Source organism: Sturnira hondurensis, unplaced genomic scaffold (genome assembly GCF_014824575.4).
Source record: "Sturnira hondurensis isolate 20B ecotype Veracruz unplaced genomic scaffold, ASM1482457v3 Scaffold0019006, whole genome shotgun sequence".
NCBI classification, from domain to species: domain Eukaryota; kingdom Metazoa; phylum Chordata; class Mammalia; order Chiroptera; family Phyllostomidae; genus Sturnira; species Sturnira hondurensis.
In genome coordinates this window covers 9605457-9676792 of record NW_028091637.1, presented here as the reverse complement: position 1 = coordinate 9676792, position 71336 = coordinate 9605457, and the positions used below count along the sequence as shown (strand labels likewise).

The 71336-nt window shown below is 45.4% G+C and overlaps 1 protein-coding gene, 2 long non-coding RNA genes and 2 pseudogenes across 4 annotated transcripts in view; 1 reads left to right on the top strand and 4 right to left on the bottom strand.

Moving 5' to 3' along the window:
- Positions 1–8121, bottom strand: part of LOC119004036 (uncharacterized) — a 16336-nt gene extending 8215 nt beyond the window's left edge. Inside the window, exon 1 of the long non-coding RNA XR_005070099.1 lies at positions 8111–8121. This is a non-coding gene — a long non-coding RNA (uncharacterized LOC119004036). The remainder of the gene's footprint in view (positions 1–8110) is intronic.
- A 10363-nt stretch (positions 8122–18484) lies between these two features.
- Positions 18485–28598, bottom strand: LOC119004055 (E3 ubiquitin-protein ligase RNF168-like; annotated as a pseudogene).
- Positions 28599–34807: 6209 nt separating this feature from the next.
- Positions 34808–36074, bottom strand: LOC119004054 (mitochondrial fission regulator 2-like; annotated as a pseudogene).
- Positions 36075–38944: 2870 nt separating this feature from the next.
- LOC119004079 (uncharacterized) lies at positions 38945–56387 on the bottom strand. Its single transcript, XR_005070108.1, has 4 exons — positions 56132–56387; positions 45306–45449; positions 42063–42197; positions 38945–39549 (listed from the first exon to the last, which is right to left on the bottom strand). It is a non-coding gene; the product is annotated as an uncharacterized LOC119004079 (long non-coding RNA).
- A 7018-nt stretch (positions 56388–63405) lies between these two features.
- Positions 63406–71336, top strand: part of OSBPL10 (oxysterol binding protein like 10) — a 242023-nt gene continuing 234092 nt past the window's right edge. For both annotated transcript variants that reach the window (XM_037070682.1, XM_037070681.1), the window contains exon 1: positions 63406–63891. In XM_037070682.1, the coding sequence (XP_036926577.1) occupies positions 63611–63891 (281 nt within the window). In that variant the 5' untranslated portion in view covers positions 63406–63610. The remainder of the gene's footprint in view (positions 63892–71336) is intronic.

Below are 71336 nucleotides of genomic sequence, written 5' to 3'. Positions count from 1 at the left end.
AAGTTTTAGAGGCAGGGCCATGATTTGTGGGAAGTCACAAGGAGATTGCTGGGCAGAGACAGAACTGCCTCACAGGAAGTGGGTGGTGGTGGTTGGGGCTGAGGTCTTAGCGCGGGGGTGGGGGGAGGGTGGGGGGAGGGTGGGGAGGTGGTCAGAGCTCAGCCTGGATGACAGTCAGGAGCCCAGCTAGCAGATTCTGGCCCTTGACGGACCAGATGCCTTAAGGTTCTTTCATAAACCTCAGGTTCCATGATTCTGTTTGTTCACGCACCCTCCCCAGGGAGCAGCAGCAGGACCTACTGAGACAGCAAAGCTGAGTTTATCACTCACCACACCGTACCTGCCCAGAGCTTTGGCAGTGGCTGCAAGGGGAAGTCAAGGTCAAAATGGGTTTGGAATCGGGAGTTTGGTTTACAGTGGATCTTTCAGTGCAGGGGGGTGAGGAGCGTGATTCAGATCGGATAAGAATGGGGGTGCAGCTATCGAGAACTGGGCAGGATTTTGAGGTGAAGGATTCAAGGAATCTTACCATGTGGGTGCAGAGTGTCTGTTGGTAGTTGCCATTGAAGAGCTGGTGGGTTTTTCAGGAAGTTCCTGTTAGGAGCAATCTCACTGTTTGTCTGGGCAGAGCCTTCTGGAATAGTGCCGGAGTGGTCATGAGCGTAGTGGGGCACTCGCTCGAACCTCACAGGAGTGGTGCAGTGTGGGGGGGCCTATGTATGGTTTCGGTGCTCAGGGCCCCAGCTGTGCGTGGAGAGGTGGTTTCCTGTGCAGTGTAAGGAGGAGTGTTTGTTGTGTGTTCACTCAACACACAACACCCTTTACCGAGAAGGGACTACACAGAACGCTGATCCGTTTACCTGCCATTTAGGTTTCTTGTCTCAGGTGAGTGTTTCTTATACAAATCAGCCCTGTGTGGTTATTCATATTTATTATGTATTAAGTGCTATATGTCCAGCCAACAAATTTTTATTAAATATCTACCATGAGTAGGGCCTGTGCTACACATTTTAAATTCACCACTCATTCATTCATCCATGTATTCAACAGATTTTCAGTGAACACCTATTTGGTGTTGAGCAGAGTGCTAGGTGCCGGATACACAATTGTGAATGGGACACAGGTCCTGTTTGTAGGTGGTTTTTACATTAGAATCTAATCTTCAAAGCAATTCCAAGGGACACGTTGGGTTAATGTTCTTTACGGAGAAGGACACAGGGGTGCAGAGGGCTGTGGGGGTCTGAAGGAGTCACCCCAAGATCTGCCCCTGTGGTTCACAGATTGTTTTGAGCTAAAGGCAACTTTAACAGCACTCCCAAGAGAAACGTCTTCCCCTCCCTTAACTGCCTAGAACTTTACTTACAGGCCTTGCCCATAATAAGTGATTATCAGAGATGACCTCTTTTGACCTGTGTATAGGGTGGGACAAACTTCTATTTATTGCGCATCTGTTCTTCTTATCATCCTGCAATCAGTGGTCCCCAACCTTTTTGGTACCGGGAACTGGTTTTGTGGAAGATTAGTTTTCCACGGACTGGGGCGGGGGTGGGGGAGTGGGGAATGGTTTGGGGATGATTCAGAGGCGTTGCACGCAAGGTCACTTTCTGCAGTGCATTCTGGTGTGGGCGTAACAAGCCAAGGACTGATACGGGTTGGAGGCCCCGGGGTTGGTGACTCAAGACACCTTATCTTATCCCTAGCTAAGGATTTCTTATTTAACCATGTTCCCTTTCTAACTTTGAACTTCTCCTGCCAGTGAGGTCTCTGACCCTCCTATGTCTGTGGAATTCCTATACACAAGGAGGTATTAAATTTGGTTATTTTCTTTTGCTAATCTGCCTTATGTCTAATGGATTGTTAGACCAGCCAAAAGAACCTGAGGGTAGAGGAAAGTTTGTTCATCCCCAGACTGCGTTGCCAGTTGCCAGAACCTTCCTTAATCAGACTGAAGACCCCGCCCTTAACCTCTTTTCCTGGTCTGTTTGCCCTGGGCGTGGTTACTCTTCCTTCTGTAAACAGTTCCAGAATAGTCTGGTGAGGAGAGCCTGGCCTCCTCCCTCCTGGCCTTAGGTCTTCAACCCGGGCTTTAAACCCCTTACCTCCTCATCTGCCTCCCAACTCACTGCAGGGTTGAATTGGGAATCGGTCACTCTCCCGGAGCTAGAAATAGTCTGCAATCACTTCTTCCCTTGAGAAGTATATTAGTAACACTTCTAACTTCCTCCAGAAGGAATGCAAGGGTCTGTTCTAGTCTTGAAACATGCCCAAGCTGATTCAGTATCTGAGAGGCAGAGTGGAAACTAGGAATGATTCAGGGCTATAAGTCAACTTTTATTACCTCCCACCGCAGGGATCTTTTTCTAAGATCTCGATTGAGTTCATCAAGACCAAGCAACACCTAAATATTTTTAGCACATAAACTGCTGTGAATTGTGGTTATCTGAGATATATGACTAATATCAGGATTTGTGCTCTGACAGTACATTCACGTACATCCAGTAAAAAATACTGCAAATAGGAAGCCTTTTATTAGAAAGGATTGATTTTCTTGCATGCTTCTGAATCAGCTTGTCCAAATAGAATGGATGACCTTTATTTTTAAATTTCAAATATTTGCAAAACATTTGGGGGAGTAAAAATAGGAAATGAAGGATTTGAGAATTGACCAATGCAACTGTCCCGGCCATCTGGGAGTCCATAATACATCCACAAGTCTTCCGTTGGACGTAAAGTGCGTAAGCGGTAACGTCAGGCTGTTGGCCATGCCGGCACCGAGTCCAGGTCTGCACAAGAAGCTCACACCCCAGCCTTCGGTTTTTCCCTTTGGGGCTCTGTGTCCTTGGGCAGGTTTCCATATGTGCACTCAGAGATTCTGTCTGGGCCAGTGTGAAGGAACTTTCTAAATCCTGAAGACAATTTACATTATACAAACATTAGCTATTGTGAATGAAACACAACGAACACTCGTAAGGAAATTAGTAGCCGACTTAAAAATACCGAAGATGAGAGAGCCTTATGAGGAAGAAACGACTCACCCAAAGGAGGATTGTTAAACGCTTGGCACAGACCATTAACATTAAAGGGTTGAATTCTTCCAAGTGTCCTTTCATTTTGTCCTTGAGAAGGGTGTTGTCATTGAACAAGAGCATCACTGACGAGAGTTCTGAACCTAGTCTGTATTAAACTCTTCGTTGCGGAGGGTGGGGTGGGGGGGGGAACAGACTCGGTGAGACTCAGGCCACACAGCGAGTTAGCGACGGGCTGGGCCGAGAGCCCCGACCGGCGTTCCTTGTGCCGAGCTCACGTGGTCTGTGTTTGCGTGGCCTTTCTCCATGTTTCCAGTGGGGAGCACCCTGCGTTTCTGCCCTGGTTTCCCTTAGTTTGTAAATCCAGCTCCTTCCACCCTTCTGCTCCCGGTTCTATTCCCGCTCCTCCCTTTGCCGTCCCTGTCCAGCCAGGCATGTATGGGGCACACACTATTGATTCTCATTCCTCCTTTTCCTCCACATCTTCTAGTTTCTCCTGACCAGAAATGGTTCCTCGTTCGAAAGTAAAACCATAATACTAACCGCCTACCCTCTCTCTAAGCAGGCTAAGTAGTTTGGTAGGCGGCTACATCCAGCCACGAACGTGTGTAAGACCCGCGCCCTCCTTTGGCGTGGAGGGGCAGCATTTGACCAGCGAAGGGAAAATGCATTCATTAAAAGGGTGTTAGGCTGTGTCCGCCGTCAAGGTTTTCCTGTAAGAACTTCACCTTGGATGGTGTCCACTAAGCGCCTGATTATGATAGATAAATAACTTTAATTGTACTATGGATAATTTAAAAAGCATATGTTTATATACCATCACTCATTTATGATTTCACTTACATGATAAATATTTACTGAACTCCTACTATGTGCCAGGCCTGCAGCTGGACAAGGGAAATATAGCGGTTTAAGGGCAGATACTATTTGCGTAGTACTTACAGTTTATCTGGAAATCAGATATTAAATGACTATAATAGGTGTGGTGACTGTCTTGAGAGGGGGCAGACGGGATGCTCAGGGGACAGGGCAGGAGGACCTAAGTCAACCTAGGCCTCGTGAAAGGCCTTTGTGAGGCAGTGCCTGAGGGAGGCACAGGAGAGGCTGAGGTGGGGGGTCAGCGTGGGAGAGATGCAGTGAGGCTGATGTGAGGCCCTGCAGAAGGGCCTGCGTGTCTGAAGGACAGAGTGGGAGCAGGAGAATGCTCCCCCCGGGGGAGGGGAAGAGGTGAGCAGGATCAGAGGAAGCAGGGCCTTGGGGTCCACACCCAAAAGTTTGGGCCTGTCTTGGGCCTGTCGTAAGGATAGCGGGGAGCCGCTCAAGGGGTTTGTCAGCTGCGGGGAGACACGGTCAAATTTGCCTTTTTGAACACTGATTCTGGCTACAGTTGAAGGGAATGTTTGGAAGCAGTTGGAGACAGGAAGCAGGGCTGGCATTCCTCCAGAATAATGATGCCCTCGGCTAGGGGGGAAGTGGGAAGCGCTGGGTAGAGTTAGGCATGTAAAAATGGTAAACCAACATGGGGGGGTGTCTGTGAGTAAGGAAGTGGGAGGCACTGAGAATGATGGTGTCTGGCATGGTTGTCTGATGGATTGTGGGACGCACAAAGGCTATGAGCTTGTGGAAAGCACATTGAACTCACCTGCACGTGTGTGGGAGGTGGGAGCAGGAAGGTGCAAAATTCATCTGCATCTTGTAGGCCACGTGTTGCCTGCAGCTGAATTTGGCCAGCATTTATTTATGTAGTGTTTTAGATGTAATCATTTTAATTAACCTATCAATGTCACATTATATACCTGTATACAGTATCTAGTTGTCTTCTTAGCTTTAACATTATTTCAGGACACACATATTTGGCTATCTCTCTCAAGATGTATGAAGTTCTGTCATTCTTTTTTGTTTTGTTTTGTTTTGTTTTATTGGCATAGCAGGCACACACAGATAAGTGTGTGTGATGTAAGTATCTATAGAGCATATTGAATTTTCACAAAGATAGGTTCACATCTGTCTAACCATTGCCCAGATTACAGAACACTCCCGGAAACCCCCAAATCTCCTATATGTATCTTGTAGTCACTGCCTCCACTACCCTGATTTATAGAACCTTAGATTAATTTTTGCCCATTTTAAAAATTTATGTAAATGGAATCATACAGTATGTAATCTTTTGGGTTGTCTCATCCTTTTAAATGATTGCATGTTATTTCATTGTATGGACATATAACTTATTTTTTTATGTTTAAAAATATTTTATTTATTTATTTTTAGAGAGGAGAAGAAAGGGAGAAAAAGAAGTGGAGAAACATTGGTCAGTTGCCTCTTACATGTCCCCAACTAGGGACCTGGCCCGAAACCCAGGCATGTGTCCTGACCAGGAATCGAACCAGTGACCTTTTGGTTTGCAGGCTGGTGCTCAATCTGCTGAACCATACCAGCCAGGGCTGGACATCTAATTTATTTAACCAATCTCCTGCAGGTGGTATTTAGGTTGTAGTCCATCATTTGCTGTCATAAACAATGCTACAGTCAATTCTTCATAAATAACCTCAAAATAGTACCAGTATTTCAAAGATTTTTTAAAAATTTTTTTATTTTTTTTTTTAGCTACAAGTAACCTAAACAATAGAGACATTTGTTATCTTACCTAGAAGTCTGGAAGTAAGCAGCTCAGTGCTGGTTCAGGTGATGGCCCAGTGCCTTTGCTGTGTCCTGGCTCCTCCCCTCCTTTTTCCTCTGGCTTTATCCTCAAGGCTGCCCCCGACCCCACTGCCCACCCCACTGCCATGGTCCAATGATAGTTGTTGTTTGTGGTCCTTGTCCTGTGGGACTTCTGTTCAGGTATATTTTGCCCATTTTTCTATTGGAGCATTTTCATAAAACTTAATTCTTTCAGCTGTTTTATTTCTGACTCTAACTTTCCAGCCTGCATGGGCTCTCTAGTCCTTTTCTTGTCAACTGGTCACATCTGTTCCACCTTAAACTCAGTGGCTATTTTAATCAGACCAGTGTCCCTTTTTCTGTTTCACCTACATTTTAATGTCCTTAATTTACTCTTAGTCTTGGTTTCACCTTCCTTTCCTGTCTTCTTTTCCTGTCTCTGAGCTATGTACTTGTACATTTTTTAAAAATGCCAAGCAAAATCTTTCTCTCTGAGCAGACATAATACTATAGCCCAATAAATCCATTTGAGGTTTGCTTACTGATTCAGAATCAGTTAGAGCATATAAAAGTAGTTAGAACACCAAAAAAAATGCCATACCTTTCTATAGTCAAAATATATTTTTGTGGTTTCCTTCTCAATGTGTTAGTTATCAATAATTGTATTTATGTCAATGTTTTTCTCTTAACATTTTGATGTGGAAAATTTCAAACACGACAGAAAAGCTGCAGGAATTATACTTAGAACACACGAAGAGCCACAGACTAGGTTCTGTGTTTGACATTTTGCTAAGGTTGCTTTATCACGTGTCTACCCATTTAACCATCATCGATTTATCTCACTTTTTAATGCACTTCAAAGTTGCAGACATGGGCCGTTTCATTCCTAAATGCATCCACATGCATCATTAACTAGAATTCGAGGCTTGTTTCAATTTTTTTTTGAACTAACATTTACATGCAGTGAAATATACAGACCTTCAGAGTAGTATTAGATGAGTGTTGAATGTTAGTAGCTTTCAGTGCCTGGGAACATCATGAATTACCAGTTCTTTGATTCATTCTCATTGGCATATTCATGCAAGTCCAGGCAGTAAAAGGTCTGTGTCATTGCAGCCACAGACTGCTTCCTTTGCGTAGGTTGTTCTCCCTCAGGCTCCAGAGCTGAGTCCTTGTGCCTCGGCTGACCCTCTCCTGGGTGAGACTCCGTGTCGCCCTTCACCCCCACGTGGGTCTAGGGGATCGGAGCGGGTCGGCACTGTGGAGCAGATATTACAAGCCCCGGGGTCAATGGCACGATCTGTTGATAGTGGGGTGGAGGTTCAGGGGTGTGGGGAGAAGAGCCAGGCCACTGGAATGGTGTCCAGGAGAGAAGACAGTGTGTGGGAATGGGTTCCAGACCTTCGAAGTTTTGGATATCTGGAGCAGGGAGATGGGAGGGGAGTCGTCAGGATGAAGGAAAAGGGAAAGGAAAGGAAGGAAAATTGGTGAGAGCTGCTCAGCACAGTGACTAGAGGAACACATGTAGGGTCAGACTGCCTGCGTTCACCTCCCTGTTCCTCCATTCATTAGCTGTCCATTTGTTGTTTTGTTGTTGCTGTTACTTTTCTTTGTTTTTCAGCTGTCCATTTGTTTTACCTGAACTCTCTGTCTCAATTCCCTCATCTACAAAATGGGGATAATAATAGTACCTACCCCATGCAAGGAGCATGTGAAATCGTGTAAACGAGAATACTCTGTTTCCTGTCCGGTGGGTGGTGAATGTCTGCTGACTGCGTGTATGGGTGGCCGGTCGGTTTAGCCTGGGGGCCCGTCCTAGACCTTTACAATTTAGAAGCGGGACGGCCTCTTCTCTCCCTGTGCCCCCCGCATCCTCACCACTCTCCCATCTTGCTGCTGAGGCAGATACTTTGTTGTAACAGGGCACAGAATCTCTCATTTTGCAAAAGAGCCTTCAAGTTTTAGTGGCAGAATTACTAGTGTAAGTGGGTTTCACTGAATGTGCAGATGCCCATCTCCGATCTTTTTTTGTTTTGGTAACGGAAGGTAGGGAGAAGGTAGCTGCGGCTAAAGGTGAGAAAACTGAGGCCACCGGGGTTGTGGGATGAGCAAAAGGACTAGACCGGCACAACCAAAACAGTTTGCTGAATGTCTATTTTTTTTTTTTTAAAGCAAGCAGAGTTTTTATACATAGAGGACTTCATTTTGGGAAGTGGGGGTTCAGGACAAACAATAGAGCTGAGATTCTGGTTTTATTTTATTTTTACCATTGACTGATCACATACTTCTATTCCTATACTTCATCCGCTCACACCTGGTACACACCCATACAAAGTCCTTCCTGCATTTTTGTGTAATGCTGCTGTCAGCCCTAAGGGGTGGGAGGGAATGAGAGAATGCTTGGCTTCACTGTTAGGCCATACCACAAGTCTCAATTCCAGGAAGATTTTTGTGTGAAATTTGAGAGGCTGGCATAGTTTTCAAATCAGAGAGGTGTGCACCACTTTTAAGAATGCTTGTGAATCCTGCCTACAGGCCAAAGGCTCTTGGTTTAGAACTCCCTCTGGTGGAAAGCCAAGCTCACGGTCATTCCATTATTGATCTAGTCTTTACTTCCAGGTGGCTATTGCTGTGTACTCAAAGGTTTACCTTTTACGCTCTCTCTCAGGCTCTTTCTCAACAGTCTGTGCAATCTTTTCTGCAGATCGATCTGTTAGCTTATGCTCGATTAGATTATCAGTTAGCTCTTATCATAATCACCCCAACAGCTGCTATTAAAATATACTTTTACAATAGGCATTGGTATAACCAGGCTCCTAGGGTCTCACCCATGTTTTCTGGTATCCGTGAGAAGCCCTGGGAGGCTGCATGGAAGGGGAGTTAGACCATTCCCTGCAGAACGCCCACAGCCCGTGGGAACTGTAGCCGGAAGTGCTGCTGGAAAACCACTCTGGGCCCCGTGCAGACCGTTCTCATTTGCACCAGCTTGTGGCTCTGCCCACTGTGTCGTCCTACAGGCAGGGCCTCTTTTATTTGGAACAGACAGAATGTGGGCGTAGCAAAATTAAACACTGAAGTTCATCTCACATTGCAAATCCACTTTAAAAAGAAGACACAGTTGAGTTGCTCTGGAGTTTTTCAAAGCAGGGCATTCATTCCCTTTTGAGGTAGGCCTAGTTTGCCCTCTAAAACCAGGTTTCCATCCCTGCAAATTTCAAACGGAGGCTGCCTCAAATTACTATTTCCAATAATGTTCAGGATGAAGATTCTCCCAGTGAGTGATTTTTGAGTTCCTGCCGTGTGCAGGGCTCCCGCTCACTTGGCGCCCACAGGGTGCTGGCCTTGGAGAAGGGGCAGGCAGAGCAGCCTGGAACTAAACACACCGCAGTCTGGCCGGGGCATCCATTCTGACCTGGAGATGGGGGCAGCAGGGGATGCAGAGAAGGGCCGATGGTCGTGCTGGGCTTTCGAGGATGAGCGGGACTTTCAGGAATTCAACACCAGGACAGCTGATCTCTGCTTCTCAGTATCTGGGGCCCTCAACTAGGAGGAAAGCAAGGATGGGGGTGGCCCCACAGCTGGGAGCTGAGATTAACTGGGGGCATCTTCACCCACAGGTCTGGCCGTTGACCCTGGCTATTGGATGTTACCTCAGCTGGGGCTGTCAGCAGAAATACCTAACCAAGGCCTCTGAGTGTGGCCTGGTCTTTTTGTTTTTTACAAAGTGGAGACCTCAGAATGGTCAGGTTTAAAAAAATATATATATATATTTTATTTATTGATCTGAGAAGGAGAGAAGAAAGGAGAGAGAGAGAATGCATTGCTTTGTTTTGGGTGCATTCATTGGTTGATTCTTGTATGTGCCCTGACCAGGGATCAGACCTGCAACCTTGGCGTACCAGGAAGACGCTCTCACCAACTGAGCTCCCCAGCCAGGGCAGAATGGTCAGATTTCTAACTGGGCAGCTCAGGGCTCCAAAAGTGAGAGTTCACAGAGAACCAGGCAGAGGCCCCATAGCATCTTCTGAGCTGGCTTCGGAAGTTACGGGGAATCACTCCCACCACGTGCTATCGGTTACAAAAGAGGCCCTAAGGGTAACTAGCCTGCTCCTTAGGAAGGGGCACAGACCCCCCCCTCTGTATGGGAGGCTGTGGCCGTTTAGAAAATCGCCACAGGTGTGCTGACAGGCGGGAGAGCACGTGGGTGTTTCCAGCCGTTGGAACTTCAGGGTGTGGGGTGGAAGGACTGGGCCACAGTGTGGAAAACGTGGGCTGCCTTTTGTCAGTCACCGTATCTTCAAGCCACACGCACACATCACAGAAAAAACAAGACTTTGTTTTCATGTAAGTCCATCTACTTTTCCTTTTGGGGAACTTCCTTCTGGGTGTGAGCACTTAATCTCTGTTCAGTAATCACTGCCAGTCTGGGCTGCAGGGCTCAGCCCTCCCTCCTCCTTTCTCTGGGTACTCGCAGTGGGGAGGGAGCTGGTTCGGGGCGAACTTCTGTCCAAGCTGACATCTGCCAAGGGGCCTCCCCCTTTTGTCCTGGGACGGAGGTTGAGCAGGGTGCCCGCTGGGCGGTTCCTGGCTGCAGGGCTTCTTGGCTCTGGCTCTGTTTCAGTTAAAGCTGCTGCCTTTACAGGGACAGCTGGCTGCTCTCCTGCACCTCTGTGGGGCTCCAGGGAGCGCTGCGAGCCTGCTGGCATCCTTCTCCTTCCACCTACTATGGTTCGCTCTGTGCCAGGCCAGCTACAGAGTCATTTATAAAGCCTGGGACCTTGGAGGGGGTGAGAGCCAGGCTCCTTCTGCTCAGGAACCTCCAAATCTGACCTCTCTCTCTCACTCCTTCTTGCCCTTGAAAATCAGCTTCCCTCCCCTGAAAATGACAAGGCTGCCTTGAATTGCTATTTCAAGCAAAGTGGAGAAATAAAGTTCTTTCAACAAACAATCTTATCACTGTCTCTCACCCCTTTTCCACACCCGACACAGGATTCCTTAAGGTCTAACCCAACATTGAACCCCAGAGGCTGGGGGTGTGGATCTGACCACGCCCTTCTAAATCCTTTGGCGCGTATGCCAGAGGGGACTCCCCTTTGGAAACTCAAAGATAGGATTGGACTCTCTTGAACCACCTCCCTCGGAAGGGCAGGTAGCTCCTTGGTCTGGAGAAAGTCTGTGCAGCTAGAGTGGATAGGGACAGGGACAGTCACCTCATATATCAAAACAATTATCATTACAAACCTGTGAGACCCGCAGAGGTGCACCTGGCACCTTCCTCCAGGGCGGCGCTGGCTGCCTGGCTCTGAGAAGTACGCTCCTCTGGTATGTTCTGGCCTCCAGCTTCTTCAGAATCTGCCTTGACTTTCTTTTTATTTGGTTGGTAAAATAAGCATAACATAAAATTTGTCATCAGTGATATTTGGTACATTCACAATTTTCGGCAACCATTACCCCTGTTTGGTTCCAGAACATAGTCATCACCACAAAAGAAAATCCGTATCCATTATCAGTCAGTCCCCTTTGTCCCCTTCCCCCACACCCCTAGCTGCCTCAAATCAACTTTCTCTGTGGACTCACCTGCTCTGGATGTTTCACGGACATCGAATAGATGGCCTTTTCTGCCTGGCTTCCTTCACTGAGCATAAGGCTATTTGAAGCCCACCCACGTGTCAGTACTTGTGCTGGTTTGGGTCTGGTCACCCTGCTCCTTGCGGCGGTTTCCTCCCAGATGCAGGCGGCTCCCTCCTGTGCATGGGGAATGAGCACTTTGCCAAAGGCCCAGCAGCCCCTTTTACAGGTCTCGGGAACTCCCTAAGTGCAGCTCCCTGACCCCCCCGCCCCCTGTATGTCCCTCCATATGTTTTAGAGACTTCATAAAAATTTTTTTGCTCTTATGTAAAAAATTTTCCCAGCAGTGTTTTTTCTCTGAGTCCTTAGGACAGTGTCTGTCTCCTGCTTGCTCAGCCCAGCTCTCCTATGGAGCAGGAAGTTTCCATTCTCTCTGTCAAGTGGGGTACATGGGTGACCCTTTCTTCCAGCATTTACCGGTCTGTGGGGACTGCCTGGGAGGACAGTCACCTCCCAAGATGCAGTGGCTGTAACAAGTGATGGCAGTTTTGACATGAACAGTGCAGGCAGGCGGGCTGCTGGGAAATGAGGCACGACTTTGGTTTCCATCATTAGGTCAAGCTGGCTTCCCTCTGTACCAGTAGGACTTCTGCTCAGCTGTTTGGTTACGCTTAGTTATCCCCTTAACAAGAGGATAAGTAACCTTCTTCGTGGCTGGCCATGGTTCTGAGAGCCCAGTGGGTATCATTAGAAATGTGTTTTACAGTTTGTGTCCAAACACATTGCCTTTGGTGGGATGCCTTTTAGACTTTGGTGTGTGGTCCTTATATCTCCCACTGCCTGTGTCTGTCAGTCTCTGGAGCAGCATCTTACGAAGTTGGGAGGGTGCTGGCAGTTTACCCCGTGTTAGCCTTGGGGCAATCTGGGGATCTGGCATTTGGTGCTGCAGGAATCGGAGTGGATGTGGAAGGCTGCATTGGTCACAGGTGTGTTACGACATAGGGAGGGGGACCAGTCATGTGACTCCTGCCACCATCTGTGTGAGATACAGTGGTGGCCTGTCCAGGGAAGTGCAGCTGGCATGGAAAGGAGTAACTAGTTTCTTTTTTTTTTTTTCTTATACATTTTTCACTGTTGTAAGATAAATTCTCTATATATGTGACATAATGAGGTACCTGGAATGATCAAATTCACAGAGACGAGGTTGAGTGGCAGGTACCAGAGGCTGGGGTGGGGGCAAGAAAATGCTCAGTATTATTTCTCGGGCACAGAGTTTTCGTTTTGAAGGGTGAAAAGGGTTCTGCAGGTGGATGGTGTTAGTACAGACAGCCCCAGGGAACAGCCCTCAGTCTGCAAGCCTACCTCCGTAGGCAGAGGGCAGGGAAACACCAAAGAAAAAGGCTGGCCATGCCAGTCTGGCAATTACTATAGAATTTATCAAAGGAAACTTACATATGAGGCATGACTTGGGTGTCTGCAAGATGAAATGGGTCCCTGCCACTTAGGGGACCCATTCTATAGGGGAAAGGGTGGGGTGGTTGGGGGTGCTATTGCGTGACTGCTACCAGTTACGGGAAGTTATTTTGTGCTCTTGACCAGGTCGGGACAACAGCCTGTCTCAGGGACCAGCACACAGCAGGAGGCAGGGAGGGGTGCTGACTATTGTCAGACTGATTATCAGTTATGACCAGACAGCCTCTCAGGGGGGACTGGCCGAAGCAACCTCCATTCTGGCTCAGGTCCAGCTTTGGGGACAGGTGGTTGCTGCATCCTGGAGTGGTCCCTCCCCCACAGACAGTGTGATGGTTGCACAAAAGTGCGAACGTGCTTAATGCCACAGGACCGTGCACTGAAAAATGGTCACAGTGCTACATTTTACACCATAAAATTTTAACCATTATTCTCTTTTCTGTCTCATGAATTTACCTCTAATTTTTTGCTCTTGAAATCTGTGAAGATAGTTTGAGTTCTTTTTTTTGCCAGAAGACTGGGGAGAGAATGAATGAATGAATATTCTCTCTCTTTTTTTTCTTTTGAGAGAGAGAGAAGGAGGGAGGGAGAAAGAGAGGGAGAGAAACTTCGATGTGAGAGAGAAATACCCATTGGTTGCCTTTCTTATGCACCCCAGCCAGAGACTGAACCCACAACCTATGCAAGTACCCTGACCAGGAATTAAATCCTTGGCTTTTCAGTTTGCAGGACAACACTCCAACCAACTGAGCCACACCGGTCAGGGATGAGTGGACATTCTCTTAAAGTCTCTTCCAAGCATTATTTTTCTCAATATTTATATTGAAAAAGAACATCAGTGTCTGATCCTATTTTATCAATGACTTGTAGGATTCCTTTAAAGTTGTGCGTTTTTTGTTTTAATGCAAGGTATTTTTTTTCTATAAAATACCTTTATGGTATGCCCTGCCCCCTTACTTTCCTGTCTGCAAAATCCTCTCTGCTCCGGCTGGCTGAGTATCCGGTGGGACACCTGAGTCGGCACTGCTGCTGCCATAAAGGAACTGTAGTCACAGGCACGAGCAAGCCCCGTGATCACGTATTTCAAGTCTTCACGACGACCAACAAACAGGATCACACCATGAATTTATGTATGCACTGACTTTGTTTGGTAGACTCTGGAGTAGCGATATACCCTGTATTTATTTTTATTTGTTTGTATTTTGTAGATTTTTGTAGTTTTAAATGGACTTAGCATACACTGACGAAACCTCATTCTCGTAACCACTCTCTGACATAATGTGGCTATGAATGTAAGTTTAACAAAACTGAATTTGCAGACTGACCCTGTGTGGGGGCGACTTTTCCCGCAAGTCCCCCCCCCCCCCGCCATCCGCCATGGATGAAAGTAACACTACCAAGACATGATCTGCTTTGGGAGGAAAGGTGGTCGATCCCTCAAAAGGGAAGGGCCAGGAGCCCCTTCTTCCAGGGGCTTTTATTGGGTTGTAATACACAGGAATGCAGGGTGGCAAGGATCAAACAATATATAATATTTCAAAGAAATCTGAGGGCTTAGTCTGAGTCAGTGTCTGTCAGGAGGGGGGGTTGCAGAACTTTGGGAGACATACTCATTTCCTGCTCAGACCCTTATCATATGAATGAAAGCACTTGGCAAAGCAAAGCAGGTTTCACAGGACTTTTAGGAATTCTTTCTTATGCCTGATTACCCTGGGGAACCCACCATTCCTATTACAAGGCTGCACCATCCTTTGTCACTGTTTTCAGGCTTAAGTCAGGCAGAGGAGGCAGATAGCCAAAGAATTCTTGGAAACTTCTTGCAGACAGACTGAGGACTCAGGCTTTGTCAAAGCCTGGGGGCAAGGGTCCATCTCCCCCTTTCTCCATGGCCCCCCAAATCCTTCCCTGGGGCCTCCACAAGATCATGCCTGTCTTAGGTCATTCCCCCCTTGGGGAATCTTACCTGTCATTGGCTAACTGATCAAGCACTGGGGGCCAGTTACGAAAAAAGGAGCAGAAGCAGCACTCCTGCCAGGGAGATAAGCTTTGTCTCCTTAGTGGCTTGTGGTCTGAAGGTCGCTCACTCAGCCTTAGCTCCTGAAACCAGGCAGGGCGGTCCCCGACAACCCTGGAATTTCTATCTATTGGCATGTACAGTCTCTTGACCAAGGTTAATTGACTGATTGCAGTGTATCAGGTAATGTGTTGGAGGCAAGTTCAAGTCCTTCCTTGTGTGGATCCAGAGCTGTCAAGTTACTCATTTTCTCAGAAAGCACTGTAATGAGCATCATTTTCCTCTATTTGGGAAATCTTGGTGTTCGGTCTTCTTCGGTTCCAGGGCTTGTGATTGATTGGACTCTAATTGTTGATTACTTTTCCTTTAGGAAGACTCAGAACATTTGGAGAGACGGGCATTTGTGTTTGCAGCAAGTTTTAATTTCTCACCTATCCTCTCTTCTTCTTTCTTTGCACTAAAGACAGTAAAACAATCCAATAATAACTTTCAATGACTTACTGTCCTGAGGGTAACTAATCTCACTTGGGGGCTAACTGTCCCCCAAAACCTGTCATGAATGGTATGAATGAATAGCTGTGATGGGATTTTGCCTCTTATCACACTCTCTGTGGAAGTCATTGTCATTTGTAACGCAGTGAAATGTGAATCTGAATATCCTTAGGCATTTTCCAATACAGCATTCGTTGGCCTCCATTCAGAATTGTATCACCTTTTTATTAGCAAGGAGTCACCTCTCCACTCATTCCCTCCTTCAAGCACTGAGTACTTGAAGTACTGCCTTTTAGGTGTCCGATACTGCACAGCTGGATTCCTAACTCTAGGGCTGGGTCTGTGATTTGCCAGGTGTGAAATCCTGTTGGATCACGGAAGTTCAAGTTAATTCCTTCTAGGTTCTAAGAAAATAAGACTTCCTCTTAAGATGAAAATTAACCTTATAAGATGCATACACATATTTGAGAGCCTTCTTGTGATTGAGACAGCTCTTAAGAACTTCAAATTTTGACAAGCTGGACCAAGATGGTTCTACCCAAAACACCCTGCTGAGCATTGTACATTTCAAATTGTCTTATGGTATTGGAAATAGGAGGGGAATGTTGAGTAACACAGAGGTTATATAAGCTGAGGACGTTTTTTAGAATATTTATCAGATTGTGGCTTGACAAGCCGCTAAATACGGCTATGGATCACAGGCTTGATAAAATTAAGATGACTTTTTTTTGTTATTACTAATAGTTACATGACATATTCTTGAGCAAAGACACGGATTTTCTTCCTGTGAAACTGCAATAAGAACAAATTCTATTTCGCAAAATTCTGTGATTCATTTGGGAGTGTGCCAGGATAATTTTTTTAAATGACTTACACAAAATATATATTATTTTCTAACAAAAAGGCATACATAGCAGGACTATCAGAAAAATTAATAGAGAAATTAAAATTTATCTTAAAACCAACGTTAGTCAGGAAGACGTGTTCACAGACCAATAAGTGACTAAATATATAAATCTTAAGTACATCACACTATTCTCTCCCCCATTTTGGTCATGGGCTACTCCAGGAAGATTTAGTTGCATAACTTTTAATTTGAGGAGTTCCAACAATGTCGTCCCTAAAATGTAAAGTGAAATTGCTCTTAGAAACATGGCAGTTGGATGAGAAATATATTTTAGTCTATTTTAGACAGTTTTGTTAGTTTCTGATTACATTTCAGCACAATCATTACTCAGAAGGCAATCACTTTTTTTTTTCTTGAGAAAGGGCAAAGTAAACTTTAAATTAGCATCAGAATTCTACCCATAATTGCTTACCCAATCAGTATTGGAATAGATGCCATTAAATATGCAAAGATGAACAGAATTTCAGTTATAAAATCTGGAGAAAAAATTATCTCAAAAGTGTATAAAACTATTGACAAATGTAAGCTAGACTTAGCCCCAGGACATGAAATGGTATTTTTACCTGAAAAGGATGAATAACTAGACAGCAGAAAAGGTGTTAAAACTATTTTTGTTTCCTCAGAGTTGTTCATATTAATGAAACAAAGATTAATAATCTCTTAAGTTAAATTTGAAAAAAATGGAATCATTGCCTGTGATTTAACTTTGATGGGTAATACAGGGCAAAACCCAGGTATATAATATTTCCGTCCATAAACACCAGTAAAAGTCACAACCAATACAACTGTTAATATAAGGAAATAAATGCATGGTTATTCACATCTCAGTTGCCACAACATAGTAAATTGTGATTTATCTTTGCTATAGTAAATTTCCCTTTTTTCCCCCCTGGAACGGCAGATTAATAGAAATGTGAATTTCCCAAATTTCTGGTGATTTAGAAACTAATTTTGATTTTTGACACTGGATACCGTGGTGTGATGAGCTATGAAACATGAACGCCTTCTGCATCACTCAGCGACCAAAGGGTGAGGGAGAGTGCCCCGCCTACCTGTACCTGCTACTCCATCCTGGACCCAGTTTCTTTAAAAAAAATTTGTGATTTTACATTTTATTTTATTTTTGATTTTAAGAGAGGGGAAAGGAGGGAGAGAGGGTGAGAAACATAGATGCAAGAGAGAAACATCTGTTGGTATTGGTTGCCTCCAGTACATGCCCCACGAGGTGGCCTTTTCTTAGAGAAAGGAAGGGAGGAAGAAAGAGAGTGAGAGAAACACAGATGTATGAGAGATGCTCCTGCCTGTTGAATGCCCCCAAACAGGGACCTGACGGCATGTGCCCTGACCAGGAATCAAACCAGTGACCCTTTGGTTCTGAGGCCAGCACTCAATCCACTGAACCACACCAGCTAGGGCGGTGGACCCAGTTTCCCATCACCCACTCAGTTCCGGGGCTTCCAAATCATCAGTTCGCTGTCTTCAACCTCACCCAACTCTTAACTCCTTTTGCACCACGACTCTTGTTTTCTGTCTGTCAGTTAATCCTCCTTTCCCAAAAAACCCTGATTTTTCTGGTTTCCTGTTAATCCTAATCAGTTTTAAATGAAAGGAAGTGATATAATGCTTCAAATGATTAAAAAGATAAAAACTAGATTACGTGAGTTTTATGGAAGATACATTTCACGTGATCTACAAATACATGAAAAGGAGCAAAAACAAAAACACACTTACATTTTAAACAGGATTCCTTCACTGCATGGTATAATATAATCTCGATTTTGATTATTAGTCAGGACAAGAAGGTAAGCAAAGGCCATAAAACATGCATTTTGCGGGGGGGGCGGGAAGAGAAACGCATTTGAAGATTTCTTGGGAGTTGGCCCTGGCATTTTTATATCTGTTATCTATGAGGATTGTCACACTGAGCACGTCACAGTTATTAGTAAAGGATCAGGCTTCTTGCTTGTGACTGACATTGACAGATGTGCATTGAAATATTTCTCCCTTGGAATTGCACAGTCCTTCAATTAGAGACCCTGAATGTGCCCACAGATCAAAAGAAAAAAATTATAAAGAAAGAGCCCTGGCTGGTGTGGCTCAGCGGATTGAGTACCAGCCTGTGAACCAAAAGGTCGCTGGTTCGATTCCCAGTCGGGACACATGACAAGGTGCTGGGCCAGGTCCCTTGTTGGGGGCGTGAGAGAGGCCACCACATATTGATGTTTGTCTCCCTTTCTTCCTCCCTTCCTCTCTCTCTAAAAATAAATAAATAACATCTTAAAAAAAAAGAAAAAGAGAGTGTCACAATCCAGTCTGGCTAGATTCTAAAACATTCCCCTTACCAATGCGTTACTCTGTACATCTCTGAAACATCTGAAAAAAAACTTTTCTGTGACCGACTAGGCTGTAGGGAACGAGCACTTTTAGATACATTGATCTCTAGCAGAGTTTGTCATCTTTCTTCCGTCAATGTTAACTGAGTGTTTCAACTGGATCTTAACAGAAGGTTGCCAATGTTCATTTTGGGGGCCCTCTCTGAGTCTTTTGCAGGCTGTATATCAGTTTATCTTTTTAAGTTCCTGTCTTTGGAACTCTTCCTCTGTCCAGTTTGTGTGAAGGTAAGGGCAGGTGAGACATTCATCTGAGGATCCTTTTTGACTGTGTGGCTTCACTTGTTCTTTATCCACCTCGTTTTGAATCTGTAATGCTAATAACCCTTTCTCTTTTCTTGTCAATGTCTCTCAAAACGTCGAAGTTCCAATGCTAATTGTTTTGGGCTAAAGTTGGTTTCTGTTTGCCCCCGGTTTGAGGAAGATTTGGGGAACACTTTTTTCCTTTTTACCAAAAAGTGTGGATGTCCCACTGCTTCAAACGAAGACTCCTGATTTTTCCTTTTGGCAATATCTCCTTTACTGAAAGGGAGGCAAGGCGTCCCTTTCTGTCCCAAGCGGGTTATTTCCAATTACGTCTGAGAGAGTGCACCTGCTCTCTGTTTCGCCACAGGCTTAACCGCGGCTTCTCTAGAGAGGAAACCCCGGCTTCAGGTTGCTCATGACTTATGATACATAATTCTTCATCGGGATTGCTCGGTCTGGATTCTGACTTCTCCTTCAAGGCACCATTCTGTACCATCGGCCCGTAACCGAGGCATAGGCTGTTGAAGACTCCACACCTTGTTTTCGAATGTCAAGGCACATCTGCAGAGAAAGTATAGGCAATCTTTCTCAGTTTCTGTCTTGCCAGGTAGGGCTCTTTGCACCATCAGCTTCCTTAGACAAGGAGTTTTTCCTGCCCTCTTGTGCAGCTTCGCACTGTGATGCATGCCCAAACTGAAATTTCAGTGACAGCTACTTCTGAATATTTCCAGTATTTGTTTATCTGTTTTTACTTTTCTTTCGCAACTTGGTTGTGACGGGATCAGATTTGTTTGGAATTCAACCAGAGAAGCTGACACTTTTCTCTCAAAGAAATTGTTCATAAAATGCTTAGCTTTCTTGTCAGTTCTTCCTCACTTTTTAGTTGTTCTTCTATCTCTCTTCTCCTTTTTTTTCCTGCCTGTCTTGCTTCTTCTTTTTCCTCCTCTGCAAATAATTTTTTTCTGTCAATAATTTCTGTGTGTATTTGCCACCTTTGTGAATATAAATATAGATATTATCTATAGTTTCTATATATTTACATATAGATATCTATATATCTATAGTTTCAGCTTCAGGTCCAGAAAAGTAGCAAAAACAAAGTGATGTCATGGCTGACATCAGGACCAGAGGCAATGACTACAGACCTCCTACCCCAATGCCAACCAATCAGTAGAGACCACAACCCTTTAAAGGACACACCTGGACAGCTGATGAATATTCTATTGAGATAGTCCTGAGACTTACCCTAAAATTCCTGCCTTTAGAAAACAGATGGAACCTTTAAGACAAAAGACCCAATGTGTGTGTGCACTGTCTCTCTCTAGAGCATACCTATGCCTTTCCACCTTTCTTTGTTTAAAAAATCTGTATTTATTGATTGGAGAGAGAAGAGAAGGGAGAGAGAAAGGAGGGGGGGAGGAGGGAGAGAAACGTCAGTCTGCCATTCCACCTATTTCTGTCATCAGTGACTGTTTCTCATATGAGCCCTGATCAGAGATTAAACCTCTGACCTTGGCATACAGGGACAATGTTCTAACCAACTGAGCTAACCAGCTGGGGTCGCCTTTCTTTCCTAAAGTGCATATCATGCTTTTTTTTTCCAAGGCCCTTCTTTTGCCTTGGTAACCTGTTCCCTGAGTCCATGCAGCCCAGCGGGCTCACTTCTTCTGGTTCTGTGACTTTCTTTTGAAAGGGCCAAGGCATTTCCACCTAGGCTCACTCCTCTCGCTATGATCTGGCCCCAGACACCTAAAGTAACCACATAGGAAGGTCTGTGACTTAAGCTCTTCCTTTGTCTCACTGTCCCCTGCTTTAGTAAGTGTACCCTGGACTGGTGTCGTGAAACCTTTCCTGCATGAAGTCAAGCACCGAGAGCCCGCATCGCCGCTCACATCAACATTAGAATTTTGTGGATTATTTCAGTACATCTAAAACCTTTTGTAAATAATTGAAGATTAAATAATTGAAGACGATCTAAAATTTTATTTGCAAGACATAGGCTTCTGGCCCAAATCACATCTTTAAAAAACGTTATGTCCAAAATATGACAAATAGTCCTAAATATCAGCGGTCGACATAAGAAATGTCTAAACCTGCAGAGAATTTTTATGACTTTATTTGAGCCAAACTGTTGACAGCTCCCAGGAAGCAAAATCTCAATGGAAAAGAAAATGCTCCAGAAAATGGCAGGTTTGCACCTTATTGTATATATTAGAATCCAAGGAGAAGACGCACGGTGATTACGTGACATCCACTGGTGATAGATTGGGGAGGTGGGAGAAAGCAAAGCAGGGAAATCTCGGGCTGGATAGAAAGGAAAACAACAGACACGCGTTTCTTTCACACTGGTGGGCGCAGGAGAGTGAACGACATTTACAGGAGATGGAGATGCAGGCAGGTAACCCAAGGACACTGAGGGGTCTTGGTAGGAGGTAGTGCCCCGAGGGCTCTGAAAAACACGGGGATTACTGTGACATTCCAAAGGTATGTTATCATAGGTGCAAAAAGACAGTAGACAGACAGGCTCAGTTGAGGTCAAGATTAACCTTCCTCAAGGAAGATGCTGGCCTAGGATGTGACTACCGGCCATGACTCACTTTTAGTTAGGGAGTTTAAGTCACAGCCCTTCTTATGTGGTTACTTTAGGTGTCTCAGTTTGTAAGCATCTGTGAGCTTAAGATATATTCAGATAGGGCAAACCCAGTTGCTCTTCGTGAAATTATAAAACTGTGAAATATTTTGCCCTGGCTGGCGTGGCTCAGTGGATTGAGTGCTGGTCTGTGAACCAAAGGGTCATTGGTTTGATTCCCAGTCAGGACAAATGTCTGGGTTTCTGACCAGGTCCCCAGTTGGCGGGGGCATGTGAGAGGCAACCACACATTGATGTTTCTTTTCCTCTCTTTCTCCCTCCCTTTCCCTCTCTCTAAAAATAAATAAATGAAATTAAAAAAAATTATGAGATATTTCACTTTTTTGTAGGTGTAGTTCCCTTAAATTCTCTTTGATTGTTTTTACTATTTCTGTCTCCCTTCTTAAAATATTTCATGTCCTCACTCCCTTGACATAAAGAATTGCTGTTGGATAAAATGTGATTCCATTCAGAGAATATTTTATATAACTTAAGCGTGGTGCTCAGTAAAATTTTGTCTCTTGCTTCTTTAAGAAAACTTAGATGCTATAAATTTAGCCTCTAGTCTTCTCTGACATAATTTTCATTCTCATTTTATGACACCGTATCTTCTATTTAATTTAATGGTTTAATGGTTGTGTTTGAAACTGGCTGGGAAGCAATTTCAAGAAATGGTTTATAGGTACTTTTAATGGGCAGTGTGAGATATTTATTGCTCTCAGATATAACGTTATTATTATTAGAAATTATTTGTTGATTGCTGGTGGTTGCCCTTGGAGCTGTGAGAGACACAGGGAAGCCATAACCACTGCCCTGTGCCCCATCATCTGGCAGATAAAAGAGGTGCGTCTCTCTGTGGTTTCTCTGGCTCTACCTCAGATATTCCCCCCTTTGAGAATGGACGCTGCCTAGAGCGAGATGATGCATTTTCACGTTGTTGTTTTTTTTCTTAATGGCTCTCTTCCCACGAGTATGAGATTCCTTGGCCGTCAAGTTGAACTCCCTAAGAGGAAACATTAGAGGAGCAAGGTATACTAATGACCTTTGCAGGCGCATCACACTGAGTCATGCGTCCAGGACCTGCGTCAGGTTGGCATTGCTCGTCACCTCCAAGTAGGTGTTTGGAACAACCTTAGAGGTTAGAGTCATTCAGAACTCACCGGATGGGAAACTTCCCCACAGGAATGAGATAAAGGAATTCTTTCCCTAACATTGGCAAGGACGCTTGACAAACTCTGCGGGTGCCCAGGGTGGTGCGCAATGCTTCTCTTTAGCTGGCGTGTGTCTCGCGGGCCAGGTTACCGGACCATCCAATGGCGGGCACACCCTCCATACCAAAGAAAGGCCTTGTCCCTTCGGACCCAGTTCCAGCTGAAAACAGACGTTCTAAAACACAGTTTTCCTGCTCTGTGAGGAACGAAGGAAGAAAGGATGGAAGGGAGAACGAATTTTGCAGACTTTTTCTAAGGAACTGTGCTAGGCACTCTGGGGGTGGGGGCGGGGGTGGGAGGAACAACCCAGAAGCAAAGATGGACAGAACCCTCCCCAGTCAGGGTACAGATAGTTAGGGAGGTTAGAACACATGTTCCCACAACTGAAACACAAGGTCAAGGTGGTCAAGTGCCATAGGGGTCTAGGCGGAGTTCAGTGCAAATCCGGAGGGGAGGGCAGACTTCTGGTAGATCCTCACCCCTGTCGGCAAGGAAACCACACACTAAAAATTTGTGTTCTTTCTGTGTTCTCTCTTTCCTCCTCCCTTCCATCAATTATTGCTCAGAAAAGGAGCAGCTTTCTCAGCCACAGAAAAGGAAAAACAACAGTGTGAAGAGGGTACCAAACATTTAAAAACACAAAACATGAAGAGAAAGAAACCGAGCTCCAAATGTTTCCAAACTCCTTAAAGATCAAGTATAAAAACCACCTCTTTTTAACAGTCTCCCTCTTCAGGACAAGGGAAGAAATTGCAATTTGATATTGCAATTCAATGTGCATGGTATATGTTTTGGGCGTGCGTATGGGTCCCAAACACAAATTCACAAACCAGTACTCGTATTGTTATCTGTTCTGGAACTGATGCTGAGGTGTAGAGGGTGAGGGAAGAACGCTAAGACAAGTTCTGGTCTTTGGTTTAAGCAACTGAATCAGATGGTGGGATCATTTACTGAGGTGGAGACAGTGGGGGAGGAGTTAAGAAGTTTAAGGTGAATGAAATAAAGCTTTCTGATTTGGCCGAGATACGTTTAAATTGCTTGTATAGTAGCTCTCAGGCATTTTTGTTGGGAACCGCTGTGCCTGGTTTCAGGAGTTGTAACTGCCTCCCATGGCTGAGACTGAGGGAGCGACCTCCGGAATGTGAGACGCTTAGGAGACAAAGCTTGTCTCTGGCAGCAAGCGCTGCTTCTTCCCCTGCCCCAAAGCAAGGTCGATGTCCATGACGGGTAAGACTCCTTACATGAGGGGCAACCTAAGCCAGACACGATCATTAGGGAGGCCGTCATGGAAGGACTCAGGGCGGGGGCTGCCCTGAAAGAGTGATGGACCCTCACCCCCGGCTATTTGACATAGCCCAAGTCCCCATTTCTGTCTGGGAGAAATGCTTCCTGGCTCTAATCCACTTAAGCCTAAAAACCTATGATGGGGAAGGTGGTGCAGCCCTGTGCTGGAAAGGGTGGGTGTGGTGTAAATCAGGCATAAGAAAGAATATGTAAAAATCCTGTGAAACCTGCTTTGTTTAGAATGCTCTCATTTAAATGATAAGGGTCCAAGCAAGAAGTTTGTTCCTCAAAGTTTTATTGCTCTTTTGCTATCTGACCCTGACTGAGAATAAGCCCTCATAGTTCTTTGAATGCTCTCTATTGCTTGATCCTTACCTGTATTCTTGTGTAAACAAACCCAATAAAAGCCCCTTGAAGGGGCTCCTGGCCCTTCCCCTTTGAGGGATCGGCCACCTTTCCTCCCCAAGCAGATCGTGTCTTGGTAGTTTCACTTTCATCCGTGTTGGACAGGGGACTTTGCCGGCAAAGTTGCCCCCGCACATTTTCATGGTGTCCCATAGTTAGAAATACTTTTGACCCCAAACCAAGCTGAGCCCCCCGTTTACATGTGTGAGTACATGTGTGTGTGTGTGAACGAGTGTCTGTAGTTCCTCTTCCTCGAGTGTGAATCCCGTAAGCTCTGGACCGAGTGAGGAATCGGAAAGCACCCCCTAAGGGAAGGGCCCGATGAAGTCGTGGGGCCATTGTGTACAGGGAGGGAAGTCCTCAGTGTTCTCTGTGCTCCCAGGCTGAGCCGACACCCAGAACCAGTGCCTCGTTCTTTTTCAAAGACGAGGTGGCTAACGGGTCAGAGGCAGCTCCTCCACGCTCCCCATTGCCCCCTCAGGAAAAGAACAAGAAAGAGGAAGCTCAAGGTCTTGTCTTGCTGTAAAAAAACAAAAACAAAAACCCAAGCTGTGAAGTCTAAAGCAACATCTTCATTTCTTGTAGCAATGGCTCTTACTTAAAATCTGAACACATGTGACTTTTGATGACTTTTTTTCAGCTAACCATTCTGAAAAATATGTACAAAAATTTAGAGAACACACCCACTTCCAGCATCCAGATGTGGTAACTGTTCACACCGGTCTCATTTGCTGCTAATCTTCTCATTCGTGGATATAACACAGTACAGATGACGCCAGCCTCCCGTTTGGTCACCACCCCGGTCCTCTCCTCTCTCTCCCCGTGACCTCACTTCAGTTAGCACATTTGATTTGTGTCTTCCAGTCCGAAGTTTGTGATTTTCATTCGTAATCGTTTATAGCTAGTCCATAGTATTAATTTACATGCTTTTATTAACAGCAACTCCTCAGCTGGCCGTGGCTGTTGCTCTCTGATGAGCCAGTGGCCTAGTACTCCACGGGGGCTCCCTGTGAGGATGACAGCAGCCTCTCGGTGGGGCTGATGCGACTCTGGGGATCCTGCTGAGGGCAGCTCTGGCCCCGGAACTGAAGGTGTCACCGAGGGTGTGAACTGGACTCTGTGGGGAATTCTGGCCTATTTCCTCAGCGTAGAGCAGTCTCAGCTAAAAATAGCAGAAGCCGTTCACCATCTGAAAACACATCTGTGGGGGCCTCCTGTTGTGAAATGAAGGGAACGTTAGTGTGGCTGGTCATTTCCCAAGAAGTAGCCTGTTTACCAGGCACAAGGTGGTGCAGCTATTAATTGGCAGAGGGTCTTCTGTGTCTCTTTCTCGTGACTGCTGGTGTGCGGTAGACGGCACGGTGGTGTGATACTCATGTAGGGTTCCCTTAGAAGTATGCAGTTTCTTTGGCAGTCCCCGCAGGCATCCCTGTGTTCAAATCAATCTGGTTTTCAGCTGCAATGAACAGGCCTTCAGCCCGACTGAGCAGAAAAGGAATTTGTTAAAGGATATTAAGGTTCTTACAGAATCTCTGCGAGGGCCCAGGAGTCAGGCTTCAAGGTCGCGTGGCTAGGAACAGTTCCCGGACGACACCCTGCTTTGGCATAAATATCACAGCTGTCTCTGCTGACCACAGCCCCCCTGGTTCCCAGAGATGCTCAGGCTTCACGTCGTCCCCCCAGATCAGATGTTTCCGCCAGTGCTGTCGCAGAGGATTAGTGCACCTGCTTCTATTGTCTGAGCTCAAGTTTCATACGAGTGGGTCTGACTGGTGACACCTGGGTCACAGGGGAGCGTGGGAAAATGATGATCTGATCCCTGAACCCGGGGGAGCGGACCTCCATTCGTGAAAGTCACCATACTATATAAAACTCAGGCCATGGTCAGTGCATTTCTTTCAGAGTAAACGATATATAACTAGAAGGCATCTGATAACACATTCTCTCTCTGTAGACAGATCTCCAAGGCAGATCAAATTTTATCAGAAGTATTTGTTGAGCAACAGTCAGAGCTGGTGGGTCAGGTTAGCTTCTTCCCAGACAAAGCCTGTTTCTGTGACTCTCGCCTTGTTTTGTTGGCTGTGCTTCTCTATAATATAAACATTGTTTTTACGAAATAAAAGTGTGTGCGTGCTGCATGTGTGTGTTTGTGTGGGTAATATCTGCACATACTACAAAATTCAAAAAGTATAAAAAGGTAAACGGGAAGACTCTCCTTCTCACTCCCCCCACTGTTCTCTTCTATTTCGCAGAGGCAACTTTATTTTCAGTCCTTGTGTGTTCTTCCACCGAAATAGTATGCATATGCTATTCGTGAAAGTCACCATACTGTATATGCCTATATGCAGTATATATGCCTATGCATATGTGTTTACAGATGTTTCTTTGTGCAAATGATGGCACATTATATACTGTATAGTTTACTCTATAGCATGCTCTTACTACTCAGTGCTGTATCTTGGAGATTGTAAATATAGAGCTACATCATTCTTTTCGTCAACTGTATCAGTCAGGCTAGAGTAGGTTAGGCTACAGTAACAAAGAGCCCCCCATGTATGAGGGTAGCTGAAAGCCAGCAAAGACATCCCAAGAAAAGAAAATTGCAGGCTGATATTACTCATGAACATAGGCACAAAAATCCTTAATAAAACACCAAAAAGTCAATTTCATCAACATAGAAAAAAGGGTGATACACCTTGAACAAGTGTATTCCCAATGTATACTGTGTCCCAGGAATGAAAGATTGAATTAACATCCAAACATCAAATTAATTGAATATGCCGTATTAATAAAGTCAAATAAAGTAAAAACTCTATTATCTCCACAAATGCAGAAAAACCCAGCACACATCATGAAAAACACCCCCAACAAACCAGACTGAAGGGCATCTATGGACAGCCCACAGCTGATGTCAGGCTTAAGGAGGGAGGGCTGAGTGCTTTCTTCCTAAAGTCACGAGCAAGGCAACACTGCTCTCATCACTTCTGTTCAGGACTATTCTGGAGGTCCTAGCCTGGACAAAATAGACAAAAATAAATAAATGATAAGTAAAGATGCTCACATTGGAAAGTAAGAAGTAAACTCTTTTTTTTTAAAGATTTTATTTATTTATTTATCTTTTAGAGGGGAAAGGAGAGAGGGAGAGAAACATCAATGTATGGTTGCCTTTGGTGTGTCCCCTGCTGGGAGTTGGCCTGCAGGGAACTGGCCTGCAACCCAGGCATGTGCCCTGACTGGGAACCGAACCTCGATCCTCTGGTTCGCAGGCCTGTGCTCAATCCACTGAGCTACACCAGCCAGGGCAGAAGTAAACTCTTTATTTACAGATAATATAACCCTTTATGTAGAAAACCCTAAAGAATCCACAAAGAAAAGCCTGGAACCAATAAAGTAGTAATGTCACAGGACCCAAGAGCAATATACAAGGTCAGGTGCATTTCCACATCCGAGCCAAAGAGTTTGTGGTGCATTTCCACAAACTCTCCAAAGATGACATTAAGGAAGCCATGCCATTGATAATAGAATCAAGAAGAGCAAAATACGTAGGAATACGTTTATCAGCATTAGTGTCAGATACACACACTAAAAACAATAAAATACTGCTGAGAGAAATTAAGTACAACATAAATAATTAGACATTATGTGTTAATGGATTGGAAGACATTATTAAAGATGGCAATTTCCCCAACATTGATTTATGCCAACATGTCTCTTTTTTAAATTGTGTTTATTGATTTTTGAGAGAGAGAAAGGAGGGAGAGAGAGAAAAACATCAGTTTGTTGTCCCACTTATTTATGCATTTATTGGTTGTTTCTTGTGTGTGCCCTGACCAGAGATAGAACTCACAATCTGGGTGTATCAGGGCCATGCTCCAACCCACTGAGCAACCTGGCCAGGGCCTTATATGAGTCTTTTCAAAATCCCAGCAGACTGTTTTTTGTAGAAGTTGATAAGCTGGTCATAAAACATACACAAAAATACAAATCCTTTTAGAACCTAGACAGTTTTGAAAAGAAAGAAGGAAGTTGGATGACTCGCTGTGTCCAGTTGATATTCAAATCTCACTGTTTAAGCACAGCGTGGTGGAAGGTGTTGTTATGCCGCTTGGGGTACTGGCGTGGGGACAGGCATCTACAGCCATGGAGGAGGACTGAGCATGCAGAAATATACCCTTACATTTGTGTTGCGTTTATTTTAAACAGAGGTCCTAAGACAATTTAATAGAAGAAAGGTCAGTCTTTTTAAAAAACTGGTGCAGATATCCATGTGCAAAAACAAACTTCAACCCTCACCTCATGCCACAGACACAAATTAGCTCAAAATTAGTCATAGGCTTAAATTGAAGCCCAAACTATAGACTTTCTAGAATAAAAGGTGAGAGAATCTTTGTGACCTTCAGTTAGGCTGAGTCCTCAGGACACCAAAACTGCAGCAATAACAGAGAAAATGGATAAATTGAACTTCATTAAAATGAAAAACTTTTGCTCTTTAAAAACCATTAGCAAAGTGAAAAGACAAGGTACAGACGGGGTGAAAATATTTACAAAACATGTATCTGATAAAGGATTTATATGCAGAATATGTAAAGAACTCCTATGAGTCAATAATGCAAAGGCCCAATTAAAACCCAATTAAAAAATGGACAATAGATTTGAAGAGCTATTTCACCAGATGTATACAAATAGCTAATAAGTGCATGGAAAGGTGCTCAGTATAAAAATACACATCGAAACTGCAGTGAGACATCACTTCATATCCACGAGACTGGCCATAATAAAAAAGAGACATTACTGAATGCAGATGAGGATGTGCAGAAACTGGAACCCTCTTATACTGTGGCTGGGAATGGAAAATTGTGCGGCTGGTTTGGAAAAAGCTTTTTTTTTAATGTTAAACGTAACTTAGCCGTTCTGCCCTTAGGAGTCTACCCAGGAGAAGTAAATGCACAGGCCCTCGCTGCTCACTGGAGCGGAGCTTTCTGAGCCCCGTGCTTCCGGAAAGCAGGGACACTGAGAAATCCTCCTGCTCTTGTGCTCGAGAGCCACCTTGCCTCCTTCACACATTCCCTTCCATTTTCCCTAAGACTCTCCAGAGACCTACTGATGACTTCATTGTTTCTCTGCCTCCACAGAACCCCAGCCCCGCTTGCTTCTCCTGGAGACGTTTCTCATTCCTGAATGTTCTCCCTGTTGCAATAGGCTGACCCAAATCATCTTCATTGCCCAGTGCCTTTGCTCTTTCGCATCACAAGACTTGTGCACAATTACTTTTGGCCCTATTACTAAAACCTGGAAACAATTAAAATGTCCATTACCTAGAGAATTAATAAACAAAATGTAATATATCCATGCAATGAATTCCATTCAGCAATAGAAACAGTGATATACTGGCATTTGCTGCAATGTGGATGGATCTTCAAAGCATCATGCTAAGTGAAAGAAAGCCAAATGCACAAAACCACATCCAGTAAAAAGTGTCCAGAAAAGTCACATTTAGAAAGAAAGTGGATCAATGGCTGCCTGGGTGGGGCTGGGTGTGGGAAGGGAGGCTGTCTGCAAATGTGCTCCAGGGAATTGGGTGAGGGGGACAGAGTCTGACAGCCCAAAAATATGCCTTTTTGGAGACATTATCTCAAGCTGGTTATTTGGAATACCCAGGAAGACCCTGTGACTTCCCTGTGACTAACATCATTGAGCTAGAGGACCTGCCCCAGGAAGGGAGAGATCATCACAGGTGACTGTAGTTTTACATGAACCAGGACTGCTGGACAGAGAGGAGCCTAGTGAGACCCTTTTGATCAAAGTCCCCATGTCTCACTGTTACAGACGGCCCCGCACATCGTGAGCTGCCTTCTGTCCCTTTCAAGTTCCACCCCCTACCCACCCCTTCTCCTTAGCCTAGGATGACAGGTAAGCCTCAACTTCCCAATTCATCTTTGGCTCCTGTATTCTAGGGGAATGCCCACAGCTACAAATGTAATTAAATTTGTTTATTTTTTTTCTCCTGTCAATTTGTCTCATGCCAATTTAATTCTTAGGCCAGAAGGACTAAGAGGGAAAAGAGGAGAAACTTCTCCCTCCCCTACAGTGGAAAGGAGTGTTCTAAAATTTGAATAATTGGACAGCTTTGTAAGTGTATTAAAAATCATTTAAGTGTACACTTATAACCTATACTTAAAATGGTATATAAATTACACCTCAGTAAATCTGTAAACAATTAAAAGAATAAAAGTTAAAACAGAAATGCTGTAACAAACTGTGAGCATTTACAATCAGAGCCAAATGGACCCTAAAAGTGGACTAGGCATCTAGAGTTCTGGTGTTTAGTGTGATAATCTCATTAGCTTTGCTTCTACAGAGCACTAGAATTTGGAGGGAAATCTCTCCACAATTTGGGGTCCCTGTTTGATCCAAATATCTGGAACCAACTTTCAGAACCAGAGGCCCTTGCTGCCATAGCCAAAGTTCTATAATTGTGATTTATATTTTCCTGTTAAACAGGAATAAAGGATAAAACAGGAAACTAACTTGATGAAGAACCAGGCTGTAGTTCCAGCTGTTGATTGTGGAGCCAAATAGAGATGAGAGACTGGAAACAATTTCACCTCACCCGTCCAAAAGAAACACTCACTAATAAATTATATAATTGCATTAAAAATTGTGTTGACCCTTTTTTTAAGTAACCAAATTCTTACATATGGAACCAATCCCCATTAAGTGGCCTGTGGAGGCTGAATGTATAGAGAACATAGAGTCGAGGAAATGCTTTCTATTCCAACTATAACAGAAGCCTGAAGCTTAGTTGTTTGTTACCAGCCTTTCTTCCCAAACGTATGTCTTAGAACCTTCCTCCTACCACACATCTCTGCTTAGTATGAATTCCCACCAGCCTTAGAAACTTAGCTCAAATGCAGCTTCATAGCTCTTTTCTTCTTGAGTTATATATTTCTGGGTAAGTGTATTATCAAGTATCCTTGAATATAATGACGGGTGCCTTATTCACCCCGTAGCCTCCAGGTGCCCTGCACTTGGTAACCTCGAAGTGTTTGTTGAATTGAATGGGATGTATCACCCCCTGGTGGCCGCATAGGAGAAAAACAGCTTTAGACTTGCCTAAATGATTTTCCTCAACTCCTCAAACTGCTGTGGATTTCAGAGGGCTCGATTTATGAAATTCAATTCAGAGGAGTTTGAGGGTGATGTTCTAGAACCGGTATGTGGTCATGTTTGTACAATCACCCAGATTAACAGTGGCTGGGCCCTTCTCTGGGTGGAAATGACCTCCCCTCCCTCTTTTTTCCCTTTCTCCCCCACTCCTCTTCCCCCTCCCACGGCTCCTTTTCCTCCACCCCGAGTCCTTTTATTGCATATCAACCAATTGTAATATTTTTCTTTCTTCTTGTTCTCAACTTTTCACCACTCAGTTCTTTGAAATTGTGATATAAAAATTTTTTTTGCTTGTTTTCATTCCGTTATTTCCACTGGGATCACACATGAAACACTGTTTTCTTTTTTGTTGTCTTTAGTGGACACAGTGGGCCAACCTCCATATTCGTCTGCAGATGTCCAGTTCCGGGGATGAAAAGACCTCTTCAAAGATAAGTGCGTTGTATTTTTATTAACTACCCTCCTCAAGATTGTTTCCCATCTAAAAAATATGTGAAGAAGTCTGCTTACGGTGAACAGAGAGGTATTAGAATGATCTTCGCTCAAGTGGAAAGCAGACTGGAGCGAGTTGGGCTGAGCGCTTGTCTAAGATCACAGGTAGTCGGTGTGTTCTTTCTACCAGCGCGCTGGCCCAGGCGCACAGCTGATTTCTGAAGTGGTGGACTCATGCTTCTCTACTGTGACAGTTTTTAACAAGTATCGTTTTCTTTTAGCAGTCCGTAATCACTTATTTCTTTACGTTTAGTGGTGTGATGAATGTACTTGCTCCACATTCACCTGGCGTGATAGAACGTTAGAGCCCAGAGAATTAAAGGTAACTTCATCTGCATTCTTTGTTTAACAAATATTAAAACTGAGGCTCAGAGGTGAAATGACTTTGTTGATTTTGTGCTATTTAATTCTGCTTCCCAAACTAAACTGATGGGAGAATTGAAACTATAAAAAAATTGCACTAGATTCTGACAACCTCTTCTAATTACCCAAATCAATAAGAGACAACATCTATATAGAGCTTTTATAACTCCAAGAAAAATCCTTTTAATGTTTATCCCACAAAACCTCTGGAACTTTCCCAAATGAAGCTTCTGACACAATTGGCTTTTCAATTCTGGATTCGTCTGGTTAGACTGCTGTAACAAAATACAACAGATTGGGTGGTTTGAACAGCAGAAACGTATTTCCTCACAGTTCTGGAGGTTGGAAATCCAAGATCAAAGTGTCGGCAGGTTAGGCTTCTCATGAGGCCTCTCTCTCCTTGGCTTGCAGATGGCTGCCGTCTCGCTGTGTCCTCACGTGGTCTTTCCTCTGTGCACACGCATCCCTGGTATCTCTTCGTCTTCATGGGTATTTGTTACATTTTGTGGTAAAAACACTTAACACGACATCTCCCTTTCAATGACAGTTTACAGTCAAAATTATTTTGTATTAGTTTCAACCCTCAACAACTTTTTAAGTGCAAGACACAGTATTGTGTATTACAGGCACAGTATAGCACACGTACCTCTAGAACTTATTTATCATAACTGAAATGTATACCCGTTGAACCAATTCCCATTTCCTCCTCGCCACAGGCCCTGGAAGCCACCATTCTGTGCTGCTTCGATGAGTTTGATTATTTTAAGTAGGATCACGCAGTATTTGTCCTTCTGTGACTGGCTATTTCCCTCAGCATAGTGTCCTCCAGGTTCTTCCATGTTGCTGCACGTAGCAGAATGTCCTCATTTTTAAAGGCTGCATAATATTTCATTCTGTGTGTATACCGTATACTTTTTACGTTCATGTGTCAGTAGACATTTAGGTCATTCCCGTATGATGGCTGTCACAAATAATAATTCAATGAATGTGAGAGTGGACCTATCTCTTTGAGATCCCAATTTTAATTCTCTGGGATATGTCCGCAGAAGTCAGATTCCTGGATCACACAGTGGTTCTATTTTTAACTTTTTGAGAAATCTTCATACTATTTAGCACGATGGCTGTAAGAATGTACGTTCTCACCAACAGTACACAAGGGTTCCCTCTTCTCCACACCCTGGCCAACACTCGTTCTTTTCTGTCCTTTTGCTCACAACCATCCTATCAGCGGTAAGGGGAGCTCTCACTGGGGTTTGGATTTGCATTTCTCTAATGCTTAGCGATGCTGAGTACCTCTTCATATGCCTGTTGGCCGTTTGTATGCCTTCTTCAGAGCAGTGTCTGCTCTGAAGTCCTTTGCTTATTTGATAACTAGGTTATTTGTGCGTTTAGTACTGAGTTTTCTGAGTTCCTTATATATTTCGGACATGAACCCCTGAGCAGGTATATGGTTCGCAGACACTTTCTCCCATTACGTAGGTCGACTTTTCGCTCTGTTCACTGTATGCTGTGCCATGCAGGAGCTGTTGAGTTTCATGGAGTCCCGCTTGTTTATTTTCGCTTTTGCCGTTGCTGCTTCTGTGATCACGTCCAAGACATCATCGACAAGGCCAGTGTGAAAAAAGTTCTCCCCCTTGTTTTGTTTTCGGAGTTTTACAGTTTCAGATCTTACGTATGAGTCTTTAATCCGTTTCGAGTTTATCTTTGTGTGTGGTGCCATGGAAAAGTCCGATTTCATCCCTTTGCCTGTGTCTGCCCAGTTTTCCCAGCAGCATTTGGTCACGAGACTGTCTTTCCCCTGTTGTGTATTCCTGGCCCCTTTGTTGAGGATCCGTTTACTGTATACGAATGGGTTTATATCTGGGCTCTCCATTCTGTCCCACACACACATGTCTCTTTTGATGTCAATACCATGCTGTTTTCTTTCAAAGCGTGTATTCAGCCTTTAATAACATTAACATACATGAAAAAAATTAATATACCTAGCTATCCCCAGTAACCAGTTAATTGCTACATCCTCCAAAACCAGAGATGGGTATTTTATTAAGAGTCAAGACTGTTCATCCCTGGCCAGTGTGGCTCAGGGGGTTGGAGGGTTGCCCCATACACTGAAAGGGGGCGGGTTCGATTCCTGTTCAGGGCACACGCCCAGCTTCGGAGTCTGGTGCCCGGTCGGAGTGTGTATGAGAAGGGACTGATTGACGTTTCTCTCTCACATCCATTGTTTTTCTCCCTCTCGCCCCCTCCCTTGCCCTGTCTCTAAAATCAATAAGCATGTCTTGGGATCAGACTAAAAATATACATATTATATATATAAAAACATATATATACACACACATATATATTCTCTTATAAGGGTCAAGACCTTTCCGACCTCTGCACCGATACACCCTGGTGTGCAGACTTCACTGTATTTCATCGACAGAAGAGTGGTGAGTCGTGACAGACATGCCGGCACCTTTCTGTGCTCTTCACACCTTGGTCACCACACCTTTTGTGCCTGCCAATTCGTCCTTTAGTTCACTGTCCTTCTGATGGCAAAACCCGATGTCAAAACCTTGACGTTTCTGGACTAGAAAATGGAGAAGGCTCCCCAGACCTGTTTTCTTTCTCAAAGGAATCATCTTCTTGGAATGCAAATTTCTGCTTGAGTGCCTGGGATATTACAGCCACTGGGCCCCTGGGAACTGTGTCTCTTCCTCTTGGGTCTGCTTCCAGGTGACCGCTCAACACCTCGAAGCTTAGTCTCACTCATGTCTTTTAGGACATCCAGCATGTTCGGAACATCTTTGTTTTTCTGGTTTTTTGAATGACGGCCATAATCGGTCTTACTAGCACCTGGTACTGTTTTTTCGCTTCGGTTGCTGAATTAGCTGAGTCACAGATAGTATTATGTCCTGGCTGCACAAGAGAACGTGGAGGCTGCAGAGGAGAAAACTGAGGGGGCCGTGGGGGTGGTGGAGGAGGAGGGGCCGCAAGCACTGGGCTTGAGAATGGACCTGGTTCGACGCTCAGCTGAGCAGTCCCCGCTGATGGGCACTTGTCCCGAACCACCAGGCCTGTCAAGCCAAGTCAAAGGAGCCAGAATTTGAACTGCTTTTCAGTCCTTGCATTTCCACAATGGCAGGAACCTGAGAGCAAAGACAAATTAGTTCATCTTCAAGGGCAGCTATTTTTTAAATTGTAGCTCCACTTATAAGCTGAGAGTTTTCCATTGGTCTATTACGTCTTAGAGCCGGTACCAGTGGATCCCAAATTAATGGCAAAGGATGGAGAAATGCACTTTTTTCTTCTTCCTCATTTTTTCATATTCCATTTAGAAATCTCAGGCAACTGGCTTCTCCATCCTTTGCCACACACAAGATATCAGCGAAAGATAGAACTACAGACCCACAGTTGCCAGAGTCTACAGAGTTCAAGAGTGGAATCAACTCAAAATCAGGCCTGTGGCAAGGTTCGAAAGGAAGAATTTTCCCAGTCGTACGATCAGTACTCTGAGCTGGTCCATAGCCTTTATTTCCCCAAATCTGCAAAACCTTCCTCTGAAGCTGAGCTTCCCAGCAACACTGCCTTGGAATCCTCAGCCAGTGGAGGGCAACACACGCTCGTCCCGTTTCAGGAATGATCAGACCCGTGTCCACCTGCGTGCCTCAGTTGGAAGGACACAGTGGTAACAGACTGGGGTCTGGGCCCTGGAGCCACTTGCACAGCCAGGATAACACCACCCAAGGCACAGCCACTTGCTCACCCATCCTGCACAACCTGCCGATCTCCTAATACCATACTGTTTTAATTTCTGTAGTTTCACAATATATTTTGAAACCAGAAAGTGTGACGCCTGCAGGCTTGTTCCTTATTTTCAATATTGCTTTACTTTCTGGATCTTTGGGTGTTCCAAATGAATTTTGGGATAATTTTTTTCTCTTTCTATAAAAATATCATTAGGATTTTGTTGGGATTAGCACTGAATCTCTAGATCACTTTGGAAAGTATGGGCATTTTAACAGTACCGAGTCTTCCAAACCATGAGCATGGAATTTCTTTCCATATATTTGTGTTTTTAAAATTTTTTTCATCAGCCCTGGCTGGTATAGCTCAGTGGATTGAACATGGGCCTGTGAAGCAAAGGGTCACTGGTTCGATTCCCAGTCAGGGCACATGCCTGGGTTGCGGGCCAGGTCCCCAGAGGGTACACATGAGAGGCAACCACACATTGATGTTTCTCTCCCACTCTTTCTCTTTCCCTTCCCCTCTCTCTAAAAATAAATACATAAAATTAAAACAATTTTTTTCATCAGTGTTTTGTAGTTTTCCATGTACCAATCTTTTGTCTCCTTGGTTAAGTTTATTTCTAAGTACTTAAAATGGGATTGTTTTCTAAATTTCTGTTTCGGATAGTTCATTGTTCGTATATAAAAATTCAAGTGTTCTTGTATGTTGATTTTATATCCTACCACTTTATTCAGTTCATTTATTAGTTCTAACAAGTTTGTGTGTGTGTGTGTGTGCGCATGGCATCTTTAGGATTTCCTACCTATAAGATTTTGTCATTTGTGAACAGAGATGGTTTTACTTCTTGCTTTCTGATTCGGGTGCCTTGTGTTTCTTTTTCCCTTTGCCTCACCGCTCTGACAAGCACTCCCAGGACTGTGTTGAACTGAATAGATGAGAACAGATGAGAATTGAATAGTGGGGAATCTTTGCCTTGTTCCTGATACTAAAGGAGAGGTTTCAGTTTTCCACCACTGAGTATGATGTGGACTTTTTGTACGTGGCCTTTATAATGTCTGACAAGCACATTCTTTCTATAATCAGTTTATTGGAAGGTTTTAATCATGGAAGGTGTTTCTGTGGGAGAACGAGGGCTGGGCCTTCCTATTCCACTGTCTTACCAACCCGACTCCTCTCCTTTTTCTTAGAAGGACACCAGTCCTGTTGGAGGAAGGCCTCACCCTTAGCGCCTCACGTAACTTTGGTTACCTCCTTAGATGCCTTATCTCCAAATACTGGGTTGGTCAGAAAGTCCATATGTTTTTTCTGTATAAGAAAAGACGTTTTTCATTTTCACCAATAAGTTTATTGATTTGGATACTTTGAGTATGTTGGTTATCTCCCACTATTGGCTTCTACTGGGTAGGGACCAAGGATGCTGCTAAACATCTTCCAATGCATACGACAACCCTATGGCAAATAATTATTTGGCCAAAATGGCAATAGTATCAAAACAACTTTGCAAACCACTTTTGATACATTCGATCAGTTATAGCACCTTCTCCATACACTGCACAAATCTTTTTTTTTGCATATCAGTTGTGCTTTTGCCTTTCTTGAAATAATAAAGCATGATATGCCAAAAATGTTGTGTATTTTCTTCCATCTTCAGTATTAAAATGGCCACAGAAAAATGTACCAATTTTGACAAGTTTTTTTTAGATGCATGCTGATATGACAGCTGCCACAATACAACCAACAAAATTGTTTTGAATGAAGTTTAAGACAACCAAGCACTACTAGAGCCATTGTATGGGGGGAAAAAAGCTAAATGAACTTTTTGGCCAACCCAATACAGTCAGATTGGGGATTAGGATTTCAATATATGAATTTGGAGGGCAGCAGACACAATTCAGTTAATAGAAAATCCATTTGGTTTTTAATCCTCAAGGTAATAGAGTATTCTCTATAAATACTTGAAGAAACAAGTTGATTGACAGGTGCAGTCATGGATCTTGTGTCCAAGCACCCAGAATTACCTAATGTGAGAGCCAGAAGGGGCTTAGAAGTCATGGTTGAGTGCCTTCATTTTTCAGTTGGTGAAACTTGGAACTAGGATGGGGAAGCGACTTGCGCGAAGGTCACACAGCTGAGACTAACCGGCATCCATACTGGAACCCAGAGGTCCTCGTGCGGTTCGGGGTTCACATGGTTGCCACGCACCTGGCTATTTCTAGTCTGACTTTACGTATCGGCAATACCATCCCTGCTACTCACCACCTTGAATTTCATCAGTGCATTCATTTACACCAGGCAGATTGCAGCTTGGCTCATGCCAGGCACTTCACTTGAAAATGCATTATCTCATTTGGTCCTCCCTGCAGTCTTCGGAGGGAGAACACAGCATTTCTTCATTTTACAGATAAGGAAGTCTGAGCAAGTCACTTGCTCAAGTCCCTCCCCCTAGTAAGCGACACAGCCTGAGGTGGACTTAAAGGTTTATGTGCTTATTAATTGAACGGCTCCTGTGCTCCCTCGCTTGGAAAGCGCACGCGTCAGCCTCTCCCTCCATTCCCATTCTGACTCATTACTGCAGGCTCAACAACAGGTGGCCGAAGAGGACGACCACACAGCTTCGAGGAGTGTCGGAACAGGCTTTTGTTCTGCTTGATCTTCGTTCTGCGTCTCACGCGATAAAACGGTTGCTGGGGAGAGCAAAGAATCCGGCACAGCAGGGCCAGGGCACCGTAGGCAGGTGGGCCAGAGAATGTTTCATAGCAAACACACCTTACAGTGATTGTAAAAATAACCCATCCATGGGTTTTTAAAAAAAGTCTAAGCAATATAGGAAAGTATAAAGGAAGAGTCCGTTTTCACATCCTCCTGACCCATTCCCAGTTGCATTCTCCAGGGGTGATTACTGCTATTTTTGTGTGTGCATTCAGGAATATATTTTAAGCACATGTGCACACATGTATCATATGTGTAAACTAGGGTAGGATAATAGTATATTTATTGTCCTGCAATGTACTTCTAATCTCTTCACAGTATGTCTTTGTCATGTTTCCATGTTAATAATGTAGTCTCATTTCACTCATTATTTTTAATGATGGCAATATATTTCATTGTAGAAATCTACCACGATTTATTTAATTATTTCCATAGTAGGCTGAATAATGGCCCCCTAAATGTCCACGTTTTAATCTCGGAAACCCGTAAATGTTACCCAGTTTGAAAAACAGTCCTTGCAGATGTGAGAAAGGTATGGATCTTGAGATGGGGAGATTATCCAGGGTGAGCTGAGTGGAGATCTGAGATGCTCAGAGGACAAGGCGATGGGGAGACCGAGGCGGAGACTGGAGTGTTGTGGACACAAGTCAAGGGCTGTCCGCAGCCATCAGCAGCTGGAAGAGGCCAAGGACACATTGGATTCGAGAGCCTCCAGAGGAAGTGAGGTCCAGCCGACACTTCGATTTCGGACCAGTGACATTGACCGCGCACCTCTGGCTTTCAGACCTGTGAAAGAAGAAGCTCGTGTTCCGTTTGTGGTGATTTGTTACAGCGGTCACAGGAAATGACTCTAACTCCCTGACTGATGGGCACTTAAGGGGCTTCCCCCATTATAATCGAGGGCTATAATAAACAGCCTATTCGTGTGGCTTTCCCTGCTGGGACAACTGTATTTGTGGGTCAAAGTCTAAGAAGTGGTATATCAGAGGCAGGGGATGTAGACACATAAAACAAAGGTTTGGTCAGGCCTGATGAGACTATTTTGTGCTTCCCAAATGGACTACATGACAAAATGCGTGCCTTTGAGTTTATAGCCTTAAATATGTTTATCATAAAGCAAGATAAGGAAGTGATAAATAAAAAGACAAAAGTCAGTGAAATAGAGCATAACAACACATCCAAAACGTATTTTAGCATAACCAATGTTTCACCAATACAATGAACTAAATAGGCAAATCTCTGTCTAGAAAGATTGAGCAAGAGAAAGCATGCAAGTGAACAAAGACAAAGTCAAAGGCAGGAAATCCAGTGCACTAGAGATTTAAGCACCATAAAAGAATGTAAAAGTATTTTATAATAAAAATATAAAAAGCAGAAATTGACTTGAGGAGAAATAGGAAGTGTGGACATATTAGCATCTTGTGAAAAGCATCTCAAAGGTCTCTCTAAAAATCACAGGCCAGGTGGCTTTAGAAATGTAGTCTCTTAATCTCTCAGGGAATATGTAATCCTTCCTTCGAACAAGTCGACCTAGAGAATAGAAGAAGAACACAACATGCTTGACACATTTCCAAGGCGAGTATACGCTGAATTCGGAATCTGTGTAAGGACAGTAGCGGAGAAGACGTTTCTAGGTCCAGGTAGATATCGTGGTGTAGTTATTAGTGATATTCACCCAGTAGGTCCAGTGCTCGCCCAGCTCTCGGAAAGTGTAGTAGAATCACATCTATTAGTAGAACCACTTGAGAGCAGGTGGACCTCATAAATTTCCAACAGTGATTTATGAGCTTCCGGGCTGGTGCATTTAATGGCTGGTCTGCAACCCTCTGGTTTCTCTTTGCCTTTGTCATGGCAACAGCAATGTGTGGGGTGGTACTTGCTCTGTCAGCCTGGGTCTCTGAATGGCTGTAATGAGTGGAGTCACATCCCTTTTGACCTATGATAGGTGGCATGTGCAAGAAGTAAACTTTCGCTATTTTAAGCCACTGTGATTTGGGGGTTGTTTATCATTGCAGCATAATATAGTCCAGCTTGGCCAGGACAGTGAATACTAACTGTCCATTCCAACATTCTTCCAGTGTGCCCACCCGTACTGCACAACCTGGACAATAAATACAACCCTTGTTGGCCTCCTTTGCAGCAAGAGTTCTTGATGTGATAAAGTTCCACCATTACTTGCACTTGAATGAAATTGAAAAGTGCAAAGGGTGGAGCGGGCCATCTTCCTAGGGCCCTTGTGGTTGCTTTGCCTAACATGGTCATGGACACATTCCCAGTACAGTATTGTGGAGTCTGGTCACTAGGAAACCTTTAGCTTAGGTTCCGTTTTCTAGGGAAGCAGGGCTGAGACACTATGGGAGAAGGGAAAGATGGATTATGGTCAACAACTCAGAGTCTTGATATCCAAGGCCCACAGAAAGCATCTAACTCTGAGAACTTCTGCTGTAAGGTCAGGAATGAGGCAAAGATGCCCAATATCCCCACTACGGTTCCACACAATACTGCTGGCTCTAGCCGATGTGAAAAGACATAGGAAAGAATTAAAATGTAAAAAGGTGATAGGGGAAGAGTTAAAATTGTCATTATCTGCAAATAATATGCCAAACTGTATAGAACACCCAAAACGATCAACAAACAATTAAAATTTGTAAGAGTTTTGCAAGATCTTCAGAAAAAGGACTCAGTACTCAGTAGCATTCATTCCTGGCAGCAACAAGAAACAGCTGAAAGATATAGTAGAAAACATGACACCTTTGATAAGGGAAAATAATTGTGAAGTGTCCAGAAAGTAAGGTTTCAACGAGATAATCAAAACGTCTTTGGAGAAAACCTTAAAACTTTAAAAAATGCAATAGAAAGTGATCTGAATTATGAAGAGACAGCCTACCACCAAGAACTGGTTGTTACAACATTATCGTGATGCTAATGTCCTTCCATTTGTCCATACAATCTGTGTAACCCAAGAAATACTCCGGTTGGATTTTTATGTAGAGACCCTACCATCGTCCTTGAAACTGTCTAAGGAAGGATGCGGTCCATAATGGGGAAGGCCACTTTGGAAGAGAGAGACCAGAAAGAACTCAGAAACCAAAAAGAAAGACTCATCTTGCCAGGAGGGACCACATGCCACTCAGCCACAGCAACCAAGTGTGGTAATTGTGGATAAACGGACCAGCCAGTGGGTCAGAGACAAACCTCTGTGCACAGGAAAACTCGACGATGGTAAAACCGGCACCACAAATCGGCGGAGAAAGGAAACAGCGCCTCACTATTGGAGAAAAACGAAATTGGGTCGTTACCTCACTCTTCGTATGAAGGGGAACTACAGATGGACTACGGCTCTGTGGAGAGATAAAACTATAAAGTTCAAAGAAGAAAATGTCGAAGAGTATCTTGGTGATGCGAATGGGGCTGAAGAGTTTCTTAAACAAGACCTAGAAGACACAAACCACAAGGTAAAAAAGTTAATGGATGACATTATATTGAAACTAAGAATGTATTTTAAATACGATACAAGCGGCAAAGTTGACAATCTCACAGACAGGGAGAGTCTTGTATTAACAAGTGATGCAGAAATAATATCTAGATTATGGATGGATGTGCAAAGGGTATTCATAGGGGATATCTGAATGGCTGCTATTGCTTAACTTTGTTACCTGATCGAGAAATGCAAAATAAAACGAGATACCACTTTACAGCCACCAAGTCGTCAGGCGTTAGAGTGGAGAGTCAGGCGATCCCGAACGTGGGTCTCTGCAGAGCAGTGTGCCCCTGTGTGGGGATGTTGCTGATAGTTCGCAAGCCATCGGTGCCCCCCTCAGTGGTAAATGCTCCAGAGAACCTTGCTCACAGTGCATGAATAGACAGGTCCACGGGTGTTTAAAATATTAGCATTCACGTGGTGGTGGGGCAGTTGGAGGCAACCAGGCTTGTATCAATAAGGGAATGGAGTAAGAACCGCGGAAGAGATACAACCTATGGGATCCTTTCCAGCAGTTTGGTGCTGCGAACTAAATATGCACGTGCATTGTGGGTAGATCTCAAAACCTGAGTGCTGACTGAGAGAAGCAGATTAACAGCTATGGCATGATGACTTCTGTGTGCTTTTACAAGGACACCAACATATATGCAAGGGTACTTGTCATCACAGCGGTGCCTGTGAGGAAGGGAGGCATAGGGAGTGGGAACTGAATGGGAAAAAACAAAATAAAGCAGGAGATTCACAATACTATGAACCGAGGAACAAAATTAACCCCATTTTCCACGCCAAATTTTTAAAATATTTATTTATTCTTACAGAGCGGACAGGAGGGAGAAAGAGAGGGAGAGAAACATCAGTGTGTGGTTGTCTCTCTCTCACACACCCTCAGCTGGGGACCTGGCCTGCAATGGGGGCATGTGCTCTGACTGGGAATTGAACTGGCGACCCTTTGGTTTGCAGGCCCGTGCTCAATCCACTGACCCACACCAGCCAGGGCCCCACCAAATTTTTTAAATTCCAGCTATCATTCTTTTGTCCACAACATGCTCTGCATCGTTCTAGGGACTTCAACACACACTTTTCATCAGTTGTTCGTGTATCTGTTGATTTGCGAGTCTATGAGGGTCTTGCAGTCCGCACCCATGTTTTCTTCCCCATTGCTCTCTTGGTCTCTGGCACAGAGCAGGTGATAAAGAGTTCTGCTGAATGAAAACGCAGAACTTTCTGGAAACCAGTTTGTACATTCCTCAAAAGCTTAGAAAGAAGAACCAAAGAATTGGTTCTCTGGGAACAAGATTTTCTAGTTTTCCTGCTGTATGGTTTCAAGGCTCGGGGTTGAAAAGCAAGTGCTGTCTTTAACCCTTGTTTTCGGCGTTCCCTTGCAGGCTCCTTGCCTCCTCCTCTCCATCCCCAGTGCTCCCCATGTCCTGTCTGGGCAAGAATGTCAGCTGACCACGGGTTATTGCACAGCCCTTCCTGGTCTTATAGGGAGAGCGCAGGGCAACAATCCAGCGAAAGTGGGACAGTCAAATGTGACACCCTTTGCATGAGGCCCTGGGCGAGTCCACGCGGCCCTCGGGATAAAGCCCCTAGAGGACATTCAAGTCCTTCCAGATCTGCTCAGCCGGCCAGCCTGGGCACTGGCCGGTCACTTGCAGCAGTATGATCTCCTTTATAAGGGGTGCAACCATAGTCACTCTTGTTAGTTTTTTAAATTCAATAACAAGTCATTCATTCATTCATTCATTCATTCAATTTTTATTAAATTTATGGGAGTGACATTGGTTAAAAAATCTTACAGGTTTCAAGCGCCCAGTTCTACAGCACATCATCTGCACACTGTGTGGTGTGTTTGCCACCCCGAGTCAAGTCTCCTTCCGTCACCATTTATCCCCCTCTATCCTCCTCTACCTACCCCCCACCTCCCTCTCCCTCCTATAATCTCCATGCTGTTGTCTATGTCTGTGAGGTTTTAGTTTTGGTTTTGATTAATGTGAGCTTTTCCACCTAGTCCCTCCACTCCCGTTCTCCCTTCTGACAGTTGTCAGTCTGTTCTCTGTGTGTATGAATCTGTTTCTATTTCATGTTAAATAGAACAGTTAAAATTAAAACCAAGTAAGGAAGCAATGTAAATGCTTTCCTGTGCCTGTGCCCTGAGGTGGCAGTGGGTGGCGGACACCAGGTCCACAGCCTGGGGTCCTTGGGTCTGCCCCGCCCTGCTCTGCTGTGAGTAAACAACTCTTTTTATCTCACTTTCCCCTCAGCTATCTCGCAGAGAACGGCCACCAGGCCAGGGTGCACGGGCCAGGAAGCTCTCTCAGCATCGTCCCCTGTGCTAGGAGTGTCCACTCGGTCCCTCCAGGTGCACTGTGTTCCCTGCTCTGTGCCCTGGGAAGCTGGCGTCTGTGGATCCACAGGCTTCCCAGCCCTTCGTTTCGGATGGGGTTCGGCCAGGGAAGAATGGGCAGGGGGAGCATCTTCTTCCAACAGGCCGTCTGTTCCCTTCCAGGTCCCAGAATGATACAGCCCATTGCCGAATCCCATTCTCTCCCTGGAGGCCACTCCATTTCTTTGTGACAATTTTATCTCTGTGGTTTCATTGTCCTTTCCTGCAACTCAGCACTGGTTGAAAGCCAGCCTGGTTCTTCTGAATGTTTTCAGGAAATAGGATAGGGTGGTTCAGGGCAAAGCCTACAAAATGTTTCCACTTTCTCTGCGAGGTTCAGCTTGGCTAACCAGGTGCCTGGGGACCCGTGGGATTCTCCTTGGCGTGCCCCACACAGGGCTACTTGCCTTTCATTTGTATGCACATACAAAGACCGTTCAAAGAACTCTTCCCTGAGCAAGGAACACACGCTTCAGGGTGACCCCTGTTTTCTACCCTTAGATGTAGGCGTCAGGGCTAAAATTTAATTAACTGTGTTATTTGGTTCTCCCCCAGCTTTCTAGACATTCCTGATTTGCCTTCACAAACCCTTCTATATCCTGCGATTTGCCAACCTCTGCCTCAATCTTCCGCCTTTTGCCCATGTCCTTGCTGGGATGTAACCCTCTTCCTTACCCTCGTTTGGTCGACTTCTGCCTGTTGCAGCTAGGAGGTTGGCCTCCTGCAAGGCAGTGTTCCTTAACCCAAGTCCGGGTGAAGTCCCCTACTGCAGCTGGCACCTTCCCATGGTGCTGTACCGACCGGGTTGCCTGTCACCTGCTTTGAGACATGAGGAAGTAAAAATTAGCTTGGACTTTAAATATCTGCCTGGCCATTCATCAGGTTGAAATAAAAGACACTCAAAATCAGCTCCAAAGTTAACAGTAAATAATACCTCTCCCAAGGACATTCTAACTGTAGATGTCACACAGACCCCCTTCTTGGAGTGAGTCCTGCTTTCTTACTCATTGAGAAACGTTTCCTCCAAGATCATAGACTATCAGAAACGTCGTGGTTTGAAATTGTAAGGACAAAACAGCTACCACAAAGAAGGAAGTGATAATTATGTGACCTGATAGAGGTGTTAGCTAAAGCTACGGTAGTAATTATATTGCAATATATACACGTATCAAATCAACACATCCTACACCTTAAACTTACATGATGTTTTAAGTCAAGTGTATCTCAGTTTTTTAAAAAGTGCAACATCCCACTCTTGCCTAGCAGGTCTAAGTCACTGACATAGAGAAGCAGGTACAGAGCTTCTGGCCACCATAGTCCACAGCGATCATAACTTTATTGCTCCTGAGGAAACGGGTCCCCGGGTCCAGTTCATAGTCCAGGACTTACGATGATACCTTCACACAAAGCCCTGCTTTGCTTTGGGCCTGTCAAAATACTTCCTCACTTGCATTAGACCTGAACTCCATCTCTCCCCTCAGTTCGGTAACTCTTTATTTGGCGAGATGCCCTGTGGCCCCTTTGGGTGCAGTTCCTATGCAATATGTTAATGAACCTGACTTTGCCAGAGGGAGGTTTATTCGTGGCAGTAGCAGGCTGATTAAGTCTGGACAAAAATACACCATGGCACAAGGTACAAAAGTTAAAAGCCGTACCTGTTAATTGGGCGAGTGAGTAAGTGACTGATGCATTCCCCTAACAGACTAGTATGAGTGAGGGAGTGTACCCAGGCCCTGGCCAGCTCTGATGGTCTCGGTCAGGATTTTGTAGTCACAGCTGTTTCTGAATCCTGACCTGAGCAAAACAGGTTTCTTCTGTGAACCTCAATTTTCTCATCTCTGAAATGAAGGCGATATTTTATTGAGTAACATCGTCTCTTTCGCACAGAGTTTTTGTAATGGTCAGAAAAGCTATTCCAAGAACCGGAAATGGACAAGAGATTTCCGGGCGCCCTTTCAGGGAAGGGCCATTGTCAAGGGGGCCTCCGGGGTATCTGACTCCACAGCGACAGGCACATTTGCCTGACTTGTTGTTGACTAGGCTCCTTTCCCCTCCTTTTTAAAACAACTCTGTAAGGATAGAAATTAAGTGGAGAATACTAATGGTGAGATTTCCTCTTCATAGCAATGCCCCTTCATTTTTGCTGGTAGAGAATATAGATCCGTTTAATTCCCATTCTTACTAGAAGCCATTTGACCTCCCAGGGATGTCATCCCTGCTGACGAGTGGCATAAAACCTTTAACTTGTGTTCATTGCACATTTGCGCCCGAGTCCGGATTTGGCCTTTTGAAATTCTCACCTAGCATAGTGGAGAGCGATCATAGATGGAAGAGGCTTACTCTGCCAGAGACCCCCCCGCCCCGCCCCCCCGTAGCAGCTGTGAGGACTACTTCATGGGTGGACTGCACCAGTAGGCGGAAGACACCGACAGATCAGCCAGGGCACAAGGGTCGATACAGAGCCTGGCCTCACAGACGAAGGCTTGAAGGAGAAGCAGTTCCCCTGGGACATGTCTCGGCTGACCGGATAAGCTTGCCCCCGCCCTGGAACAATGGTGGGGTGGCGGTGGGCATGCCGTGTTGCACAGCCAGCCTTCAGGAAGAGCAGCCGTGTCCCTGGACCCAAGGACATCTTGATTCAAGGACTCCAACACCAGCAAGATGGCGGCTCGGCCTCTCTCCAGTCCGCCCATTTGTTGGGTTAGTTCTGCATTGCCGTACCCTGGCCTCATCCATACAGCCAGGAACATGGCTCCGGAACCTTCCTCCCCAAGACTGCTGCCAGGAGAGAAGGGCAGTCTCTTCTCAATTCCAGTCCCCAAGACATCGAGGAAAGAGTCTCAGTGGTTTGGGAAACTGTCCCTCTCGGAATGTGCAGCGGAGGCCATGGAAGAAAAAGGTGTTTCTCATGTGAGCCATGTGGCTGGAGACAGGTGGGAGCAGTCCCGGGAAGAAGAGGGAGAGTGCTAAGCAGAGAAGGCAGACGTTCCTTCCACCTCCTTGGAAGCTGAAGTGTAACCCACATGGAACCAGTCAGATGGCATTGTCGGGGCCCAGCTGACCGTGGTGAACCGGAGGGCGGTCAAGGGTAGGTGCTGACACAGCACACTAAGAAGAGGGTGCCGTGGTTTCGCACAGAAGGTGGATGAATACCTGTGCGCTAGGTAAACAGTGGGCTCATACAGCTGGATGTATGGATTATCCTTTACACGTGAGCCAGCGTGCTAGCCTTCTGTGAGATTCCGTTAGCTCTCACAGACGCCCACTGGCAAGAAACAGAGATCTTCACTTTGCACTCAGTTTCAGATAAGGAAACTGAGGCCCAGAGAGGTCCTATGGCTCTGCAGTAGCAGAACCGATTGGAAACAGTTTGACCCTACATACTACTTGAAATGGCCCTTTGGCTTTCTAAGCACATATAATATAAGCCTGGACATGACCCCTACTTTAATTTGCTTTCCTTCCCTCTAGTGCCAGCCCGTCTGAGCAGAATGACTGCGACACAGTGAGAGTATGTGCGAGGAGAGGAAGGCTGGCACCTGCACCAGACCCAGGAAAACGAGCACTCACTTAATAGGGACAGGAAGAAAGCCCTAAATAGAACAAACCGGTGTGATGGAGGAAAGGGACACGCAGGCTGAAATTTCTCACGCTGAGATAACCTCCCCCACAAAGATCATCATGACACCATAAGACTCAGACTTTTAGAAATAGCCAGGACCACAGCACAAGCTATTTGAGATCTTGAGCACTTTGGCACGGACCTAAGGTGAGGGAGTTCAGTGACCTTCATTATGCCCTGACTTCAGGCCCAGCTTCTGGCAATAGTAAAGACACACGGAATCAGCTTGGAGAGTTCTATTATAGACCAGGGGCTCTGTAGGTCTACTTTGCCCAGCAAGGGGGGTGTGTCCTGGAAAAGGCGACGCTGTCAGCTAGGGATCCTGTTCTTGACACCCAGGCAGAGTTGAGACAGCCATATTTTTTAAACCCCAAAGAAAAACATATGAATGGCTTTTGGTTTTTAAAATGATTTTTTGATATCTTATTTTAAAAAATATCCTAAAACATACAAACTGGGACTCAAACCAATGATTTGGAACAGAAGGAAGACATAAACATTCAGAAGAGAAATGAAGAAACAAGAATTAAAAAAAAATGAGGAGAGGCTTATGAACCTCTGGGACAACTTTAAACGTTTCAACATTCAAATCATAGGGGTGCCAGAAGGAGAAGAGGAAGAGTGTACCAGGGTGCAGCCAGGCCCCGCCCCCCACCCCCTGCAAAAGAGGGATTTGTAATGGGGTCCAGAACTTGGGGTGTCCAGGAAATATTAAAAATATATAGTGTGTCCTCACCCCCACAAGGCTGAACTGGGGGAAGGGATACTCAGATCAGGGCCATTGAGTTATTCTGCATGTCAGTGGTTTTGCACGTAACCTCAAGAATGGTCATTTAACGTACAGTATAAATTTTGACTGGTTTCATAGGTCTGAAGTAGCTGTGGCCAAGCCTTGAGCCAGGGAGAAGGGAGTGACTTCCACCAAGGATGTAACTGGGAGGCACTGCCCTCTGGTTACAGCACCTGCATGAGAGCTTGGAGATGATTGGCTCCACGCCACAGGGCCACGCCTGCCTGGACTTACTATGGCAGCCCAGAAAAGCTGGGAAAAATATGGGAATGCTGGCAGGTGTAGCCGATTGTGGGAGGAGCTGGAGAAGGGGATGCAGAGGAAGATTGGTGCCGGGATTTAAACCCGGGCAGGGCAGCCAGGTGGCTTGGAACCATGCGGCTTTGGGGCTCCCTCTGCCGCACAGTTCAGGGAGCTAGAAGGCAAGGTGTAGCAGTGATGCAGAGCTCTCTCTCTCAGCAGTTTGGAAGAATGCAGGAGAGATGTTATGCGAAGGAAAGGGGTGAAAGGACTCTTGCTGAGGGGCCAGGAGAAGGTGCCATGTGGGTTTGAATTAAGAACTGGAGATTTCGAAGGTGACACAGCTGATGGTGCTGGGGACCACAGGAGGCCTGCCAGCTGAGCACGGACTACTGGGAAGAACTGGAGGCTACCTGAGCCACGGACTTCTGTTTCTTTTCCTGAGATACGGTGCCCCAGACTAGGCAAAGGGTGGGAAAGATTGTGTGTGTTTGTAAGTGTTTTAAGGGACTTTGGGATTTTAATGAAGACATTAAGTCATTACTCTAAGTCTATATAACTTTTGAATAAATAATTCCTTTTCTTTTCACCAATCTCTGGCACTGAGAGCTACAATTCCCTGGAGGCGGGCAAGGCAAACCTAGTACAGGGGAGTCTGGGGGAAGGGGGCTCCATTTGGTAATAGTATATTGTCCCCCCCACACACACAACCATGGATCCATTCTGTAATAAGAGCAAGAAATTGAAAACTTATGTGAAAACATAATGAAAGAAAAATTCCCCAATCTGGTGAAGGAAATAGATTTCCAGGTAGTTCCAGGAAGCTCAGAGAGTCCCAAAGAAGTTTGACCCAAGGAAGCACACATCAAGGCATATTATAATTACATTACCCAAGATTAAAGAGAAGGAGAGAATCTTAAAAGCAGCAAGAGAAAAGGAGAGAGTTACCTACAAAGGAGTTCCCATAAGACTATCAGCAGATTTCTCAAAAGAAACCTTGAAGGCAAGAAGGAGCTAGAAAAAGTATTCAAAGTCATGAAAGGCAAGGACCTACATCCAAGATTGCTCTATCCAGCAAAGCTTTCATTTAGAATGGAAGGGCAGATAAAGTACTTCTCAGATAAGGTCAAGTTCAAGGAGCTCATCATCACCAAGCCCTTGTTATATGAGATGTTAAAGGGACTTATCTAAGAAAATGAAGATCAAAACTGGGAAGATCACAAACTAAAAACTATCAGCAACTGAACCTAGAAAACAAAAACAATTGCAAACTAAGCAAACAATTACAACAGGAACAGAATCACAGAAATGGAGATCCCCTGGAGGGTTCTTAGTGGGGAGGGGGAGGGGAGAGAATGGGGGGGAAAGTACAAGGAAAAAGAAGCATAAATGATAGTCACAAAATATACAGGGGGATATTAAGAATAGTATAGAAAATGGAGAAGCCAAAGAACTTCTATGTTCGACCCATGGACTTGACCTAAGGTGGGGGGGGATGCTGGTGGGAGGGGGTGCAGGGTGAAGGGGAAAAAAGGGCAGATAAAAATGGGACAACTGTAATAGCATAATAAATAAAATATGCTTAAAAACCAAAAATAAAGTATCCTAAAACATAAATAGATAATCTCATTTATTGAAAAGAAAGAACTCTGGTCAGGGGTGGTTGGGGGGTCGTGGAGGGATTGGGGAAAAGGAAATAGGACGCACGGACACAGACAACAGTGTGGGGGTTGTGGAGTGGGGAGGGGGTGTAGGAGGGATAAATGGTAATGGAAAAATACAATAAAATGTGAAAAAAAGAAGAGAGAGAAAAAAGTCTGGGCCATCTTATCACCATTGAATTGGGGGAACCCAGTGGGGGAGGGGCTGGTGAGACAGGGAAGGTGATAACAGGTGCCACACCCCAGGTGGCCACTGCGGGAGGAGGGGGGGCAGTGTAGCTTGTCCCCAGAGGAGCCCAGAGGGAGACAGTTGGTCCAGGCTGTCAGTCCCAGAGCAGTGGTGACAGCGGAACAGAGCTAAGTGAAACTAAAATTCGGGGCCCCCTGCAGGAGGTTGCCATCACTCCCCATGTGGCTGACTGGAATGTGCCAATCACGTCCCTCCTCTTTCCTCTTTTATGCATCTTCCTCCACCATGCATTCTCTCATGAATGCGAATTAGCTAAGTAGGTGTTCAAGGATCCAATTACATCACAGTGTGACTGACTATGCAAATAACTGTGCTCATTTGGAAAAATAAATTTTATTTATCTGAGATAGTTGAAAAGGAACTGAGATGGCTAGAAGCTCTCCATTAGTTTACCATTGCCGAGGAGGAAAACCTCAGTAAGGCTAGAAAAACCAGTAGAGGTGGTCCAAGGGGACCCATCAGGAGTAGGAGGCTAGAGTCGAACCAAGAAGGGGTGACGTTCACTATACTAACACTACCGGCTGGGAACCACCGGGAAAGGACAGCTACGGGACTGGAAATTCGGATTATCAAAGGCCCACGCTTGCATTTATCAATCAAAATTCTTGAAAAATACCTAATAAAACGGACACATGCAGGGACCAGAATTTGCCTGTGGATTCGGCTGGTGACAGAATGAAGTGTCTCAGTCGTTGCAATCCCAAAGTAACGTAGTCCCAAAGTCCTCTTTCTAAGTTGTAAATAAACTCAATGCTTGGGGACAGCTCTCTGCTCAAACCCTGACCTAATTCCCCCTTCCTGGCAAGCACTCCATGGACTCGGCCCTCAGTGGAACACTTTGTGAGTTTTCGTTCCACATGGCGAACTCCTACTGGTGAGAAGAACTTGATGGTGAGGACATTCCTCGTGTGTTCTGTTGTATTGAGGGCGAAAAATGCCGAAGTGGAAACAAACCCAAACTCTCCCTCCCATTTTTGAATGCTTTACTGTTTATAAAGCACGGCCCCAAATATGTTCTTCGAGCCTTGCAACAGGGCTGCGTGAAGTGGGCGCTGCCAACCACATTTTCAGAGAAAAGCCCGGGGCTCCCAGAGACAGTTGGCTGCCACATGACAAGAAGGAGGCAAAGCCAAAGGCCCACTCCAGTCCCCTGGACCCCTAACGCCGCGATGCCACAGCTCTTCTGTCTCCCATCCCAAAACGCTCGGTTGGTGGAATTTGCTGGAAGCAGACTACTTGACTGGGAGAGTAAAAGAAAAAATTCTGTCTGACATCTGGCAGTGAACCAACTCTTTTCAGAAGTCTCTCTAAAACAGCAGCGATGTCCATACACGCTCACGAGGAGTCTATCAGAACTGAAAACACTGCCTCTTGATGTTGGGGTACTCATAGGGCTCTGCTCTGCACGTCAACCGGGCAGACTTTCGTAGTCGGAAATAATTTACTGTATGATGCCTGCTAGGAAACTCCAGCATGCGATCATCCTAAATTTGCTTGTCAGAAAGTAAACAGTTCAGCTGTAAGAAGGGCATGGTATCTCTAAATAAAGGCACCCGCCCTTTGCATCAACATGAACCTTCACGGATTATTTCCTTTCTTCTGGCTTCTGTGCCAGTATGAGCTGGGAGCCTTGTGGGGAGCACGGTCGAAGCCCCTTTGCTTTTTTTAGTTCTCTGAGATTCGCAACCTCATTGCTATTTGGAATAGAGTTCTCACAAAAATGAGCTTTTTACCTGTCCAGAGATACTTGCGGATTTTTTTTCTCCTTGAATATAATTTAAAAAAAACCTCCTGTACTCTCTGGAGTGGAGAGTAGGATCTCTTTATTTACTGCTTTTTGGCCTTTGCTTCTGGCAGTTTTGTTTCTTCACTAGTTTCCGCCGACAGAAATCAACTTGCATGTCGGGCTTCATTCAGAAAGAAACATCCGCACACCACAGCAGCTTCTCTGGAACTCCCCTCTTTTCTCAGACCTGGGAATACACAGTTGCAGGATGGATTTCCTGAAGAGTGGTCTTTTCTCTTTTTGAACTTAGGGAAAACCAGTCCTTAGATCTGTGGATTAAAGCCTTAAAGTTCACTAATCCCCTTCTCTCCTTGGAATGTATATTAAAAAAATTCTTCGGATCATAGCACAGGTTGGCTTATATTTAAAGGAAGAGAATGGCTCATGCGTAGAGGCTGAGACACAGCCAAGTAAAATAACCCACAATGGTATCATTGTTCTCTTGCATGGGAGGGGAGAGAGAAATCAAGTCCTCCCAGCAGATTGTAGGGGGAAAAAATCCATTTAGAATTCTCAGTGAAATTTAAAAGGTTTCTTTGGACAGATGTTTTCCCCTTTAGGAACACTACATTGTTTCCCCCCTTTTTACGTCTCTGGACTGTTTTGCCTGTTTCAGTAATCTGCCCGTCTGGTTATCTGGGTTAGCTACTGAGCAGTCAGAAGAACTGTTTTGAGAAGTCCAAAGGACTGTTTTGCACACCAATTAAAAAGGCAGTACAAATGGAACGTCCTACCACAAGGCTGGGGACCCTAATGGCATCAATGACTCACTGTAGAAGTCTCCTCTTCTCTCTGGGTTTCATGTTCCTTGTCAGGAAAATGCTGAGATTGGTTCCACCCTGTTTCCAACCCCCCCCCCCCCGCCCCGGCAGCATTTGGTCAGGCAGTGAATTGGGAAGCGCACATGTCAAGGGCGGTCATTAGCAGTGGCTTGTGCTGCATGTGGTTCACTGCACTGGCTGCGTATTTCTTCGGACAGGGGCTTTCTTTGGATTCTTTTAGACCTGTGGTGTTTGTTTTCTGGCCTTCCAGGAGTCTCACCATTGTTGCAGAATAAGTGAGTATCTAGAATGGGTTCTTCCTTCAGCAGTAGCATAGCTCGCATTTTAGTACCCTTTGAATTTAAAAAGAATGTTCACATTTGGTGTCCTATTTAACCCTCAGCTGTTTACTGCACGGTACACTGAAGGTGATGTACAGAAGAGACAGGAGCGCTCCTACCTGGGAAGGTCTGAGAAATATCACCTGGGCAACCTAGAAATTTGAGCCATAAGTAAGTAAGAAGGTAGGAAGGCAGACACCCAACCATCCATTCATCTGTCTGTTTGTCTGTCCACCCATCATCCATCCATCCATGCTATCATCCGTGGAACCCATTCCCTAACATGAGGGGAACCAGGGGAAGTGACCTCCTATATCTTTTTCATCTTTTATAACATGTGTTTAAAATGTTTCTATTTAATAAAAATTCACACACATACCCCTTTTAGACTGGCGGTCAGTCTATGAATTTTGACAAGTGCATGGAGTCCTTGTAACCAACACCATAGTCAAGACACAAACAAGAGCCACCACCCCAGCCCCCTCACAAAAGATTCTCTTTGTAGTCAAGCCCTTGATCCACCCTTAACCCTTGGCAATCACCGTTTTCTGTTCCTATAATTTTTCCTCTTCCAGAATCATATACTTTGGAGTCTGGCTCCTTTCACTTAGAATAATGCAATTGAGATTCACCTGTGCTGTTGTGTAGTTCAATACTTTGTTCCCCTTTTCAAAAGGTTTTATTAATTTATTTTTAGAGGGGAAGGAAGGGAGAAAGAGAGGGAGAGAAACACCCATGTGTGGTTGCCTCTCGTGTGCCCCTCCACTGGGGACCTGGCCCAAAACCCGGGCATGTGCCCTGACTTTCCAAGCCGGCATTCAATCCACTGAGCCACACCAGCCAGGGCAGTTTGTCCCCTTTTATTGCAGAATAGTTGTCCATTATATGGGTGTATCACAGTTCTGTTTTGTTTTTCATTCATTCCCCAGTTGAGGGATATTTGGGTTGTTCCCAAGTTTTGGTGATTCTGAATACAAGAGCAATAAACATTCAATAGAGGTTTTTCCTATGAACATATATTTTCATTACATTTGGGTAAATATCGAGAAAGGGGGTAACTAGGTCATATGGAAGTGTGTGTTTAACTTCAAAAGAAACTGCCAAGGAGTTTTCAAAGTGGCTGTCCTGTTTTGCATACCCACAGCAATATGTACGAGTTTCAGTTACTCGGAGTGCTCATCCCTGTGGGATGTGTGTGTGTGTGTGTGTGTGTGTGTGTGTGTTGTCATGCTGATAGCTATGTAGTGTTAAAAAAGAAGCAACAGGCCTAAAGTGGAGTCGCTTGCACGGAGCCCCATGCCAGAAAACCAAGACTGAATACCTAACCCAATCACAGTTTCAGCCTCCCCCAGGAATGCAATTTTAACTGGTCAGTCTGGAATTTCCTGTTCAGCAGCAGTGAGGTAATCCCCAAAGACCCCTTCCACCCCTCCCAGGAGGAGACCTAAGCCTGACACGATTCCCTCCCTGCCCAGACATTTCCCTTTCCCACCCCCTGTCTGCCTATAAAAACCTTCGTTTTCCTGCAGCTGGAGGGAGCACCCTTCTGTTTAGTCTTTAGGTGGGAAGCTGCCTGATGTGCCAATCATTGATCAAAGCCAATGAGATCCTTAGTATTTATTCGGTTAAATTTTTGCTTTTTAACCGTAGTATTTCATTTTAGTTTTAATTGGCATTTGCCTGATGACTCACGGTGTTGAGCATCTCCTTGTGTGCTCATCCGCCATCTGTATGTCTTATCTAGTGAAGCGATTGTTTAAATCTGGCCCTATTTCAAAAGCGATGCTGTGGATATTCTTTTTTCTGCATTTTGAGAGTTCTTCACATGTTCTGGAGACAAGCCCCGTGTCAGATTTGCACAGATTTTCCCCAGTGTGTGGTGTGCCTTTTCATTCTCTTGCTTGTGTCTGTGCAGAGAAGAAGTTTCTAATTTTGACAGTCTAATTTTTCAATGGATTGTGCTTTTGATGTAGTCCCTAAAACTGATTTCTTCGATCCACGTTCACAAAGATTTCTTCTATCTTTTCTTTAGAAAGTTTAAGAGGTTTACCTTTTACATTTTGGTTCATGATCCATTTTGACTTCATTTTGTTTGGTTAAGGTGTGATCAAGGTTCTTCCCCCGCCCCCTCAGGTAAATGGCCAGTTCTTTCACCACCACTTATTGAAAAGACCGTCCAGGAGGGCTCAGTGTAATTCCAAGGACCCTTATAAGGGCGAGGCAGGAGAGGCAGAGTCAGACGGGGAGATGAAATGAAGAAGCTGCGGTTGGAGGGCCATCGTGGCCGGAAGAGACGGGAGCAGAGGGAAGCGGGTTTTCCCTGGAAGCTGGGCAAGGCGAGGGCCTGATTCTTTCATAGATCCTTTAGAAAAATACCTTGACTTTAGCCTGTAAGACCCATGTTCAGACTTCTGACTGCCAGAGCTGTAAGACAATAAATTTGATTTGTTCTCAAGCCACTAAGTTTGTGGTTCTATTTTTATAGCAGCAATAGAAAACCAATACAGGGAGCTCCATGGAATTGACTTCACACGTCTGTCAAAAATCAATTGGCTGTTTTATGCAGAACTGTTTCTAGACCCTCTATTCTGTTTTATTTTCCTATATGTCTATACTTCTGCCAATACTTCATGGATATATATTTTTAAACCTGTCCCGTATTCTCTTATTTTCCCTGCTTCATAGCTTCAGGGTATGAAAAGTGGGCCAATGAAGGTGAGAAGGAACCGAAGAGATAAAAGTCACAAAATGACAAGGTACAAGGTAGCTATCCATGTTAGTTATCTATGGCTGGTTCCAAACTTTGAGTCTTAAAATAATAAACATTTTCTCACAGTACCTGAGCAATCTGGAAGCCGCTTAGCTGGGTGCTTCTGGCTCAGGGCCATGAGGCTGAAGTCAAGCCGTCGGTCAGGGATGTGGCCATCTCTACGTCTGACCAGGTTATGATCTGCTTCTAAGGTCACTCCTTGGCTGTTAGGCGTCTTCCGACAAAGCTGCTTCCATGGTTACTCACGCCGTAGCTGGCAGCTGGCCTGGCTGCATTCTTCCTGCTCTGGCTTCTCCATTCCATTGGCTGCTTGAGTGCCCTGATGATACGGCAGCCGGCTTCCCCAGAGTGAGCAATGAGGGAGAGGGAGAGAGAACTCTCACTCAGGATAGGAACCACTGTCTTTTTATAACCCGATCTTGAACGTGAGATCTCATCCATTCTATCATCTTCTCTCCGTTAGAAGTGGTTTACAAAGTCTATTCTGCACTAAGGGGGAGAGAAATGAAGCCCCACCTTTTGACGGGAGGTGTATCACAACATTTGTTGACGTGTACCTTTCAAACCACTATAGTCCACCCTCTGGCCACAAATTACTATAGTCCTTGCACACACAGGACACACCCACTGGTCAAGGGCTCCCAAGAGTCTCATTCCTTCGTGGAGGCAGCTTGGAGTCCAGAGTCTCGCCATCCAGGCCCAGTGTGGGAGGGAAGAGGGTCCTCAGGTGTAGTTCCTTCAGACCAGCTCCTTGTGGCCCCTTTGCCCCTCCACATTCAGCCACGAGACACACACAGGACGCCTGCTCCAGACATTCCTGTTTAGAAAGGGGCGTATTCCTACGTCAGGGGGTCTGACGTAGTCCGGGGGCGGGGCAATTCGGAAACCCAGTCAGGCAGTTTACAATCCAGCTGCAAGATCCTTGGTTAGGTCTCAAGGGCGAGGAGTCACTCTCTGGCGTGCTGCACTCCCCTCTCTGAGCCCTTGGCCCTGCCTTCTCCAGGAACCCGCCCTCTTCGCAAGTTCACGGGTGCCTGCTCCGTTTTCCCAGCCCAAGTTCATTAGGATTTCTCCTTTGTTTTCTTCAAAAAGTCTAATAGTTTTCCATTTCACATTTTAGTTTTTGATCCACATTGAGGTAATTTTTGTATGCAGTGTAAGATATAGCTCTTAAATAATTTTTTTAAAATTAAAAAAAAATTTTTGCACCTAAACGTCCAATCGTTCCAGCACTATCTGTTTTTAGAAACTGTTTATTTTCCATCCACGTTATTTCCATCTTCTGTTGAAGAGCCTGTAGGAAGAACAGCTTAAGTGTTTTCCTGCCGCAAGGAATTTGAGGACATCCACGCTCCGAACATCGTAAAAGTCCTTCTGTGAGTTACTAGAGCAGCTCGGAACAACGCCGAACCGACTCCTCCCTGGGTGGCCGGGAAAGTCAGCGTTGTTTGTGGAAATGTGGCAGGAAAAACCTCGTGCCCGTTTCCAGACTAGGTTTTAGGAGACTTTGTGTGCTTCCTCTTTCTGGGACCCTTGCAGGCCATGAGAACGAGCTCAGGCCAGGCTGCTGTGAGAGGAGAGACCCTGTGGATGGGAGAGATTCGGTCTGCTCCAGCCAAGCCACGTCAAACCATCCCGCCGATGCTCAAACATGGGAGAAGATCGATCCAGGCAGGGTCAACAGAGTAAAAATTAATTCTACTTTCTGGGCGTCATTTTGTAACATAAGCCATAGTTTAACGTATGTATGCCGTTTGACCCAGTATCTGATTCTAAGGAAATAATTTAATTAATGTACAAGCTTATTTAAAGAACACTTTTTTTTTATTTTATTTATTTATTTATTTATTTATCTTTAGAGGGGAAGGAGAGGGAGAGAAACATCAATGTATGGTTGCCTTTCGTGCATCCCCTGCTGGGAGTTGGCCTGCAGGGAACCGGCCTGCAACCCAGGCATGTGCCCTGACTGGGAATCGAACCGCGATCCTCTGGTTCGCAGGCCCGTGCTCAATCCACTGAGCTACACCAGCCAGGGCTAAATAACACTTTTTATCACAGCAAAAGGTGAGAACACTTTATCATACATCAGTGGTGGAATGAGTCCATCGGGGTGCATGCATATGGCAGAATATGCTGCAACTGTCACAAATGGTAATACGGCTCTAAAGGGAGTCGTCTGTACTATATCGTTCCGCCAGTGAAGCATGTCAGAAATCATTGTATGTTGCCCCAGCCAGTGTAGCTTGGTTGGAGCGTCACCCCATAACCAAAAGGTTGTGAGTTCATTTCCTCAACAGGATATGTAAGGTTGCATGTTCGATCCCCATCTGGGCACGAATGATCCCCAGTCCAGGTGCACAGGGGAGGCAACCAATTGGTGTTTCTTTCTCACATGTATGTTTCCCTCTCTTCCTTCCTCTCTCTAAAAGCGATGAACAAAACTGACCTTGAGTGAGGATAAAAAAAATTAAAAAAGAAATCATTATATGTTTTATAATATGAGTCTGCTTTTGAATAAGACAATATACAACGACATTTCTGCATAGAAAAGCGTCTGGCCCTGGCTGGTGTGGCTCAGTGGATTGAGCATCAGCCTGTGGACTGAAAGTCTCCAGTTCGATTCCCAGTCAGGGCACATGCCTGGGTTGCAGGCCAGGTCCCTGGTTTGGGGGTGTGCGAGAGGCAACTGATCAATGTATCTTTTGCACATTGGTGTTTCTCTCCCTCCCTTCCCCTCTCTATAAAAGTACATAAATAAAATCTAAAATGAAAAATAAAAAAGAAAGAAAAGTGTATAGTAGGGCATAAGTGACTAATAGTGGTTTCCCCTGGGGAGATGTTATAGAGGATTTTTTTTTTACTTTCCACATTGTACCTTTGTGTAGGTAACTTTTTAAAAATAAACACCCACTTAAATAATTTCCACTTTGGAAAATGTTAATATACTGTATACCTGTAGCTGTGCTGCCAAGTTACACATGGCTCTTGATTTCCCTGCATATAACCCTCGGGGTAATCCCAGTGGAGGGGCTTGCTCACAACAGGACAGACGTCCGCACTCTCAGTGTGGTGTTTTCGTCTTCCCACTGTGTGGTGAAGCTGCACCGACACACGACAACTGAAGTTCAGGCAGCGGGCTCTAGGAGCGAGAACATTGCCCTTGGAGTCCCAAGACCTTGGTTCAGGTTTAGTTCTGGCTTCTCCTTTCTGAGTTTCTGTTTCTTTCAGTAAAATTGCGGTTCATTTATCAAATGATAAACATTTATTGAGTATTACTGCATTCAGGCCCTGTGGCCGGAGCCAGGGGCCCAAGCTCCTGCCCTGCTTCTCTGAAGATAGTGATGGGAGAGTGAATTCCTACATGAGCAAAAAAATATAACACGAATGGAATTCCAGGCACTGAGCTGTGCTTTTGGTGGTTTCATTAAGCATAAGGCACGAGACTGGATGCGTTATGAGGCCGGTGGTATAATGCGGTGGTTGGGGCCCAGGCTCAGCAGAGAGGCTGAGTTCAGATCCGGGCTCCACCAGGACTTGGGGGAAATTGCTCAACATCTCTTTGAATCAGTTTCCAGTCATTCTGTCTACATGTATGTTTTTCTTAATGCTCTATGTGATATGGGTGAATGGAGGAAATAAGCCCTTACATTGGGTATATTATGCTTTGCAAATATTTCTATCACATGTATTCCAGATAATTATGCCAATTTATGTCTTTTGTTCTCAATTTGTTTTCTCACATGAAGACAGTTTCTTCTCCAAAGATAAATCTGCCGGTATTGTTTCCCTGCTTGTTCTATTACAGTAGGTCAAGGGCAGCTTTTGGGAAAAAAGTGACTTTTAATTCAAAACCCCATGGATGAGAAGCACCAACTGGGTGAACAGAGCAGGAAGGAGTATTGTCAGCAGAAGGAATAGTATATACTTCATCTCTCCTTCATTCCTTTTTATTTTCCTCTTGCTGACCTAACCTCCTCGGCCATTCCGGATCCCAGAAAGATGGCTTATTCTTGACCCACTCTGGTTGCTGTGGTTTGAATATTCGTGCCCCCCCCACGCCCAAATTTCTATGCATAAATCCTAATGCCCAGTATGATGGTGTGAGGAGGTGGGGCCTTTGGGAAGTGCTGAGGTCACAAGGGCAGAGACCTCACAGATCAGTTCAGTGCTCTTTTTTTGATAAAAGAGGTCACACAGGGCCCCTCGCCCCTTCTGCCCTGTGAGGACCCAGTGAGAAGTCTGGGCTCTGGAAGTGAACTCCCACCAGAACTGACCCTGCTGGCGCCTCGGACCTCCACCCTCCAGAACTGTAAGAAACTTCTGTTTATAAGCTGACCGGTTGGTGGTATTTTGTTACAGCAGCCTGAACAGACTAAGACACAAGCCTTGATGATTCTTTTCTGCTTAGCTCCTTCCCTCTCCAACTGGATTGTCTTGGTCAAGGGTTTCAGTTTTTCAGTCCAAAGTGAGAGGTTGCTGCACTAGCTCATCCAATCACAGGCTGGCTGGGGAGGGTGGAGTATGGTGGTAGCAGTTAGATAATATGAAATAAAAGGATGGCACTTCCTTTTTTAGGAGCAGCTTAGCGTGGCAGTCTCCCATCAAAAGGGGCGTTGCTTTGGCACAGGTGACTGACATTTATAGTTCGCCTCCTCAGCCTTTGCCAGCGAAGGACTTTATGGACACCCGAAGACGGATGAGTGTATCAACTAGTTTAGGCCACGTTACGCTGTGGTATAAAATGATTCCTAAAATTAAGAAGTGACTTAGAGCAAACATTTTGCACGTGTGATGTGGCTAATGCTGACTGGCTTTGGCTCTGCTGTATTCCAAACGTCTTCTCCCTCCAGGACCCAAATGGAAGGACAGCCTTTATCTGCAGCACGCTGCTCACCTTGAGGAAGGAAAAGAGAAAGCTGGCGGAACCACACGATGACTCTTAACGCTTCCGTCTGGAAGTGGCAAATATTATATCTGTTCACATTCTACTGGCAAAGCAGTTGTGTGACCAAATCTGAGGTCAGTATGGAGGGAGGACACGTCTGTCATGGGAAGAGGCGAGAAAGATTTTGAACAAATTAAAACATTTTCACATAGGTCATCACAGTCAGTAGTATCGTTAGGAACATTTTGCAGGTGAGAAAACGAAGGTCAAAGATGTGAACTCAGCTCTGTCTGGCTCCAAAGTTGGTTATTTCTACCATGCCGTCTCTTGGGGGGAACTTTTACACACTGTGTAGGCACCTGGGATGGTAATTTATTCGGGGGTACATTTACTTCTCAACAGCCTCACAAGCTTCTCCACGGAAATTGCTAGAGCTAAACCACCTTTGAATGTTTCCTTGAAGGACCTGAAGCTAGAAAAGGGTCGAGCTCAGGGAACTGCCTCCATGGAAGCTGATTCTATTCCACTTAGTAATTTTTTAAACTTGAATTATTCATCTGCTTTATGAGTTTGTAGATCCTTGGAACAGCGATCGTCCATCAATCACCCTTTGCTTTTGTTTTCTTGTGTGTGTGTGTGTGTGTGCGCGTGCTGTGTCTAAGCTCCTGGAATCTATTTTCTAGGTAATTTTAGAAACTTCAGATTTCGGGATAGTTACATTCACAAAAATTATGAGTGAGGTGGGGAGAGCGCAACCCATCTGCTTTTGCCAAAGAACAAGGATTTTAAATCGAGAAATCTAGTTGCGGTGGGGGTGGGGCTGAAATTACAACCAACACAGAATGTTTCACTATGTTTGTAAATATCTGCTGATTTCAGTGCAGTCTTGCCCGTGTTGGAGTCTCTGGTTCCCAGCTGCTTCGTATAACACGTGTAGGTGCTCATTTACCAGGTTTATGTGTCCATCAGGGTTGGGGTTATGGTGGGCAAGCGAGGTGTCTCCGCTACTCAATCAATCTAAGGAGGCATTGGCAGGAATCTGAGAGTTGTTTTGCCTTAGTCTAGCACCGGCCCTGGTATTCGCTCCGGAGTATGAAAATGCGTCTGGAAACCTTACCTGTAAGAATCACCTGCCCTCCCGTCCCCTGCTGGACACGCAAGAGATCCTGGAGGACCTTCTGCCCCATTACTTTCCTCCACCAGTGAGGCCCATTTCCCAAGTTACTGTGTACGTGTGTCTGGCCCAGGCTTGGTGCGGAAGGCAGAGAGGGAGGGTGCGTTTGTGCCCAGGTTAGGCCGGGCGGGTCCATATCCGGGTGGACAGGGTGGGTGGGGCCGCCGTTCCCTCCAGGTCCCGAGGTGGGTTGGGGGTGGGGAGCGGCGCGCAGAGATTCCCTTCCACCTCTTTGGTTCCGAGAGGGGGCGGCAGTAGAAGCGCCAGGGGTGAAAAGGGCGTGCCCACCCTGGGGATCTGCGTCTGGGAGCGCCCCCAGACCCCGGGCTGGAGCGGCCACTAGGACTCAAAAGAGCAGGAGGAACTCGAAGAGGGCTCGCCGTACCCGCCACCCGTTCCGAACTTGCCCGGGAAACTAGTGCGGAGGGAGGGGCCGGGGCCCGGGCCGTGGCTGGAGGAGGGGCGGCCGCAGCTGCATCCAGCCCCGTTGGCTTCCTTCCCAGCTCTCCTTCGCCTGCCTCCTCCTCCTCTTCCTCCTGTATGAGTCAGGCATTTCCCGGGGACTTGGAGCAGCCACGCGCGGCCCGGGCGCCCGGTGCTGTAGCAGCAGCAGCAGCAGCAGCTGCCGTCGCCTCCTTAGGAGCCCCAGCGCCGGGGCCGCCACCGCGGCGAGCACCCGAGTCCCGGGCGCGCACGAACCATGGAGAGGGCGGCCCAGGGCGCAGACGGCGGCGGGGGCAGCAATAGCAGCAGCCGCAGCAGCAGCCGCACCACCTCCGCGGGTTCCTCACCCTCCTGCTCCCTGGCGGGCCGGGCGGTCTCCAGCCGGTCGGCGGTAGCAGGGCTTGTTGGCGGCGGCAGCCGCAGCAGCCCAGGCTCGGTGGCCGCTAGCCCGTCCGGGGGAGGCGGCCGCAGGAGGGAGCCGGCGCTCGAGGGCGTGCTCAGCAAATACACCAACCTCCTCCAGGGCTGGCAGAACAGGTAACGTGCCCGCCGCCCGCGCCAACCAGCGCCCCTCCCTGCGCGCTGCTCAGTGTGTGTGTGTGCGTGCGTGATCGTACCACGGGCGAGCCGGATGCTCTCTGCTTAGGTGTCCTTTCTGCGTCCGTGCTCCTTTCCAGGTGGGGTGCCCAGAATGGGGTGACCCCACCCCAGGGCTGCACCGCAGTGGCAGGGAGGGAGGTGAGAGCCTTGGTTTTCTTCTGTACTGGCACCTGCAGGGACTGGAGTGCTGGGCGCAGAGCGTTGGTGCCGGGCCCTGCCTGCTAGCGGTTTCCCGCACTCCTGAAGAATGACTGAAAAAGGGAGGCAGAGGGGGAGTGCTTTATACCAAGATGAAAAGCGTTAATACATCTGGTCCTATCACAGCAATTCTCATCATAACTTAGTGCATTTAAAACTTTAGTGTTTAAAAACACCCCCACCCCCACCAAAAAACTGCCACTTACCCTGGGCACCTTCCAGCTCGCGTGCTACCCTTTGCTCAGTTTGTGACTTGGAACCTCCAATCTCTGCAACGGAAGTTTAGTTTCAAAAAGAGAAAACTTACCCCCTTTCAAAATGGACAGTTTGCTATTTTAATAATAATAATAATAATAAAATAATTGCCCCCATTTGGTGCCGTTTGAAGTTCCCTGCATACTACCCTCACAGTTGTGAAGCCTACTTATGGGCACGTGTCCTGATAAGGGTGTCAAGGGTAGGGGCGCCCAGCACCCTTGGGGTGTGGGCAGTGTGTGGGCTGCAGAAGTCAGGATAGACAGGACGACTTCAAAGGATCAGGTGTGCTAATACGGTTCACGTTATTTCACAAAACAAGCCAGAGGCAAATACAAGTGGCCATGCCTGAAGAATGGGGCTCTTGAGGGAGGTGGGTTGATGAGATCTTTTGTCCTGTCCTTATAGCCCTGGGATGTTAGGATCTGGGGTCCTTAGGCGTGCTTGTGAGTTTTGAATCGCGCCCAGGGAGGTGCACTTCTCCGCTGGTTTAGACTGGAGGACTTGGTCATCTCTCCCTGAGGATAGTTTGTGAGCGTGAAGATTGCTTCCAGCTGAAACCTATGTGGCAGGTACTTACATGCAGTTCACCTCGGAGGAAGATGAATTCCTGAGTTTGGAAACTGAGTTGTTTCTGTATTGATACTATAGACAGAGCACTTCCCATGGCACCGGGTTTCCTATCTGCTATGTTGTGGAAGCTGTAACTTTTAATTTTTTTTATTTCTCAAAATAGCCCCAGTGTGCACTCCTGCCTCTCCCATTTCCCCTTCGATTTTATTTATCTTTAGAGGGGAAGGGAAGGAGAGAAATATCAATGTGTGGTTGCCTCTCATGAGTCCCCTGCTGGGAACTGGCCTGCAACCCAGGCATGTGCCCCGACTGGGAATCGAACTGCGATCGTGTGGTTCGCAGGCCTGCGCTCATCTGCTGAGCTACACCAGCCAGGGCTCCCCTTCGATTCTTGAAAGCCAAAAAAAAGTAGAGTGCCTAGGACCAGAGAGATAAGATGCCTATGTCTGGTAATTATATTTTCTTGTTGGCAACTCAGGGCACCTTGTTGGTGACAGCATTTTGTTTGTGTGTTGGGCAGTCAGTTTTAATGCTTTTTTTTCCCAAGTAGCTTGTGAGGGCAACAGAACTTTTACCCTGGATTGCAGTTATTTTACTTGGGGACTCTATTCTACCTGCAGTGTCTGTTAAAGGATTTATTCTTTGGAGTGGATTTAGGAGGAGTTGGACTAACTTGTGCCTTAGTGTAACTTAAAATCCACTAGGGTATTTAGGTGGAGGCAAGATTGATAAGAGGCAAAATAAAGAAAAATAATACCAACGTGCTTGCAAGCTACCCAGGTGAAATGCAGTAGTGGGTACACTATTGAGGTCTCAGCTGAGGCGGTTACCATAGCCACGCCCCATTGCTCATTGTTAACCCCAGAAAACTCCCCATGCTCGAAGTCTAGTACCAGCTCCTAAAGCCCTGTCTCTTTCTAATGGTCAGTGTCTCAGCGTTGGGGTTGGGTTTCCCACATCGGAGTCCTCTGAGCAGGGCCGAGGTCCACTAGTGATCTGGAGGAGATTTGCGACGGCTCTGTGATCGCACCCTTCTGCCTTCTCACGGGGTCTTAGAAAGGCCGCAGCGGAGCCATGAAAAGGAAAAGAGGAGGATAATGAGAGGAAACCTTGAAAGTGCATTTTTAGTTTATGAATCTGTTTGTTTAGAGGCTACTTTATGGAGGATCTGCTTTGTGCCAGGCACTGTTCTAGAAGCTAGAGTTGCTTCAGGGAACAGAGACATGGGCATCTTCTCATGAAGCAGTGGAGATGACTGAGAACTAAATAGAAGGAGCCCACACTTCCCTGGTCCAGGGCAACACCTTGGTGCAAACAGATGGGCTGACTAGTTTGGGTTACCTGCATGTGGGGCCTGTGGCATCTTCCTTTGACAGCTCTTTTCAAATGGCTTGCAGTTAATGACAATCTCCAGCCACGAAGCTCTTGGTTTTTCCATGCTTTGGTAACGCCCTACGCACTAATCACCCATTGGCAGTTTTTAATCTGGTGTCCTCTCCCATGTCCTCAAGTTGCTGCAAAGATTGTATTGTAACACCCAGTATCATATTCTGCCTTAATTTGCCTGTAGTACTCTCAGCCCCATCACCAGGCCCTTAGGAAGGCAGTTTGGGCCAGGACACAAAATACGTGACATGGAGGTCACAGGAGAGAGAACTTCACGTCATTGGACAGACTCAACCCTGGACACGTGGCTCACGCTCATTGGACGAAATAATCGGAGCATGGGGAAAATGCATATTGAGGAGGTTCTGTACTTTATTACTACAGTTATTTAAAGTAAATACTTCAGATGCGATAGCACGCTATAGATCACAGGATGGTGTTAAAGAATGCACCTCATGCATCTAAACACCTGAACAGAAATTTTCAGAAAGTAGGTGCTATGAAGATTAAAAAAGGGTGAAATGAAGAAAAATATAGAAATAATTTTGTGTGGGTCTCGTGTCCTTACTGAAATGCACATCAAAAATTATTCATTGATTGATTTGAGAGAGAGAGGGGGAGGGAGAGAAAAGAAACATCGATTTGTTGTTCTGCTTATTCATGCATTCATTGGTTGCTTCTTGATGTGCCCCGAGCAGGGATCAAACCACCACCTTGGTGTATGAGACCATTCCCTAGCCAACGAGCTACCTGACCAGGGCCTGAAATTCACATTTTAATGGAGCACGCTCTGTGTTCACCCATCTTTTGGGTTTTGTGTGGAGTGAACCGCGGCGGGGAGTGAAGCGCCTGAGGAAGTGGGTCGGTCCCACAGTGCCTGTAGGTGGGGGAAGAATTGAACAGTGCGTTTTGGCAGGGTGTTGGGCAGGGAGGAGACGGGGTCTGATTTGCACTTTAGAATGTTCTCTCTGGCTATCAGCTGTGTGGAGATGAGATTTTCAAGGGGCCAGATTGGGAAGCAGAGATACCCGTTAGGAGCCCATCATGGTGATCCAGGCAGCAGATGCTGGGGGCTTGGACTTGGGGGAGAGGGGAATGGAGAAAAGAGACCCATTTGGAGCGGGGAGGGTAGACACTGCTGATGGATTGGATGAGGAGGTGGGAGGAAGAGGGGTCAAGGAGAGCTCTGGAGTGTGTAGGCCTGAGAGGCTGGGAGGTTGAGGTGTCCTTTTCGGAATTGAGGGTCACAGGGGAGGAACATGCTTGTGGGTAGGATGGGGTACAGTAACCGAGAGTTCCGTTTGGGTTGTGTTCAGTTTGAGATGTCTACACTCACTAGCAAATTTGGCTGTATGAACTCTCAGTTGCCCTACAGCTAATTTTAGTCTCCCACCCGAATGGAACTAACTTGGATTTGCTTATACTGTCAAGTGTTCGAGGGAATAATTTCTAATTGGATCTAAGAACCAATAGTTAAATGTGAGAGTCTTCACTGGCGTTCAGTTTGTGTTACTGGCAGAAAAGAAGACACTGCAAGTGTGCCACCAGTCTCCACTTCGTTTTTTGGCCCTTGGTGTGGTTGTGAGATGCAGTACAATCCTAAAAGGCAAAGCTTGAATAGGATAAGGTAGACGAGTGTGGGTAAAGGAAAACCTCAGGCCACCAGTGAACATTTGTATGGAAAGTAAGAGCAGCGTGGGCTCCAAGTCAAATCCTGACATCCACATTTAGCGCGTTCACCTTGGGCCAGTTCCTTAATTGCTCTGGGCTTCCGTTTTCTCATCTCTTAATGATGAATGTGATGTTACTCTTGCCCTTCTCGTTAGTTCAATATGAGGATGAAATGAGGATCCTGGTATATCGGGGCCTGAGAGCAGGACACAGCAGCATCCGGAGAAGTGGTAATTCTCATTGCATCTTGAATTTGTCCCTTCTCAAATGGACCCTTTCTGGTCCATAACATTCTTGGTTCATTTTCTGAACACTGTGATTACTCTGGGACCCCATTAATGTAATTGTTGTGCAATTCTTTGGAGAGGAGGTGATGATCTGTTTTGAAGGCATCATTGTAAAACCTGGGCCCAAACATTGACATCTCGTGGGAAGTGACTTACCCGCTCCTGTAGCCTCTGATTTCTGTCTCTCTTCAGTGGTTTGTTTCCCTTTGTAACACTTACCCACATCTGACACGCTCAGAATTTGACTCTTTTGTCTTTTGGCACCGGACGGAAGCTTCGTGAGGACAGAGAGTACTTCTGTCTGTCTTGTTCCCTGCTGTATCCCCACTAAGAGTTCAGTAGTATTACTGAATGAATAGGAAGATGAACCAATGACAGAGAAGAAATCAAGCCAGCATTTGGTTCAATTTGGCCAGTGTTAGCTATTGTTGTAAACCGTGGTTCTCTGCCTGCTCCTAGCCTTGTCCTTGAGTTAAGATGTTTATCGTTTGCTCCGTGTTCTCAGCAACCATCTGTCTTTGTCTTCTGGGTTGGAAAGTCTGTTTCTCTTGTGACATTGCCACCCTGCTTAGGGCCCACATCAGCCCACTCAGTGTGTGGGTCTTTAGCGACCAAATATCCAGGTCACTTATATTGAACTTGATCTCATTAACCACAGGCTTAGAGAACACAGTGTTCAGCCTGTAGGCATGACTTCCCAGGGTTTTGGGACCACGTGGCCCCATTGGAAAAGTTATTGGGGGTATACATTAACTTTTAAACCCCCATTGAATTAAACTGAATGCTTTAAAAAAAGAATTTATTTATTTATTTTTAGAGAGAGGGGAAGGGAGGGAGAAAGAGAGGGAGAGAGACATCAGTGTGTAGTTGCCTCTGTGCGTTCCCTACCGGGGACCTGGCCCACAACCCAGGCATGTGCCCTGACTGGGAATTGAACCGGCGACCCTTTGCTTCACAGTCGAGAGCTCATAATTTTAGAGGTAATTGGCGGTACGAAGATTGAAAAAAATCACTGCTCTGGATTTTGTGTTCTTGCCTACTTCAGAAGTGTTCACATGCCTCATTTTCTGGGTTGCCAGATTGGTCTAAGTCTGCGCAGATCCTTCAGGGTCACTAGACGTCTTTTATATTTTTAATTTTTTTGGTAGTTTACATTCAATATTAGTTTGTATTAGTTTCAGGTGTCTAGATTTCTTCATCAACAATAATAATAAAGAGGTGGTTGCCTAGGTTACCAATGAGCAGATAATAGCATATATTTATTCACTTATGCTTGAATATTTGAATACTTGCCTTGCATTAACTGTTCCTGTGGGATCCACCCCCCACCCCACCTTTTAAAAAATGTACGTGTATTTGAGGAGACGTACACTACAGGATTGCCATGGTTTTCCTTGATGGGTGGGATTGTGGGCGACTTATATTTTCTTTTCTATTTTCTACTATTTTTCCCCCGAAGGTGAACTTGCATCCGTGCTGAAGTTTGAAAATGGTTTTGGAGAAAAAGAAAAGCTGCTCATACCTTTTCACCTTATCTCCGAATAAGCGGATTCTTGAGGGCAAATCTGAAGTCCAACATGCATTCAGAAAAGCACACAAATTCGTAGGTGTACATAGTTCAGTGAATTTTCGGAAATAGAACACACCAAATAAAGCCAAAGCAGCCCCCCAGCCCACAGGGTTCCTGCTGTTCAGACTCTGTGAACTGCAGGCTCTCTGGGCCTCTTTTTGCATTTCATACCGTACAGTATGTGGTCTTGTGTGTCTGGCCTCTTTCTCTTTATGTGAGTGAACCCCATCTGTGTGGCTGCGTGCAGTGAAGGTCTGTTCGTTTTCCAAGCCCTGCTTCGTATCCCACTGTGTGAATGTGCTAAATACACTCACATCCATTGTAGATTGACATTTGCGTTCGTTTGAGTTTTTGGCCCTACGAATAGTGCTGCCAATGCATTTTAGAGCAAAAATGTATGCATTTCTGTGGGTGTACGCCTATGAGGGGAAATCCTGGGTTTTACTGCTTGCAAATGTCCAGCTTATTAGATACGGTCGCAGGATTTTCCCAAGTAGCCACATCTGTTACCAATCCCGGCAGGGGTGTATGAAAGTTCCAGGTGCTCCCTGTCCTCATCCACCCTCCACGTTGCCTCTGGTTTTTCGTTTCAGCCAGTGGTGTGGGTGTCTGTGGTGGTATCTCGCTGTGGTTTTGATTTGCCTTTCTGTGATGGCTAGTGAAGTTTAGCGTCTCATTTGGGTGTTATCGGGCATTTGGATGTTCTGTTTTGTGAGGTGCTATTTAAATCCTTTGCCCATTTATACATAGGGTATCTGCTCTTACTGCTTTGTAAAAGTTCTTCATATACCCTGGGTAGGAGTCCATTGATGGGGTAACATGTAGAGAAAGCAGGTATCTTCTTTCACCCCATGTCTTTTTTTTTTTAAGATTTTATTTATTTATCTTTAGAGGGAAAGGGAAGGAGAGAGGGAGAGAAATATCAATGTGTGGTTGCTTCTCGTGCACCCCCTGCTGGGAACTGGACTGTAACCCAGGCATGTGCCCTGACTGGGAATCGAACTGTGATTGTGTGGTTCGCGGGCCCGCGCTCAATCCACTGAGCTACACCAGCCAGGGCTCCATGTCTTGATAAACACAAATTCTTAATTTTAAAGCCATCACATTTTTCAGTTTTCTCCTTTGTGATTGTTTTTTTCTGAGTTCTGTTTAGGAAATCTTTGCCTACCACCCCATGGTAATCAGGGTGTCCTCTGATGTTTTCTTTAAGGAAAAAAACCCCTTTTATTGAATGTTTCTTAGAAGTTGGAGTTGATATTGGGGGCATGTAAAATGTTGGCAGAAGCAATACCAGATTTAAGGTTTCCAGTCTGTATTAGTTTCCTATGGCTGGTATAACAAAGGGCCACAGGCTTGGTAGTTTAAAAGGACAGAAATTTAAATTTGCTCTTGCTGCTGGAGGCCAGAAGGCTGAAATCAGTTTCACTGGGCTGAAATCAATG